Consider the following 72,089-nt stretch of genomic DNA (forward strand, 5'->3'; position numbering starts at 1 on the left):
GAGATTTGTAACCCTCCCAATTAAGTGAATTTACTGCATAGAAAACTTCTGAGAAGTCACCACAAATAACCCATAAACCAGAAAACTCAAACAGTATAGATCAAGATCATTCACTGTGAGACATTAATTTACAACAAGCATAATTAAGGAACAAACATTCAGTAAGGACAACTAATTTACTTCATCAGACCAGTCCCCCCAAAAACTACACTATAATTCTGGAATACATTTTCCCATCCTATCCTAAGTTCCATTAAATATATAGGTTTTACAGGATAACTAGAAGATCAAAATATTCAAGGGCATGCAAGAACATGTTTATTTTTTAAAAGAGGAAGGTAGAAGAGAGTTTCCCTTTTAAAAGAAGAGGTAGAGAAAAAGGAAGTTGGACAAAGCTGAGTTTACCTTATTGTGTTCCACAGTGGTTGCAGTACTTTAGCATCATCTCCTCCATTTGGGAATTAAAAGGAAGAAAAAGCAAGCAAGCACATTTCTTTCAGGTTAGTGATGTTTGTTCATCATTTAAAAAACTGCATAAGATAGGATCTGGCTTCTATAGATCTAAATAAGGGCCTTAAGAATGAAATTTTATCCCAGAAACCTCATGGCAAATGCAAAAACCCCAAAAAAAACTTGTCAAAAGTTCCCTTAAAAAACAAATCTGCCTGGGCATATCCTTTCAGACAATGAAAGCTTTATCAGAATCACAGAGTATTCTGAGTTGGAAGGGATCCATCACTGTCTTTAGGAAAATTAGGAGTGAGACTATCCTGTGTCAGGGAAACAGGACTCTGTACTACTCTGAGAACATACTGGAAGACCACAGTTAACACATTTCCTTCAAATGAAATGACACAGAGCGTGCTGGAAGGGTTGTAAGGACTATAGTGCAGGAAAGCACAGGGAGGATATGTACTAGAGAAGGGCATAAACAAAAGTTACACATAAAGATGTTCACAATAGATATTTATACTAACCAGCAAAGGTTTCTCTACACCTGTGTTAGTCTGTTCACCTTAAAGGAAAACAAAACCCAAAAAAGAGCTGGCGATTAGACATGTAACTAAATTTACATTGAGTACTTCATCAACATGTCTTATAAGCAACTACACAGTTTTAATCTGATTGATTGTCCAGACAACCCTCATCCTTCTAGCAATACATATAAGTATGCCTTACGTAGTTGTGGTATTTCAAAAAGGTGCCAGAATTCAGTGTTAAAAAACTGCAGACCTGTGTCACCAACCATAAGTATAATGAAACCTTGTAGTTATTGAGGCATCTGTGTAAAACTTTACTTGACATATAGAGAAACTATTAATGAATAATGGCCAGATGTTTTCATTTTCAGCTCATTAGAGGAGCTTTCCACACTAGAGCCTTGCTAATGATTTCTCAAGCCTGAGTGTTATTCTTGGATATTACATCAACAGCAGCCCTTCTATACATCACGGCTTCTATAGAATACTTTATATCAAAACAAAGAATTTTCACAGTGACTGGTCCTAGCACCATTATGCTATTTTTGATACTCAGCTTGAGATCAGTCAGAGAGTTTCATAGCAAACTATATATTACTTTCTAAAGAATGGTGTTTCTGCAGATCTCTGCAGGTGGACTTCTAAGCTTTTATACCTGGAGTCACTTATGAAAAATTGTCATCCCAAATTTTCAAGAATGGGTACCTACAGAAACGATCTACCCATATTAACAGACCTAGATGAGCAGATCTAGGAACTATGTTGTTAATTCCTTAGGCACAAGAAAAATTCTGCTCCTACAGGAGCAGACCATCACACCAGCTAACACTGAGACAACTAACACTCCCTGCACCTCTGATAGGAGGTTCATGGTCTATAACCCTGGATTACTCTCTGAAATACCTCTTCTTGCAGCTAAAATAAGTGAGGGGAAAACAAGCATTTGCAGTTGTGGCAACATTTTAATGGTTCAGCACCTTTTCCCTGGAAATTAGACAGTAGATGCACTCATTTTACTGAGGCTGCTGCATGGCCATCTGAACGTAAAGGCTTTTTACTAACTCAGACTTGGGTCTGGTATAAATGGTTGGTGTAGAAAATTTCTAGAAATACATTGAGGAAAATAAAAATTCTAAAAAAAGTCGTATTCCAATAATGAAAGGAAACAATTACTCCCTAACTACACATGCTGTTCTCATAAAAGAATAGTGAGGTTGTTTGCTGCTATTTCCTAGACAACAATCATATAAACAGAAATAAATCCCACTGAATTCTTGTGAAGTAGCCTTAAAAATAGATTAAACATGAATACAAACCATAGCATAAGTCATGCAGCGCAAAAACTTAGGGAATTAATAAGATGTTCTCAGTACTTTTGATAAGGTGCAGCCGGTAGCAGCCTGTACCACCTTAGCGACTTCGAGGGGTAGGAAGGGTTTTTCCTTTCCCTCAGTCTCCTTCAAATATACTTATTGTTGAAGGTGGGATTTGTTAACCGTATAACACTGATATTTTAAAAGTACAGATAGTTATAAACAAGGTGAGAAAAGCCTACAAATGGGTTTAACTGGAATACTTATGAGGTGTTGTTCTGGGTTTTTTTTAAGAGCTAAATATGTGCTAGACAACTTTAATGAGGCAGCACAAACAGGAACTATCTCATAAGACATTCACCCAGAGATAACACAATCCAATTTCTGTTTGGTTCAGAATTTAACTCACAGTAGCAAACACTTATCCTGTTTAATTAAAAGAAACATTTGTATAAGGAACATGAGGTTCCTGAATATGAATTTAAATATAGCAGTGTAAGAAAGCAGTTAAGATTAAGAATGGACTATAATTACAAATTGAATTATCTGCAATCCCTACACTTCAGAAAAGTTCAGTAGCTGTAAAAATATAAGCTTGGGTGGTCAGACACTGAAACATAGGTCCAGAGGGCTGTGGGAACTCCATCCTTGCAGTCATTAAAGTCTCAGCTGGGCAATCTTGTCTCACTGACCTTTTTGTGAGTAAGGAATGGACCAACTGGCCTTCAGAAGACCCTCCAAATCACATGATGACTATGATTCTGTGATTCTAGCAAAGAAAAGAGATACTCTAGGTACCTCTCTGCGTATCACTGCCTTGGTGTTTCTACCTAAGTGGTCTACAGAACTGTTTTCTGAAATTCTGGTTTGTTTTACCCTTAGAAATGGACTCTGCTGAAATGATCACTGGACTCTTTAGTATGCTTATCTGATCCTGTGATGTGTATCTGCTTACTGCTGCCTCCTAACCTGAGTAGGTAAGCTACCAAACAATCACCATCAAGAATGAGGAAGACTAATACAAAAAGATTCAGAGACTCTCACAAAACCATACAAGAAATTTCAGGAAGATCTAGGAATTCCACATATACTCCCTAAATCTCATGGTAACCTTAAACTTTAGGGTGCTCTTTCTTCTTCATATTGAAGGAGGTGGACATAATTTTGCAAAGGCAAAGCAAATTCTGAAAAACCACAGCTCTCTCAAATTACCCAAGAAGAGGTAATTTGCTGGCAGATTCTTACAGGTGACAGTGTGTGACTGCCATGACCAGGGCATAGGCCTAGAAAACGAAGGTAAGAATAAAAGTAATGCATAAGCAAAGAGAAGAAATGCCATTGACACTGCAGATATGGCAAGTCCCCATCCTATATTTTTATAAAATCAATTTTTAGAGTGTAGTCTTATTTTAAGCTTTGTATGTTGAATAGCCAACCAGTTAAGGGTGCCCATAGGCTGAGTGTAACAGTTTTAAAACAGAAGCCATGGTTTTTGATTCTGCCTTTCAAAGGATGGCTGGCTCAGCCAAATGCACATCTAGCCCCGTGGACAAGGCCACATCCCTTTCACTACACAAGATAATGTGAAAAGCTCTCTAATGTACAACACAATAAGCTTCTAGCTGCTAACTAGCAATGATAAATGTTTTGAGTGCAGTACCTGAAATATATTATCCTCACCCTCTGATTCCCACAATAAATTAAAAAATGGATAGGGTTGCATTGTATGTGTGTGGATAGAAAGTTCAAAATCAGCAAAGTGTGACTGTATTGTAAAGTTAAATTTGTAGGTAGTTCTCATTTAAAGTTTTATGGGCTTGCAAAGATTGGATAATATGTCAGAACAGTTAGGAGGGGATTGGGAATCCTATTTGCAGTTCTCCAGCAGGCTCACTTCTCAGGCTGATCTGCTAATAAAGGTAACCCTTGGACCATAGAAAGAACTACTGAAGCAGAGCAAGTTGTAATGGCCAGATGCAGTATTAATACCAATTGTGAATTACATATTATTTAGGCCAAGCAGTGATATAAAAAAGGATATTTCCAGTGCTGGCTAAATGAGGAGAGAGAGGAGGAAATTACTGACTTTAATCATGACTTGGTATGCTTGGTTCGTCTATGAATAACAGGAAAAAAATATACATTTCTCACTTAAACATACTGGTATGAAAAAGGCAGACCAACATCTCAATAAATATCTGGGTGATACATCAAAGACTGGTGAATTGTTTCAAAAAACTTATATACTACTAGGAATTCAGTTAAAGCGCGACAAAGAATGGTGGGAATTGGAACCAGGAAAATGAGGACAAAGCTTAAAGCTGTATTATCATTTAAATACATGTAGCATCTGTAAACGCTATGTAGCCAGTATGTGTGATGTTAAGGTTAGTCATTAGTGGCTTGTAATGAATCCTTTGGCATTTATGGAGAGACCTGGCCTGTCCAGCCTGTGGTTGGAGACAAGTCAATAAACCAAGTCAATTCACCTTAGTGTAGTATACTCTAGTATTTCACTTCACCCAGGAAACATAAGGCTCCCCTAAAGAGTATGGTCTTTGTCCTATGTGTAAAGTCCTATTAGTAAAGTCTTAAGACTCTGCCTGTGTACAAACAGGAAACTGTACCAGACTTTTATGAAAAAGTATTTTCAGCTCTAAGCAAGTAAGATAGCAGAAACACCACGGGATAAAGATTTGAAACAGTGCACAAAGTACCAAAGCTATAAAATCCTAGTTAATATACATGAGAAAATAATTAGTATGCATTGAAGACTTGAGAAGAAAGCAGATGCACTAGCACTTTTACTGTAGATAAACACAGTGTGGCTGCTGCTGAATGTAAAATACAGAAGACAAGTTGTTTTTTTCTTCCTACTCTTTGCCATACTTGATGACCTTGCAGCAGTTTGTGTGGTAATTAAGTAGCAAACTCATGGAAATGAATGTTTTACCTAGTCTATTTAATCTCGTTTCCAGGATGTGACTGTATGGGATGGAATCAAGTATCCCTGTGTTATCCCTGTTGTCTGAAAGATATTGTTGCTATATGCTGAGAAAAGATGCAGACACAATAATTCTCCACATTCAGGATATGAAAAAATTGTGTAAAGGATGTGAAGAGGTTCTGTACTAAAGACAAGTAACTAACTCTGGCAAGTCTTCATCATTGTAACAAAAGGCAATAATTGTAATAAAACGTAATAATAATAATAATAATAATTTCCTTTGCTTTTCCTGATTTCCTTGCTTTTACTCCATTGTTCACATGGTTCATTAGCACTATTTTGAGGGTAGTTCAAGATCTCACAGACTTCAAGCCTTTTGAAAGAAAAGTGGATAAATCACTCTAGCATCATAAAAACCTATACAGAAGACAATTTCCTTTACCTTTCCCAGAAAATGAATGTGCAGACTACACCAGGAATAGATATTCTGAGAAGCTGCTAATATCTTGGTATTTTAGCTTACTATAGATATTCACAATAAATGGGGTCAAATATAATCTTTCCCATTTCTCTTGACTATAACTATTGTACCTATATCTAAAAAGTGGTTAAGCCATAACAGTCCTCTTCTCAACAGGCACTTACAGTAGGATTTGGCTTGTTTCAAGATTGGAAGTGCAAGAAATTCATTGCATGCCATAGTAGTGGGAAATTTTAAAAGTAGATATAGATCTGAAGATACAACCTATGGCACACTGAAATACTCAGGAACTATTTAAGGCTGACTTGTCTGATACACAGCATGAAATGGAATTAAAGGTTTGGTCTATTCTTTGTCACTGTTGAGGAGATACTGAAGAGAAAGCAAGTTTAGGGCCCGATCATAGCTTACAGTGACAATTAAGGTGATTGATTTTATATAATTTGCAAGTGCTCACGTTTGAAACCCAAATTAAGTCTTGAGGTGAGGAGCTTTCAGCAACTCTCTTCTTGTTTGATGAGGCTTTCCAGCATCTAGCACACCAAGAGCTCAGCTCGCCCCATGCACGACAGATGGATGGCAGTGCACCAGAAGAAAGGTACAAGCCAGGAGAGACAAAGGGCTTTTGTGCAGAGAAAAGAAAGTGATAAAATGCGATTCCCTGACAGCTTATATAAATTTGACCATCTCTCTAATTTCTTAGCAGCCCCGTCAAGGGGAGCAGCACTGGAGTCTGAATAGAGGATATTGCCCAGTCTTCCTGTGAAAAGCTTTGCCAGTGCCACCCACAGTCCCGCTGAAAACCAGCTCTGAAATGCAATCACACCCTTTTCTCTGCAATAGTCCAAACCTCCCATCTCTCCTTGTCATTAAGCGAACATTACAAGACCATTCAGCAAATTCTATTGTTGCCAGAAGTGCATTTCTGCTACTGAGCTATACAGCAGAAGAGGTACAAGTAGCCACATGTTCATCAACCACCTTAATTTACACTTCCTCCAAAAATAGCACATATCTGAAACCTCATCAGTTTCTAAAACAAATTACACATCACTTCTGACTTATATCAAAACTGAAGCAAAGCACAGCAGGACTTATCAATTCCCAGCAAAGACTAAATAGCACAGTGAGAGATTTCTAATGACTGTTTAAAGGGTTTTTTAAATATGCATATGATGCCTTTAACTAGAATATTTCATCATGAGTAACTAAAGGCAACCACAGTTGTCAAAATCAGAGAACAAAGAATATACTTTTAATTTTTAATATTTTGTAATAAGTTTGATACTAACACACAGCATAGTAAATCTATCTTATCTTACCGACATTTTAGGCCACGTTATACCATATAGGACTTGAAATCCAGTGTCATTCTTTTTGTCCTTTCAAGTATCAGGACAATTTTGTCCTGCTGCTCTGAGATATAAAGAATTTTCCAATACTTTGAAATAAAAGTGAAAAAAAAAAAGGGTGGTGTGGGGGGGGAAGAGCTATCTCACAGCCTTTGTGCACACGTTGCAAAGAAGAATCTGCAATTTTGATTCAAGTTGCTGCCTCTCAGAATCAGATGCAACTGGAAGTTCAGTAGTTCTTGCAAACATTATCTATTTGTGCATTTGCTCTTTAAAAATGAAACAAAACAAAACAAAACACAAACTTACCTCAAAATATCAAAGGAGCAAAAAGATAAAGAACAATCATGTTTAAAAACAGTGTCTTAGCAAACAGCATCCATTCTTCATTGTCTGCACTTTGACATGGGAGGTCTCTGCTTTACTTTGGATTTAGGCTTACCTTTAGACTCTTCAAACACTGAGGCAGGAGGCTGAGAAAAATTAATTTCTGCCTGTTGGAGGATGTTCCAACCAGACTCAGTCACAGGGATTTCCATTATCACTCACGTCTTTCCCAGCATCCTGTGCCAGTCTCCCAGAAAGGATGTTTTTTTCTCCAACTCTACTCCTGAGCACTGCTACTCCAAGGCACAACCCATTTGATACAATTCAGATTAGCATTTAAGGTTACAGTTATTTTAGGGTTCCATCTGTATTTGTGAAGTGTCCTCCTAAGATGTAGAGCAAAATTCCCATCTAGCACCTAGCTGTTTCTGACCCAAATTTAATTTTTTTAGGTCATACTCTACAGGCAGCCATGAAAGACAAGGTGGGAGGATACAGGTATGCATGTGCCTCTATTTGTACACACAGACTAGATGTAACCTGCCCTATCTGAGGTGTTCTCTTAAATTAAAGATTCTAATTTTGTTCTATGCAATTATGTTCATAGAAGAAAAGGTTAGGAAATAGATATGGTTCATTTGGGTCAGAGAGAGAATATTCTTCACTTTGGTCCAGGATTGTGTAACCAATTTACATCGATTGTGCAACTTACACTTCACAGATGTTAGCTGCTCTAAAACCCCCAAAATAAAAAGAAATCTTTTCATTGAGTTTAGTGGCTTTGAATCCAGCTCATACTCAACAGTGCAATCTGTATTTTCCTTTCAGATCAATAAAACACAAAGCAAAATATTCACCGTGTAGTGTAATCCATCCTGCTCCAGCCCTGTAGCAGACAAATGAGATGTCCTTTATTGAAGCTCACAATGAATAAATGAGACTTTCTGCAAGTTTTATATGTTCATCAATGTTCATTACTTCTCAATTGATTTTCTAAGGTCTGAGATATTCCTCTACCTGCATTTAATATATGCCCTTAGTTTAGGTTTTTTGACTGCAATTGAAAGTCACCTGGCTCTGATTCTAGGCTGAAAGTTCCCTATTTTTTTATGACCAGAAGATGAAATAGTACTGCTTGCATCCTCCACTGAAGAGTGGATACCTTGTAACTCATGAAAGTTTTATAGGCAAATGAATGAGTTTACTGAATTTAACATCTCTAGCAATGAAAAATTTCAAATTAATATTACAGAATATTCACAGAAAACAAAACTTGAATCCAGCATTTAGGGTTTCATTTTAGAAATTCCTTTCTATTAATTTTAATTAATTAATAGAATCAGAGAAGAAAAATGGTGACACTATGAGTCACACAGATAATTTAGCTTGACATTCCAAAGCAAACATTCAGAACGACTGTCTGACTTGCCCTTTTCAGACCAGCATTTAGTTGCAAGAATTATTAACTAATTATTTTGAAATACAAACTCGTTTCCACATTTTCATCCACTGCACAGTTTATTGAGGCCACTGATGCAATAGAATATCAGTAAGAAAAATTACAGATTTCCATAAGAAGTGTGTGAAACTTTTGGGAGAGTATGTAGTGGCCTGTTAGGTCAGACTGTGCAAGAAAAGCTGATTCTTGTTTCAGACTGACTGATTTTTGCTTTTTAACATTTTCCAGGGCTTCTGTTTCATCTGTCCTGGAAAGCAGATATTAATTGGGTCTGGCAACAGCAGCAATGAAGTAATATCTGTTCTCTCAAAGTAACACAGAGGCTGAGGGTGTGACAACGTGCTGCATTGGCTGCAGCAATTCAGCTGGGGCAAGCTCTCCTCTGACTCTTGCTGGTGCTCACCCCTCCTACTCTGCTGCTGAAACAGTCTGGGCTGAGAAGACTCAGTTCCCAACTGCTTCACTGTGTAGTGGATTACTGAAATTACTCAAATTTGTCATGCGGTCCTGGAAAAAACATTGCGCTGGAGCAGCAGAGGCTGTGGACATGGGTTCGGTGAGCAGGAACAAGAAGCCAAAGGAAAATCTGTAATTATACCCTTGAAAACAAAATCTGCCTCAAGAGATGAAGGAAGACCAGGGGCCCACTTTGCATATTTTCTCTTTTAGGCTGAAAGGAATTTTTCCCTCCAGATGGTAACTAATTTATACCAAGTAAATGACAATAAAGGTAGCTAAAACACTTTTTGGAGCAGCAGCCGTTCCTCACACAAGTCGGCCTTTTCATCCAGCACTGCCCTACTTAGAGACCAAATCTCACTGCCATCTTAATTATGAATTTGCCTAAAAACTACAGAGTATAGAGGGACTGGAAATTTTCCGAGCCTCACTTTTGGTGGTGGTTCGGTGTTAGCACAACAGGGTCTTAGTCTCAGCTGGAATGCCTAGCTTTGATGAATACACAAGTAACTATAAAAATATTAATTTCAGTAATAATAGTACCCTTATTCTGATTGACCTCAATCCAGGAAATACAAGTCCCAGAGATACCAGAGGAAAATTTAAACACTCTTTTTTAAACAGTGCTGTTTTTTGTCCTGAAAATAGACTCACATAGATACTAAAAATACATTCAGTGTAAGGCTGTGGCATAATGGTCAACAGTTTCTAACATTGCTCTGTGAATAATTTTAGCTATGCTGCTGACTCCTAAAAGTCAAGTTAATTAATTTTAATTTTACTTCATTTTGCTTGGAAAGATTTTTCAATATAGGGTTTGGGGTTTTTCTTTTTGTTTTTCTTTTTTTTATTACTGTTTTTTAAGCATTGCTGTTTCAGGTTTTGCTGTCAAATAGTGCTGAACTCATACAGTCTGTTTGCCAGAGTTAAGGTCACTGCAGCTTTAGTTTTACAAAGAACACCATTTCTCTGTTTCTCTGTTAATCTTGGCCTGAAAAGACCACACAGTACCCTTCCCAATTGAACAGTTTAGCCTTTGTTCCTTTGTTTGGGTTATACTATTAATCTGCTAGGTCGATAGCAAAACCGTGTGAACTGCTAGTGTAGCAAATGATTGACAGGCAATTAGCAGCTTCTAGAGAACCCTGCTTTGAATTCCGCAGATATGTGACTGTGTTGGGAGGCAGAGGCTGCTGATCTGACTTTTTTGCAAACTTTTGCTGCACTACTAAAAATGGGATCTTTGAAAGTACTAATGTAACTATTCTCAGGAGCTTCAGCTGCATGAGACCCACAGAATTGAATCAGAGGTGTGAAGAGCTTAACTGTAAGCAAATAATTAACCTGTATCTATTCAGATTTCTCAGAAAATAAGGTTTGCAAAGCAGCAATAGTTTTAAACTTTGCCCGACGAACAAGCAGAATTCTTCATTAAAATACAAATTTGAGAAAACATTCTTCTCCAATTGCCATTTTGAGGGAAAAGGTGTGTAGCCCAAGAATAATGAAATTTTTACATTTACTAGTTTACATTTACTAGTTCTCCTTTTTTCTCACTGTATCTAAGTTCTTATTAAGATGACCAGCTACTTTGTCTTCTGTTAAGCTCTGTTAAAAAGCAATAGTGTGAACAACATTCCTGAACGGTGTTCCTATAATCTCCACTGATTCATATTCTGATTTTTTTTAAGTCCATAGGTTGAAAATATGTACATGTGTTCAACGATATTCCATTTCTATGTATGTAGAGTAAGTCTAAGATATGAGAGTTACATATCCTTCCCTGCCAACGCTATAATATATTTTATTTCCTCAGAAGACTTTTTCCTGGGTAAAAAGCTTCATCAACTTCATCAGCTTCCCACATCTGCTGCAAAGACTTCTTTTGTACAGGCACAGAACAGCCAAACTCTTGGGGGTTTAGCTTTTGTCCAAATCACAAGCTGCAAAGAGCATCAAATCCACTTTGCCAGGATGAAGGGATGAGCTGAGGTAGTTTGGATTTGCATCTCCAGTTCCCAGGAGAACTGGCATTTTAAAACCTGAGGCCTAAACCACCATGTTGTCACACTCTCACAGCTTTAAAAACAGCCATCAAAATAAGAGTGCTAAAATTACAAGATGTTTGGTAGGGAGTATAATGGCATTGCACTTTTGTCAGGTAAGGGTTGTTTTCAAACAAATGGAGCACAATCTGTTCACACTTATGGTTCTCGGAATATCTTTGCCTGTTCCTTTTGCAAGTTGCATGATATTTTATGTCAAAATGTCCATGTGTTAAAAGATTCAGAGTAATTCAATAGCGTTTCTTTTAAACCAACATCTGCAAAGCTTTTCAGATGTTCCACAGTGAAAATAATTTTCTCCAGCTAAGACTTTCTATTTTGTTACATGAATCCCTTTTGGCTTCCCCTCAAGCAAATTTTATTGATGTAATAATTTAAGTTGTTTCCAGTTAGGCCTTGGAACTAAGGTATTCTAAACATTTCCATTAGAAATTCCTGATATTAGTTTAGCAACTACTTTGTTATATAGCTTTACAGCAAGCATACTTACTTCAAAAGATAACCAGGACAAATTCTGAAATAAATGTTCCTTTTCTTGTAGCATCAAGGGAAGAAATAGGAGCAGATAGAAACAAAATGAGTGAGTGTTTAGGAAAGAGAGGCATTATTTCTCAGTTCCTATTCATTTCACTTTTTAAGACATTTTCATTACAGAGCTATCTGCTCATGGTGCTGAAATTAATCCCCCATCAGTCCTGTTATTCCAAGATAAGTATAAAGTTCAGCCTTGCCCTCCCATTCTCCTAACTTTCAACTGGCTCAAAAGTTTTAGCTTTCTTTTTCCTATTGATGTGAAAAATAGATAAGCAGTAGAAAGGGAAAAAAAACCAAAACCCAAATCAGACATTCCAGCTAAGAAATGATTTCAAAAGAGTTGAAGCTTCACAACCTGAATACATTTAAGTATTTTAAATAACTCTAATATTATTAAATTTCCTGATAAAAAAACATGACTTGTTCTCAGGGAAAGGAATTTAAGTTTTTGCCTCTGGTGACAGCAACTTGGAGACAAAGGTAAATATTTTAAACTCGCAGCAGCTCTGAGTCAGAAAACATTCCTGTTATTTAGGAGGTCATTTATGAATCCATTCATCATTGTTATATACCAAGGCTTCTCTGCTACTGCAGAAATTCTTTTGTACCCCACTGTACTGTTATGATTTATCTCAGTTACAGCTACTTTCATATTCACACCAAGTCACAGCTGTCTGCATCTAATCTTGATCTATGGCAGGACTGAGGAGCATCCCAAATACCTCCATGCCCTGCCCAGCTTTAGTGCCATTGCAGAGTGACCCACATCTGCCTTCAGGACAGGGTTTTAGTTATGATGCACAGTACAGTTCAGAGAGATACTCAGAAGGTGCGTAGTGACCAAAGGCACCTACAAGAGTAAAGGCATCACTGGAAGTGGACATTCAGTGGGAATGAGTTCAGGGTTTGGGCTCACAAAAGCCTCCAAAGTTGCTTTGCAGTCCAGCATCTCTCGGGGAATTGAAACAGTACTGATCATTTAGGTGTCCTGATGGTATTAATCACCCTCGAAGCTTGGCCCTGGGAATGTTTCTTCTGCAAGCAGGAAGGTCATTTACTTCTCCCAGGTGTCTCTCACCTTGACCTGAGACAGCGGGCTCCCTGTTTAGCACTCACTTGTATTGTCCCTCTGTTCATTTTACTCTGAACTCCAAAGCATTATCCATGTCAAGCATGCTTGGTTGATCTCAGGGAAGGGCAGTCTCCTTTCAGTAGAGGATTAGATCCCCTCCAAAGTGCAAAAGGTAAGCAGGCAACTCCTCTCCTTGCTGCCCTGTTGTACAGGCTCTCCAGAGTGACAAAATACACGGTACTACAACAGTAACCACGGTAAGATACACAAACCAATTCAGCTGCCTGTCCCAATGCTTGCACTCCAGGTTTTTAAATCATATCACTACTCAGCACCTATGACAGGAAGGTGTTGAATTATTACATTTGCTCTCATAGGAGAGAGGGTGAGGAGGCTGCAAGGCAGAGAATCTGCAGTGCAGGCAGGAACCAAACCCAACTCAGATACCACTCCTGAGACATGGAAGTAACCATTCCTTTTGTCCTGGGTTGTGCTGCTTCCACCAAGATGAGCCCACCACAAACATGTCCCTGGTTCCTGTCCACCATTAACACTGCTGTCTAACTCTGTCCATTTAGATATTTTCTTGCAGTGGCAGGCCTAATACATTCATTCATTTATGTATCAAATCTTATAAGTCAGTACTGTCAAGACACATCTGGAGTGCTATGTCCAGTTCTGGGCTCCTCAGGACAAGAGGGACATGATCCACTGGAGGGTGACAAAGATTATTAAGGGACTGAAGCATCTTTCTTATGAGGAAAGGCTGAGGGAGCTTGGCCTGTTCCACCTCGAGAAGAGACAACTGAGAGGTCATATACAATTATTTGAAGGGGGAGTGTGGATGGCCCAGGCTCTGCTTAGTGGTGCCAAGCAACAGGACAAGAGGCAATGGGCAGCAATTGATGCCCAGGAAGTTCCACTTCAACATGAGGAAGAACTTCTTTGCTGTGCAGTGACCGAGCACTGGAACAGATTGCCCAGGAGGGTGTGGAGTCTCCCTCACTGGAGATATTCCAGAGCCATCCGGACTCAATCCTGTGAGGAATGTGCTCTGGGATGACCCTGCTTAAACAGAGAGGTTGGACAAGATGACCCACCATGGTCCTTTCCAACCTGACCCATTCTGTGATTTTGTGTAATTCTGAAATAGTACGATATGGGCCTGAAAAAAAAAAAAAATGGAGGGAGAAAGGAAAGCAGGACCAAAATAAGTAATAGTTTTTGTGACTGTTATTGTAGTTCAGTACTTAGTTGAATACTGGTATTTCACTCACTTTCAATGTATATATCCCTCACAGAAATGATGAAGTTTCAATATACCAATCAAACCAGTCACTCTAAGAGTGGGCAATGGCCTACTGGATTGCAGAACTCATTGGTTTATTGTGGGGGAATTATGTACAAACCATGCTCTTAATGAGATACTGAACTAATGTTGTTCACCTAGTTCTCTGCATTCAGTGTTTCTCCTCACAAATCAAAGAACTTGGTGTAAGTATTAACTGAACAAAAGAAAAAAAAAATCACAAATCTCAGCCTTTCTGTAGGTTGCAGTGCTTGTTGCATCAAATTCCAGACAAACACTCAGCTTTCTGGATGCCTGGAAGACTTAAAGTCCTCTTCAAACCTATTGTATGATAGAAAAGCCCACTGCTTCCTGCAAAGAGTGTCAAGAAGTCTCTAAAACAACAGAAAGGTACAGAAAAAACCAACTCCCTCTCCACGGACAAACCCTCCAAAATATCAACTTAACAAGACTTTGTAAAGTCCCAAAAAGTCTTACTTTGGCTATGTTTGCCCAAGCTTGTATACTGGAGTTTTCATCATCACTTGCAGACCACTTGCTTCTACCCAGTGCTCTGTGGCTTGCTCCTGTTCAACCTGCATTTCAGTAGGAACAAACTCAGGCTTGTACACCATCCTTCACACATTTTCCTCTTGCTTACAACATGCCATGCATCCAGAAACGCTTTATCTGGTTCAGCAGCAGAGTGCAGACCTGCTTTTGTGGTGGATACCAAACACACTGTGAGATGCCAAGATTGCTGAGACATCTTTGGTGACTGAGGGTTTGCCAGGGCTCCTCTGGCCAGCGCTTCTATCATTTTGTGTGTTTGGATAGACAAGGCTTGAGCAAGGCACCCTCACTCTATGCTTCATTTCTTCCCCTGAAGCCACTGGGCCCCTCTGACTTTGTGCCAACATGTAGGAACACAGATGACCTAAAATTTGGGCATTAAGGCAAGGTCAAACCCGTGGGTGTTGTACACTCTAAAGCCACAACTACAAGAATTTAATGCAGATGTCAAGAAATAAGCCTTCCATCACCTCCAGCTTGCTCCCTCACTTTCAGTGACTGTGGATTCATAGTTCCCTATGAACGTCCTCCCTCAATGCACTTACATTTCAAAAGAAAACAAAGCTTCAGACACCTCCCATCTTTGTCCACCCCCATCATGCTTGCTTCCTGCTCTGAATTCCTTTTCCATCACCCAATTTCCACTCTGTGTACCCCACCCTTGTTCCTGTATTCGCTCAGCACTTGCTCACTGCAACAGTCCACTGAAGCCAACCAAGGATTTTGCCTCCCCTTTTATTGCTTTCTGCTGGCAGCCTCAGGCTGCTGCCTGCCTACTTCAGAGGTATCCAGCCATGCAGGGGATGACAGTGCATCAGTAGAAAAAACACAGTAACATGTCTTTAGTATTTTAAACATGCTTTTCCATTTTTGTAACACCACATTTCAGATTCAAAAATAGCACCTTTTTTTCTTCCTCAGGGTGAGAAGTAGCCTAGCTTTCAGAATTGAAATAGAAAAAAAGTATTAATTATTGGAAATGTGAAAAAGAAACCTGTATAAAATTAATAAATTCCCCCACTGGAACAAGGTGCACAGTATAGAGGCCCATTTCAAAACATGGTCTTGGTTTTTACATTAAAAACATTATGGGTTTCTGGTATTACAGTACTTACATTTTTGTAAAGGCAGAATTGGCTCTGTGACACCCAGAAACCTGCCCTGTGCTACTGCTTTATGGCCAGGGGGATGCAGGATCTTGCCAATGAAACCTCTCCATGTCTCCCTCTCTCCCCTCTGTGTATTTTGATAAGACTTCTTTAGCATGGAAAAACTGAATACCAGGCATATTCATTAGTCTAAGCAGACTGTTCCTTCTCAGCCTGCCCAATAGGAAACCACACCATTAGCTGCATACATCTTCTACTCAGAGCAAAACAGGCACATTTTGTTAGTGTAACAATTTTTTTTTTTTATTTCAGTTACTTTTTCCACATAAAACTTTATGTAAGCTACAAAAATCGTGAAATGCAGAAATGGTAATAAAACTGCAAACTTAAAAGTTTAGATAAAAAACCATCCATCTTTCCCTGCTAACAATGACCATTTAAAACAAACCATATTGTGATGGATTCATTTAATAAACATACCGTACACTTCTCAAAAATAAATAAAGAACAACATCAGAAAAACCAATACTATCAACAACATGAAGCATTTAGTAATTTTTTTTTTTCTTGAAAGACATAAATGAAATTTCTAGGCACAGTTTTAGGCATTATAGAGGACACAGAGGCAATAGGTTAGTGTGCACTGCGCTGTACAAAAATACAGTCTGAATAAATTACATTGCTAGCCATAAGATTAGACTTCACTTACCAGTCAGTTCATTGCATGTTTAATAATATACAGTTACATGCTAATCCATATATATCATTTATATTTCAAACACATAGGTCTCTCTATATTTGTTTTTAAAATTTACAAAAGCTAAATGAAGTTGTGCAAGAAATCCAGAAGAGGTGCTAGGTATTTGCCAGCACCGGACGGTATACTTTAAGCTTAAAAAATACAAATAACTAGCCCTGCTTGCAACTTTGCTATATATATAATTATTCATATATATTTGGAAGAAAAAAAAAACGGATTTGTTGTGGGAGAGAATCATTCTGCCAGTGAGATAAAGTCCAACAACTGAAATAATGGTGACATGACACAAGCACAACATACAAAATTATGAATTTGTCATACGTACACTCAAAGACACAGATTTGCATCTCTTTTGTGGCTAAAAAAAAAAAAATCAGCATAAAGTTGTATTTCCTTTTAGTTCAGTGCTGAGAAACAGAATGCTTGCCAAAATTTGCAATGGTAAAGGGAAAAAAAAAGACACTGCAGTAGCAAACCTAAGCTAAACGTAGGTACCTATGTCCACTTACTAGACGCTCAAACACAAAGGGCCTGAGGAGTCTGAGAGGTGTGTCCTGATAGATTGCATCATCTTCAAGAGGAAGAGCAGATGTTGAAACTGAAAATCAAACTTCTTACTCAAATAAGAAAAAGAACTTTGTCTTTAGGCATTCATGTTTGTAAATTGCTTTGCCTGAACACCTTTCCCACTAACAGCCGGTGACTTGCAGAGCACATGCCGTTCATTTGCATTCGCCTTAGGCCTGACAGTTGCTTTCACTCAAACTCTACATAAAGAAAAATAACCTGATAAATTACTGGATAAGATATAGGTTCAGCATTGTACCTTCTTGTCAGCACAGACCAAGTGCCACTCACTGTCAGCACCAAAACACTATCCTCTTAGAAAGGTACAGACGTCTTCTCACAGTGGGCTTCTCTATGCTAACCTAATTCCCATGCCAAACTACAATGTTCTCCATGCTGCTAAATAAAAGCAGAACCACACAGCTGTTCAGAAAGATACAGAGTTAACTACATACTGAATATCTGCCTTAAGTCAGTCTCAGGAAAAAAAAAGCAGAGTTACAAACGCTCTCTGGTGCCTGTGAAACAACTGGATATAATTCTTCCTCCCATTCTTTCTGTTCTCCAGGCATTGCCACACAATCCCTTCCATGTCAAGCTATCATTTTGCTCCATCTAATCTAATTAATCACCACTGGTCCTGCAAAGACTGCCGATATGGAATATGCTGCCATGGTAGTAAAGGACTGAACTCCAGAGAGCCCGAGAGCTTTATAAACCTTCTTCACACGTCAGCAATACTCGCCCAACAAACCTCCTAAAGGCAGCCCTGTGGTCCCACGGTCCCTGCAGAACCTCAGCGCCCTGGAAATGGTGGCACAGCATGAACACTACTGATGTGATCTTAACATCCAGTAATCCAGGGGTCTTTTCCATGGAACCAGCAAAACCATTTGTGCAGAGGTGGATGTGCAGCCCCAGCATATCTGCTTGTGCAGAGGTCCACATAGAATATATTTTAATTTTCTCCATTAAAAAAAATAGTTATTTCTGAAGATTACAATTGTATAAAAATATGCTCATAATTAATTGAAAATATCCAAATAAGTAAATTGTAAACAAAAATAAAAGTGATGCAGATTAAATACATGTGAAATTTCTCCCTATTTTATCTTCAGTTTCATTTCATGAGTACAGTCTCTGGATGTTTTAAGTGGGAAACATACTAAGCAAGAAATAATTGGATGTACAGAATCATCAGACAGTCCATTATAAATTCAGCTTTTAAAAACAAGAGATTACCTCCTGAAGTGCTAATGTTTTCATATGGACATGATGGGGTCTCAGTTGTATTCTTGATGATCGGAGACATTCACAAACTAACTAGATTTTTAAAAAATGGCAGTTTTTAATTTGCAACAGGCTTAGAAAAGAATTTTTAGTAAGTATTATATTACACATGGAATAGCAAGTAGTTTTTCTGTCCAGTTCTACCTTAACTTGATGTGAACTTTTAAGCATTTCCCATAACACAGAGTCTGTACAAGGGCATATACAGAAGACAAACCATTTTATGTTTATTTTGTAACACCAACCAAAACTGGGGGTACCAATCCAAGACTTTCAAGAACGTGTACAAAGTTAGTATTTTAACCACTGCACCACAGCTCATATTATAATTTTAAGACAAATCGTCTCTCTCCCTCTGCATAAATATCTGCGTTATATATATTCATTTATACTAACAAATACCTTTCAAAAATATAACTGAACTTGTTCCATATGAACTCTTATCATGACGATGTTTGGAAGTTAAACGGTTGCTTAGGACAACTGCAATTCATTCATACATTTCTGATGCCTGAGGGACAGATCAGGTCTTTTCCTACTCCCCCTTACCTCCACCCCTCCAGCAAAATACTCAAGAGCTGAGACAACTTCCAACTACACAGTCAGAAGCACATGTCTCTGGTTTGGACTTCCTTCAACAATCTGCTACAGCTGGCACGGTGATGTCGATTACCAATTCATGAAATCCTGTGCGGGTTGGTGGCTTGTTTGGGTTTTTCTTTTTTTTTATTATTATTCTTTCAGAAGACTGTTGAATGCAGGTATTAGACAAGTCATTAACCAGTTACATTCACTTCCCTCAACACAGTGACTTGCAAACTAATTCCTTAAGAGTGTTTTTGAGCAAGTAACAAGGGGCCAACACAGCCTATTGTACAAGATGCCACTGCCTGCTTATCAGTCCTCTGAATCCTCTATGATACAGGGAAACTTCTAAATGGAGCCTATACCAGCTGCTCCCCTGAAGGCAATGGCAGATGCTGGCATTGCATTCTCATTCCAACCAGTTTTCTCACAATGATCGCTGTGTCACGTAGATCCTTTTGCTTGTTGTCAGGAAAAACGAAGCTTACATATCAGCAGCTCGCGGCATCTGCCTATGTAAGATCAGTAATCCTAGTGTTTGCAGTTCTTTTAAATGGTTGTAAAAGCTGGTTACAGTGTTCACACCCAAAAGGCAAAGGCTATTTTATCAACAGAGCAGACTGTTTGGTGCTCCACGAGTGTTCTAAAAAAACTGTGAGCTAGAAAAGATGGGGTAATCTTTTTTTTTTTTATTTTTCTTTTCATTAAATGATTCTAGTAATAGTCTTCATAGTTCTTAGGGTTCAGGCAATAAAGAATGGCACCCCCAAACGAAAATATAGTTGCACCCCATGCCAGGCCATAGCCCCAATTGAATTCATGGTATATTTTCAAGCTGACCGTTTCAATGAACTTGATCGGGTAAAGGACTAAGCTGCAGACCTGGAGAACAACTGGAAGAGAAAAAATAATACAAATGTCAGAAGCAGCCTTAATTAGTTTTCCTAAAACAAGGAAAACATCACATACCTGAAATTAACACATAAAATGCTCCTGGGAAGTTTTTAGCTTGAAAGTACTGCTCTTTTTGAATCACCTTCCTTTCACTCACAGGCAACAGAGCAGCTCTTCCCTATTCCCTTGTTGATGAACAAATGTTATTGCCATGGTATAATGACAGTCCTTCAAATGTCCACAAAATAAACAGCAAAAGGAATATTTTCTGTATTCCTTTCTGTCTCTCTATTTTAGTTTGCAGTCATTATTCTTTCCATAATAGCAAAACCTGTTCTATTGCCATCATAAATAAGTCAAAACGAGATGCAAGAATAAACGAATATTAAGAAATATAGCTGAGAAACAAATAATTTACTTTGCCTAGAAATAATTCATTATCGTAGGTGATACATATTTGTGCACAGTAGACATTCACTGAATTACATATTTCATATGCACTACTGTATAGTATAATCAGAATTAAGGATGTTGTCACACAGAATACCAAGGAATCTATAAAGTTTAATCAGTTACTAAACTTCAAACTGGCAAAACATTGCCTTATATTACGAATTTTGGGGGTGGGTCACAAATGTTTTGTGATGAAAAAAGCAAATAACATAGACAAAATCCAATGCAATAAAAACCCTTCAAAATCATTACTTTCTACAGGACTGTCTCTGTGGTCAGATCTGCTGCAGCAGGGGAATTCAGCAAAGATAAATTCACACGTTTGCAGGGGAATTCAGCAAAGCTGTTAATTATTGTGCTACATTAAAAAAACCCACACACAGTAACCCAAAAAATACAAAGATGAAGAACCTCAGTTTTCACAAGATTATCTCATGTTCATGGGCATCCATTTTCTTTTAAATTCAGACTCACTGCTAACAGAATATTGAGACAACAGTTTACAAGGTGAGCAGGTGAAAATCACACTTGTTCTGAAGACAAGAAAAAGCTGTATGATGTAGTGATTCTTCAGGCCTCTTGTTCTGCCGCCCACGAAAGACCAAACATTACAGGCATGGACAAATCATCCCTTTTACCCCTCAGATACATGATATGTCCCATCACAATGCTCCCTTCCATTTTTTAACAGCAGCAATTTTAAAGACTTCAGCACATGACCATTCCTGCAAATCACCCCAGGCCCTGTCTACGGCCAGGTTGGACACAAACACAAAACTAAGCATGTGCTTAAAGTATTTGCAGACCTGAGACATGCTCTGATGAAAGGTCAGCGGTATAATGCCATAATAACTACTTTCTTTACATTTTCTGGATCATTTTTTACAGTTTATTAGGTGTTGTAAGAGGAACAGATGCAACTCTGAGAAGTGTTACAAAGCCAGCACCAATATAAAATGCCAGTGGATAAAAGGGAGGGAGACTTCTTTGGACCACAGAAGCCCTTCTGCAATTACACTGAGAAAGTACAGGAAAATAAAATAGCAGTAATTATATTCTCCCACTGCTTGAACACTTTGCACACTCAAAATCTGTCATTTGCCTTCTCACTACCACATGCATCTTCGGTGATGTCAAACTGCCCCCTTTCATTAGCCCTGGAGACTAAAGCTCACCTGTCCTGTGGACAGGACTGGTATGGGAAGATGATTTCCCATGTTCATTAGACCCTCTATAACACATCATGAAACATGCATTGCAAATTCCAGCTCTCCGCACCTTAGCCTACAGACTAATCTTTGGACTCTTTCTTGAGACTGACAATCTGAATAACGTTTGCTTAGTGGATTTTCTGATGGGGATACCAAAATCCAGGGGATTTTTTTTTTTTATTCTACAGTTATTGAAGTGTTACTTTATGTTATTCCATTTTAATATAATTTTTTTGGTCTGTCAGCTAACAAAATACTGCACAACACTAGAGAAACTTTGGCAGGATACACTAGAGATAGCACCTACTCTTATGTAAAGATTATGCATTGCAATTCTGTATAATGACAGCATCATTATACCCCAAAGCACCTCAACATATGCTCAGCTTTCAACACATCTTTAAGACCATTCAAAGTCAATAAAGATTTTCAAAGAGATATGGAAATAAACGACTTTTTTTAGTGACTTTCTGAACTGGGGATGCAGCATCTCTGCTGAGTCAACACAGGAACTGCTCCATCTGTGGCTGTGTCAAGCGCAAACCAAGGCAACTCTCCACCTTTCCCAGTGTAACATATGAAGTATGCTTAACTTCCATCTACAGATTGGACTTGTCAAAACACAACAAAAAAGTGATTCTCTTGGAGGAGGAACATGCTGCTAAAGCAGCAACATTCACAAAAGGGGTTTTTGACATTTTTATAGTTCCTTCTTTTGCTACTACTGGTCCAGCTACACAATTGCAAAACTCGAAGGAAGTGCTGGCAGCAACTGGGTGGTGGGAACAGCCACACTGCAGAGCACTGTCATCACTTTGCACTAATTTTGCCTTCTGTCATTGTTTTTCCCTCAAGAGCGGGAAGGGAGCTGTGTAAGTGAGAAACAACAGGCAGTGAAGTTATGAGAAATGACCAGTATGACCCATAAAGATGTTGAAACCAATGCCTGCAACTACTGATCTGTTTCTAATAAATTTAAAGGAACTCCATGTTATGTTGACCTGCTTTAGGGAAGCATGTACTAACTCTCTTCAGAAGCACTAATCTTCTTCCATAGAAACAATGAGCTGCAAAGGAAATCTTAAAAAATCTGCTACTCAAATACCATTCAAAAAAGACTAATCATCTGAAACTTGATTGCTCACTTCAAATGTGGGCCCATTTTTATAACTAGCACTATGATGCTTGCAATATGGGAACAGGAATACTAGTTTTATTCCATTGACATGAAACATAAGCAATTATATGTTCTCACTGCACTAAACATGCAGAAGTCATAACAAGTGCTTTAAAATTAGGAAAATATATTTTCAGTCATCTTTTCTTTCTCTGTTCAAATGTTTGACTATAACACTTTTGATTTCATACCCTGCCACACACACACACACTTATGGTGAGGCTTTCCAATTGATCTGCAGTTAAGAAAATGGTGGTTCTGGCCATTAAGTTCTGTACTTCTGTTCTCAACACCTTTCTTCCCATTCCTCCTGATAACTTCATGTAAGTAAAGCACTTCCTTAATAACCAATAGGTGTTGCACTTTCAAAGATTACCAGTAAATGTAGCTGCAACGGTGACAGGAAAAAAAAAATCAATCTTCTTTAGTACCAGGCAACCTGGCAATAATGAAAATGGACACAAATCTCAGTTTCAGAGATTCTGGATGGACATCAGCAAAGAAAAAAAATATCATAAGGAGGGTAGTAGTATGGGCCAAGGAGACCATGCTTGGAAAGGCTGTGCAATCTTCATGCTTGAGTTTCTTCAAAACTGGTCCAGACAATTCTGTCAAGTGTTAGTGACTGTTCTGCCTCAACAAGGAGATTGGACTACATGACCTACAGTGTATCTTCCCTAATAGTATTTCTTTGATACTATGACTCTTTTTGCTGCCCTGTAGCAACTTCCACTACATCCTACTGAAGTCAGTCCTACTCTTTCAGACCATTCCATCAACTTTTCAAAATCAAATTGTCTTCAAATGTGTCTGCAACTTTTTCTAGCTTCACTGTAAAATTTGACAAATAAACTTTTAGTGTATCTTCAACATCATTATGAAAATAGGTAATAACACAGACCTCAGGATTCAATCCAGCTGGACTGTGCTCTGTCAGAATGAAAAGTTACGTCCTCTAAATATTCTCCAAATATTACCTGCCACCATTTCTTATTACTCTCTCACCTGTAATACTTTTCCTTGACACAGCTTGCATATAAAACCATCTTTTGAAATGTGTTAAAAGCTTAATTACCAGGTTATTCTCCCAAATATTGCTACTTTTGTTAAGCACCAGAAGGCAAACATATTTTTTTTTCTTTTATAGATTTTCAGTAAGTAGACTTTCTCTTCCTGCCCCAAAATTAAGACTCAGTTAGCACTTAGTTATCTGGTAAGTGTGTTGCAAAACTCCTATACTGACCTGTTTGTGAGGTGGTGCTTTGAGGATGCAGTTTTCAGAGCCAGTTTGGTTCATGAGCACTAAGATATCCCAGCAAGTACACATGCTAGTGATTTCTACTAGACCAAAAAGCTGTCTGAGACAAGGTGGCTCCATGTAAGAATGTCCTTTCTGTGCACTCCACATTTTTCCATTACCTGAGGTATTCCTGTTCCTCTCACCATTAAAGTACATACTGCCAGTTCTGTAAAAATACATTCACAACTGTTCATTACTGACTGGCTTATTCCACAGTATCTAGGTTGAGGGTTTTTTTGTCCCTTTGCTTTCTCATCTGTTCCAGTCCTAGTCAGTCAATCTTCTCCCTCACCTACAGAGCTGCTAACTGAAATCTGAAACTGAGAAAAAAAAAAAAATCAAATTTTGAAGGAAAAAAGTTTCCTGGAGCCAACCAACTATTTGGACTCCAAAGCACAGGGAAACCACTTTTCCATTTTGTCCTTTCTTCCACTCAGAGATATTTTTCTACCTGACACCCAGACAGATTATTCAATGTCTCTGGGCAATTCATACTAAGCAATTTTTCCAGAGGCAGCTGGTAGACTCCTAACCAGAGTCATACAGAATATTTGGGCTAAACAACCAATATATTTTCCTCTTAGATGCAAGTAAGAACTAAACACCCCCAACCACCAACCTCTTGTAGTAAAGACTAGAATTAATTTTATGCAGAGGAGAACAGATTAAACTTTAAGACAAGCAGTAGAATTTGGGGAAATCTCATCTTAGGGAAAGTTGTTTCTTTTTTTTTTAGTACAAACTTAACTACATACTAAATAAGCAAGATGGCAAGATAGACAGTGTATGGCTAAATAATTACCAAGTTACTCCACAATGTTATGAGAAATAAAGTCACAACCAAATAAGAAATCCCTACAGAAATTGAATAATCCCATTTTCTTCAAAGTTAAGTGCCCAGCATGCTTTACAATCTCAGAATTAACACTAAATTTTAAAACAATGGGACCAGTACTTTGCTCATTCAACCAAACCAATGTGACACACAGAAAAAAACAGACGACTTCCACCGTGGGAATCTAATCCAAGGTTGCTTTCATTTCCTGAAAGCAAAGCAAATGTAATGTACAAATATCTCTTCAGCACATAAAAGTGCATTTTGAAGAATTCTGCAGCTCCGTCAAGGTAATGTTAACACCAGGGGGCAGCAGGAGCCTTCCCGGGAGCTCTGCTTCATCCCAAACACCCTGCGGTTCTGTGCTCTTATCTTTTCACATCCTTGTAAGTGCCTTTTTTTAATACATCCCCAAGACCAGGTTCTGTCATCCTCTTCATTATGGGCTATCAGAAGGGGCTTAAGCTGCTGGCTCCAATGCAGATATGAGTGACAGGATGAAGGCAGACCATGCTTGGAGAATCTCAGGAGAATCTGAAACATCCTTGCTGATGAAGCCCCAGAACAGCAAAATGTACAAAAGGAGATGATTTGATATTGTAATTGTACCTCACTGGACCAGTCTTAGAGAAAATTCAGATTCACAGGTCTCCCTTAAGATTTTGCGACAGTTTATATAAACTGTTCCATTTTTTTGTTTTTTAAACCAAGCAGGGACTACAATGTGACAGCTTGTTAAGTTAATAACTAAGTAAGCAAGATGACACTATGAAATTAATTCCTCATGGTACAGGGGCATATATAAACACCTTGCCAGACAATTCTATTTAGAGCTTCCAGGGTTCACCTTTGGGCATTAATTTCCCTGTTATAAAACTGTAAAAGGAAAAACATTAAGATAAAAGTGGCTTTGTGTGAAGAATAAAAACGGGGACACCAAACAGAACAAAGTCACAGATTAAAAAGGGTATTTTGAGATTTATCCTCTGTAGCTTCCCCCGCTGCATGTAACTCACAATACAATAAACACAATGCAAATAAATAATTATGAACTAATAATAGTTCAACTGCAAAAATGATTTATGCTCTGCAGAATCCACAACCTGAAAAACCTCACCAGAGTTAACACAGGAGTAAACCAAACATCTCTGAATTAGTATGCAGAACAAGGCATGTCTTCCTTCACAAAAGAGAAGCTGCTCTCGTGAAACCTTTTTAGTGGTGCCAGTGCTTACCTGCAGCGAAGAGCATGACTGCAACTGGTCTGTAGAACCGCCTCCGAGATCCCACGCAGATAGAGATCAACCCGACCAGGAAAGCTATAAGAATAATGGCAGCACCACCCAACAGCAAAGCCAGAGTAGCTATCTGCCAGTCTGGGGGAAAAAAGAGAAAGAAAAAAAATATATAATTTCAGTAACACAGACCTGACAGAAACAGCAAAATATGAGGAACACAGAGGTTGCATCAAGGCTCAGGTAAATAAACAGCTGTGCCTTGAATTTCTTTTCCCCTCATTAGTGAATCACCTTTATAAAACAGATGTAACTCGGAAGTAAAATGCCACAACCTCCCACACTCACTCAAGGCTTAGTTGGCCTCACTGGGATTTTGTCTTGAGTAAAACTGAATAATTTGGTCCCGTGGTTCTTATCCAATTTAAAATGAGAAAGCAAGGCTGGATCAGGATTAGCTAGTGTGTGTTAGCTGACCTTCAGTCTGTCATAAGTTTGTCACAAAAGAGAGTGAAAGTCAAACCTCTGCTTGAGCTGATTAGGATGACATAGCAAGGGAAACGCATGGAGCCTCACCACACACACCTGTCACTTGGAAAGCACCAAGGCCACTTAATATGAATAACAAAACAGAGGTAAAGGAAGGAGAAGCTCAAAGGAATGTTTAAATAAATCAACACATAAAAAGAGCTGGAACTCAAGCCTTTATAAAGGCAGTAACAATCATTAGCTGCAGACCCAGTCAAATCTGAAGTCCATTTTAAAATGTCAGTTATCATCAAGTCACTTCTTCCCCCAAAAGCAACTTCTGCATTTGGCCCAGTGCATTTTTTGGTTATTCTCATACATAATGGATGCAGTTATAAACAACATTCTTGCAGTCTTAAATCACGTAAACCAAAATCCATTTGTAAGCTGATGGCCATGATGGGTCTATACAACATCCAAGATATAACTTAAGAGCTTCTGTGGGATTTTAGAAAGGCATGGGCTTTGTACTGCCTCTTTTTTGGAGAATAATATCTTAAGACCTTGCCTCTCTCCAATAACAGGCATCAAGAGAAAGAATCAGATCATTACTTACTACTTATCACTACTATTTACCAGTTCAAGGAAGATGACATAAAATCAGCTTATGGGAAAAGGACCTATGGATCCTATGCATCTCATTACTTTGAAAATACTAGCACTCATGTGATAGTCAGGATAAAATGTCCAAATGCATTATATAGTTCAAAAAAACTCCTGATGATTATTTCCAAAATAAATCTAGAGATCTTAAGGTCACTAAAATAATAACAAAAATGAACATTCTCCTTTGAAATAGAGTAAAAAACACTGTTTTAAAAAACAATGTATCCAGTTTCAAGATGAATCTAATCTGATGAAGATACTGACAGTGAAGTTGTGGAGTTTGGGAATGGAATGCTAGCAGTTATCACCAAAAAGCCTTCATATATTATATAAAGAAGGACGAAAGTGATTGAAAGAAGAAAGTAAAAATAAGAGCTAGAAAGAAAGTGATTTTGAATGTGTGTTTGTGCAAGTACACACATTTATTTTCATTCTTTTCAGAAATCCAGGCATGCTGTATACTAATACTTTAATTATTAAGTACTCAACCTTCCAACTATTTTACTCCTCCTTTTCTTACTGGACTAAAACCCAAGGCTGGGAACAATCTCTCATTCTCCTACTGTCAGCATGCAATCTCTAATGTCAGTTTCTATGTGTCCCACTGCTATACTATTATTATTGGGATGAAAACACAATTTTAGTACTGGATAGAGATGTATGGAGAGTGGTTTTTAATGCTGACATGATCCTTCAGAAACACCAAATGGTTACTGTACTGATGATTTAGAAAGGGTTCTTCCAACATCAGAGGGCATTACAAATATAAAATACAGAAATAAATAAATAGAATTGACCACCTTGGAACAATATGAAAGAAATCCTTGCACTAGAAAACTACACAGATACAAAGACTAGACACATAAATCCATGTTGCACTAAAGTTAAAAGGCATACAAAATTGATGAAATAAATCAAAGTGCCAGATGGGAAAACTCAGAAACTAAGATTTTTGAAAGCCACTACAAATACAACATATTAAATGTTATCTTTGCATTGATCAGATGCCAAAGTCTAATGCAAAGGGAAGGTGTGCAACACTGGAGTAGTAGCTAAATGGAAAACACGCTGAGTATCCTATTACTTTCCAAAACCACACTGGCCAGATCACCAAACAACTGAAAATAACCTAGGCAAAGATGATATAAGCATGGGGCTAGAATATAGTTTGACTTCCAGGACAGATAGACATATATGGATTTTATAAAGGCTAAAAAATAAACAAGCCACCTTACTGTGGTACTGATGTGGGAGGTAGAAGGACAAATGAGTGTTGGAAGACACCTACACTGCTAACTAAAAAAGAAATTACTTGGATAAACAAAATTAATTTCCTGAGTAAGGCAACCTACTCAGTGATGCTGACAGTAGCACAAAACCAAGGCTTTTACTGTTTCACACTACCAGCTGAGGATCAGGTAGCGAATGTTGTGTTCTGTTGTGTCTGAACTTGCTTATTTATTTTAGCTCCTCCCTTCAGAGGAGCATACAACACTACCAGCCTTTGCCTTGAGTTGCAGGTGAGTGGGACTTTGGTTAAAGAACATCGTGAAGGTCAGACATTAGTGCACAAAGAATACAGGACTAAACTTTCTTATCGTGCCTACCATGATAACCACATGCTTAAAACTCTTTGTCATCTTGGAAAAATCGTAACTTCCAATTCTGAAAGCCATTTAATCTGCTGACAAAATAAAGCCTATGTTGGATTAAGGAAGTAAACTCTTCTGCATGGGTCTTCTACTTGACAGCAATTAGGTTTTTTTTTTTTTTTTTTTTTGACAAAAAATCCAGACCTTTGGATTTTACACAAAATAAAAGAAACATCCAAAGAAAATCAAATCACTACCTCTGAAGGCAGAACACCCTGTAAGTCTGATAGCTACAACAGTATAACAACATACAGCAAACACAGCTTTCTACAATAAAAATCAGTAGTGTTCCTCAGACTACCCAAGAGTGATTTATAACACACAGCATCAAAATGGGATCAGCAGACTGCTCTGTTACATAGTGTTACTGGTACACAGAACATAAACATCCTAAGCCTACTTTAGAGCATCCAAAATATGCTTCTACCACTTCTAGGCATGCACCAATCTTGCAAATAAGTTACTCTACTCAGTTCAGGAGCCTCAGCAGCACAGTGAGACTGTACATTCTCACAGAGAAAGAAACTTGCATAAACATGAGAGAAATAGGACCTGATAGATGATAATTATTAGTTTTCTGTATTCAAAACATAACATGGTTATTCTTTAAGAGTGCACATCGGTATTTTTCACTGTACATTGCTAGTGTTCTACACTACACATCTATCTCAGAAAAATATTAGGAACATTTTAGTCACAAATGTAAACAAACTTTTAAAAAAATCTCATAGTCATGCTTTGTTGGTCACTTAAGTTGCTTTGTTGGTTTAGACTGTAAAGTCTACAGAATGCATAACTTCAGATTTTTTCAGTGTTCCATCTTATTAGCAATACTTTAAGAATTACACTGATAATACCACCTATCCCATCTGAACAACTAGAATAAAGACATTTTTGACAGTTGTTAAGTAACTCCAGAGATTTCTTAAGAAAAGCCTCACTTAATGTATACTATTTTTAGGCCTGCAAATCCCTAAGAAGCATCACAGCCATGAGAAATATATACTGCAGTTCTGACAGTGATGATACTGTTTGCATATCTGTAGTTATAAAAATCTGCCTATTAGTTTAGGGATGTGGGTTTCAATATTTGGAAATATATATATAAATATGAACCTAGGTACCTAACACATATTTCCAAAACACATATGGTGTTCATTAAAATTACCATCTTCAGTTAAAACCAAAAAACTCCAAAGACTGAAACAATATGATCATGGTTTGGGGGCTAATTCCTCATATATCAGTCAGTTCAGTGCCTTTTTGTAAGGACAGCTTGGTCTCCTTGCTCTTTGGAAACTCTGCCTGTTTCTCAGTGATACAGAAGCCCAGTGTCAACTGCACACTGAAATGTGTGACTCTCCTGCCTTCTTTCCCTCAAAAGAAATGACCTAAGGCTTTAGGCTGTACAGTAATTTTTAATTAAGAAGAGCTCTATTTCTTGGACAAAATAATACTTCAATACTAGGATAAAATCAGGAAAAGCCATAAAAGGAGGAGAAAACTCATCAAAGCTCTGAAATTTTTTTTTAGTAATTAATTCCTTTTTTAATATGAGAAAGAGCAATACAAAAAGCTAACATTGTCACAGATGTCCTGTTTGCAGCAAGGTACCCCAAAATTAAATATTTTATCTGCATGGTATTCCACCATGGTGGGCATAGAAATATAGTGTGGAATATGTGAAACATTTGTGTATAGGGCTTTTTCAGATAGTGCAAGTGAGCTGAATTAAATTCTTAAGAAACAATCAAATATTCCTTTCTTTCATACAGTGGCTCTCCACTAAGTCTCCTTCTCACAGAGGCTGAAGTAAGAAAATACATGCAGCTGTTATATGATGAAGGCAATGACTGACCTTTTAGCACCAAGCAAAACCTTGGCAGGGAACAAAATGCAACATTCAGGGAAGTTTCTCTGATTCATTGCAAAGCTTCTACTTTTCAGGTACCTGCCCTCAGCCAATAAATACTCTTAGAAGCTGTAATATAGCATTTAATATAAAGAATAATGAATTTGAAAGAATGTGTCAAGCTGAGAAAGTTGAGGCACCCACACATAAGACATTAAATATAACCCATCCAATATCATAACAATCAACTTAGATAAAGAAGATGGCTAGAGATATTCCTAATTGCTTCATATTCAAACTTAGCCATCAAATAGCCAACAGAAGGGTAAAAAGTGCAGTGATTACATAAAAGCATAAAGGTAAATCTAGTTTCTAAACGTGCACTGCACAACCAGTAAGATTTCCTCTCTCTTCAGCACAATCAGATGCACAAACTTGGGCAGGAGGGGAAGCTTCAGTGAATTTGGTGGAAATGCTGAGGTAAAATAAGAACTTTCAGTGGACATTAAGTTCTCACATCACATTACTCCACAGACAAGTCAGTCCTTTGGAGTTTCACCTGAACCATAATTATGGTTTTCAAGGAGATTGTCAGATGACTTCAGATGCTGATGAAAGGGATATTGGCTAAAGCTGGGAAGCCCAGTGTCCCTGAGTTACTTGGTCCATATTCCTCTGCTCTTGCATGGCCAGCACTGCAAACAGAGTCTTTTGAGACTCTGTAGCATACACTTCTGCACACTGCAGAGAGAAGCACTTTATGGCAAGATCCATACCAATCCTCCATAAGTTGCTCTAGCCACAGCTTTCTACAGTGGAGCCTTGTACAAAAAATCACAATAAGTATTTTCTGCTTGTTGTCAATTAGTATAGTATGCTTACTACTGCTGGCTGCTGCACAGACATACTCTGCCTTTTACATTTTTTTTTTTTATTATTTTATAGATTAAGGTTTTTCTAAAGTATGAAAATTACTTGTGCATGTGGATACTCAGACACTTAAAAAGCATTACCAGAGCTATGGGAGATAGACAGCTGTGGATGAATGCATCATCAAACACTTCACACCAAGGCTTTCTTCTAAAAGCCATAAATTTGAACACATAAAATAGCTATGTGAGGTCACAAACATGTTAAAAATAAGCTTTTTAAAGACATGTCATTTTCTGCTGTTTCAACAGGAAATTTACTTATGCTATTCCCTAAGAAATCAGTCTTCATCCACACATAACACATGGGACAAAGCCCACAATAACCCAAGTCTCACACAGCACCCACAGGCTTAACAGGAAGACTTTCCCACAGCTCTAAATCACCAGGACATCGACAACACCCAAAGAGAAATTTAAGCATTTTATTCCAGGTGCCAAAATCCCTAAGTGCCTCCTAAGGATAATTCAGAGGCTCCACATAAGGCATCAGTCATTTTCCATTTACTGTATAAGATGCTTGCAGGATGATTTAGTGTTCCTGACGCCGAGTGGAGAGTCACTTAGAATCAGTCAAAGAAAAAGAGAACAAGCACAGAGACATCCAAAAAAACACCTAAGTGGGGCAGACCCAGCTATGCCTCTGTCTTACAGAGATGTAGATGTAGAACACTAATGGATAATGATGGCAGCCGACCAATGAAAGAGGAAAGGCAGACACCTCCTTGGCTGCCATATACCCGAGGCTAGAGAGCTTCTCAGAAGCTGCAAGGTCTTTGCTTCCCACCTCCACTTTGGACTCAAACCTCTGCTCTTATTTCCCAGAGGGATTTCTTAACTGCTAGGGTAGATTGTAACTGCTCTCCTCTTCTGTCTGTTAGACCCAGGCAGAAAAAAAAATGAACATGAGATTTATGAGGTCCATGAACAAATAGATGTGAAGGAACCCAAATCTAAGTCTTGCTTCTGAGTGCCTCTTACTTAAGTGGTCCTTTCCCACATTCTGCAGCTGTTTATTCACCTTTCCACTGAGGTACAATACTGAGCATTACTGTAAGGCAGCCCAGATTCAGGGCTCTCTTACCTTTGAGAGGAAAAGTCCTCAGCAGCCACCTACAGAGCTGCATCCCTCTCGCTTGGTCTCCTCCTGTGGCTTTCCTCTTCTCCACAACAAGGTGACTGTGATGAGAGAGGAAGAGGCTGACTCTTTTCCAGGCAAGATAACAGGCTACTAGGAGGATGCTCCAGGCAGTAGGTGCTCTGCCAACTACCCTCCTCAGCCTGGGAAGGGCATGCTTGATAGTTTGAGGGAATAATGAGGCAGCCACTATGCAGACTCTGCTCACCTTTCAATGGAAAGCGAAGTACCCCCTGCCATCCACCCAAAGATGGCACGAGAGTGCAGGGGACAGTTTGCTTCCCAGAGGAGTGAGCAGCACACAAAGTAGAAATGGTTCATTTCTCAGGATGGTCCCTACATCAGCTTTGCATACAACACAGACTGCATTAACCTGTCTGATGTCCCCATCTCAGCTGCCGTGTTCATCAGACTACACATGGCCCTGAGACTGCAGGACTCAAAACTTTCTGTGTGCTTCAGCACTGCCCCAAGTTTTATCTCCCCTCTCTACAGGGGATCAGGCTGTACAACAAAAGCAATAAAGATATGGTAAGCAACTTTACTGCTGTGTAAAAGAGACAGATTTTGCAGGACAACAAAATGGTCTAGTGCCTAGGGGGTTACAGATGCATGAGCAGTTTGAAACATAGCAGGTGCTTGCTCATCTGCCCACGGACACAGATTTCTCTTGAAGAGTAAAGCTTGCATTCCTTATTTATACAAAATACATACACTTTGCAGAGGGGTGGGGTGTGTTGCACATCTGCTCTGAGCTCTGGCCTGCCTTTATTTCCAAAATCACGGGGTAAAATTCTTAAAATGCAGCACAACTTCAAGTAAAGAATTAAGTGGTGCCATTATACAGATCTTTATTATTTAAAAAGCAATATGCATTGTATATCACTTTTGCCAACAAAGGTCTTCAAGACAAGCACAGTACTACAGAAAATCATGTAATCTATAATTCATTCACAGAATAGTACAGCATGTACTTAGGCATTTCCTCCACTGGATATATGGCATTCTTCTGAGATTAGCTTGCTACCATGCCATTTTAATTATTGGCTATTCATTCATTCTATAAAAATAATTTAAAAAACCCAAACAACTGCACACACCCACAACTCCAAGAACTTCACAAAAACCTGGAAATCTTAAAATTATGTCATTAGGAAAGAAGAGTGGGAGATGTGTTATACAAGCTTTTCATGAAAAGCCCAGCTTTTCTGACCTCTTCTGTATATGCTACTACTTTTTAGCAATCTGAAGTAGTGTGCTTTGCAACTGAACAGGAATGTAATTATTTTCCACAGTTAGTAGTGTTCCTCAAGCAAACTGGCAATACTCTGCAATTTTCAAAACTCATTCCATTTTTCCTTAAGAAAAACAATTAGCATTTAAAAGAGTTTCTGGAGTACTTCTCATCAAAACAATGGCCTTTACATTACAGAACTGGAATAAGTGAAACACAAAGAAATACAGCTGGATGAACTTTAGCCCTCCTCCTGCTTATTACCTTGAATCTTACATGGTCAACTTAGGCCACAAATTAGTAACAGAGGCAAGATCACTCTATGCAGTTCTAAATATAAAAATCTCATCAAATATTAAAACTACTTGTATTATCCCTAACAGAAAGAAGATCTTATTTAATAAATCTTGACACAGTGGGATACGTTATTGATTTTAAAACTGCAATGAACAACAGCAGTAACAATAAACCCATTACAGCTACAAGTCGTCTCCCTTTTTTTTTTTTAAAGAGTATTATCACTGATAAGGTGCTCAGTGCTCTTCACATGATAAGATAAACTCACACAAACCTCATGTATTACACATAGATGTTCTAACCACATCTCATCTGGTTGGAGAAGAGTGGCTGAAGTGGTGGCCTCTATCATACTAAAAGGTCCAGGCTGCTGAGCAGGAGTGACAGATCTGCTGCACCCACAGAGCATGGCCTTGGGAAGTCTAAGGCTAAAATAACTGGTGTGTTTGTAGAAGAGGGAGCATATCTTAAAATAGTCTATCAAGGGCTATTGTGAGGGGTAGTTAACCAATTCAAGGCATTCTGCACAGGTTGAAGAAGCCAGGTAGACATCAGGCATAAAGAGGGTATCAGCCATCATAGAATCACAGAATAATTTAGGTTGGGAAGGACCTCTGGAAGTCATCTAGTTGAGCTCCCCATGGAAAACAGGGCCAATCTCCAACTCAGACTCAACTTCAAAGTTAGGTCAGCTTAATCAGAGTCTTAGAACCTGAGTTTGAAGTAGTATGGCTTTTGATTTTATATCCACCTTCAGATACAGTGTTGGAGATGATTATTAGAGTAATACACAAAATTATAGACTACATTTTTCAAAACCAGAAGGAATGTTTTATTCATTCCTCCTTACATTGTATGAGCCACTTTTTTCAGGTTAGTAAAATTACATTAGCTCTTCTTATGTTATTTTAAAACAAACTACCAGCCTTGCTGAGCTTTTTACAAACACATGTCAACATCAAATCTGAGCAATGATCCAGATCTTCTAATGAGGAAGCTGCTTTTGAGCTAGCAATTTCCCCTTGGAACAACTCCTTAAATTCCAAACAAGGAGATATCATCCAAGACGATTCAGGCATGTCAATTCAGATATCTGCATCTAATGTATAATTAAGGTTAAGCCCCTTGAAGTGCTACCGAATGAACAGCTTCTGATGCTATTTTTATTTTAAGAACAAATTTGAACAAAATTACAAGCATAAAACTAGACTCAAGTTGTTTACTGCACTGTGCTGTAAGCTAAGCTTACCTTCCTGGTTTGTTCATCACAAAGTTTAAGCACATTCAGAGACCCTGTTGCATTGTATTTCCCTGAGAATGTTTTGTCTTTCAAACACTCATGGACAGTTCTAAAAGAGCACAATATTCTTAAAGAAAACTGAACATTGCATAAGGAAATGCATAGGTTGTAAAGTAACAAAGCCATATACTCCCACATTCACCAGAGTGAATACAGTTAATCAGTACAAAACCCTTCAAATGTATTTTTATATATGCTGTTTTCACAATAAACCGAAATGCTGCAAAGGAGCTGCTGTTTTCTATGAATAGCATATAAATGTACTGAAGTCAAAATACAGAGTGTTTACCTGCAGATCAGATTCTATGGAGCCATTTATTTCTTCCACATCATATTTGTGTATCTTTGATTGAAAGAGCTATATTGATTATAGTCTATTGCACAAATTCAAATTTACTGTTACTAATTCTGCAGGAAGAAGACAAGTACCTCTACATGTAGAGACACAACAGGCAGTTGTAAATGGGATGCATTCAATTTTAATGCTGTGAAAGACAAATATTGCTAAATAACTCTTGATAAATCTGTAAATGAACCATCATGAATTAGATATAATGCATTTCAAATAAGGTCTAAAAAAAAAAAATTTGTTGAAAGACACACAAGTTTAATATAGAGCTGACCTAAAGATAACTTATGCATTAGCCAAGTTAAGCTTTGATCATAGAAAATAGTTTTATGCCCAGACAGTTGGTGAAGCTTTACAGCTGCATTTCTGGATCTCAACATTTTATCAGAAAGCTTTCCACACTGGCAACTTTGTTAGTTTTTCAGCTCCTGAAGCTGCTGTTAGTGGGAATTTTAGAATTTCATCTAGGGAAGAGGAAGACAAGGCTTATGCAAGAATACCTTTCCAGCTCCTGCAATTACAACAACAAAATAAAATTCATGCAAGTTATAAAAAAAGCCATCTGAACAGTGAAAGAATGAACGTGAGAACACATACTCCAAACACTTGCAAAGCTCAAGGAAAAATGAGGGATTATTTCCAGCCAATGCAATCATGCTCTGTACATTTCCTTCTGCTCTCCACTACCAAGTTGCCCTTTTGACAGCAGTCAGGAGTCCTACATCTAATTACAACAAAAGTTTTTAATTAAACCTCGGATATGCTTTAACAGCTTCTAGCAGGAGCTTGCCCTTGATGATGCCACTTGAGGTGCTCTCCTTCAAGGGATGATGAAGTAAATCTCTTAAAACCATGGGTGAAGATGCCTTTTTTCCTGTGTGTATTACTGCTTTTCACAGCTAGCTAGCTGCAAAGCTGCCTGCACTAGTATCAAACTAAAAGAGCTTTTCCCTGTGGGAGCTCTCCACTATCTCCAAAATACACTGCTCGCTAGATTCTCAATGTAGGAGGAAAGTGCACTTAAAATATAAAGGCAAGCACACAAAATGGGTCTCAAATGTGAGCCCAATCCAACTTGGTGAACTTGGTGGGAGCCCACCTATTGACTTTAATGGCATTGCAACACACTAGCATAAGGCAAAGGGAGAATGGTGCAGTTTCTCATATTTCAGGTCTGCAGAATGCAGCATTGTGTGCCAAACATGAGGAAAGTGAAGGGTTTATTCCAGTCACCTCAAGTGAAACAATCATTCACTTCTTCACCAGTAGCTTGTGAAACCTGCCTCCACTAGACTGGAAAGTATCTGAGGAAAATGGATAAAGCTCATTCAAGGACCTTGAATAAAACTGGACAGGCAAGAATCTGTGCACATGATAGTAGAAATCACCAGGAAAGGACAGATTTTCAACACGTAGCATCCAACAAAACTACATCTCATTCCTATCCGTCCTCATCCATTCATCTTCCACCTTCCCACAGACAGGCAGGTGACCAACAGAGGAACACGAGAGATTAGTGTCCTTTCATGCTGTTCCATAAGCTGTCCTGCTTTCCTTAACGTCCCACTTTTGTGTGCATGTGTGTGTACACACGCATGCGTGACAGGGAGACGGATCGAGGGGGGAGCCCAACAAAGTGTGTGCGGAGTCGGGATGGGGAGGGGGGATTTGAAGCAGGTTCTCATTCAAGACATCTGAAAAGTCTTTCTGCAATCAAGGGGATACTATTTCAGGAGACAGGGAGAAGGGGCAAAGGATTCACGTTGCTAAGGAGACACGTAGAAGCTGACATTCCTACATAAATTTCCATTTATACCAGGGGAGAAAAAGAAAGCACTCCAAACTTTGTGTAGATACCCTGGTAACTGACTGAAACCGACATTTCTTTACAATACATCTCAGCGTTATGTGATTCAAAACAAAATCCCAAGCAACATCCAAACCCTTAAATATTACTGCACACGACAGGGGAAAAAAAAAAAAAAAAAAAAAAAAAAAAGCCCAGCAGTAAAGGAACCTGTGCAATTCCTACTCAAGCAGAAAACAGTTATCTCCCAGAACCTATTCTCAGACTTCAGAAAAGAGAGGAAAACAGAACACATCTAGAATATAGTCACTCCCTTGTTTTCGTTCCCAAGACAAATATCTTGTCCCTGCACGATTTACCCAACCAGAGAGCACTGCGATCCAAATGGATGATTTAGCAATGCAAGCGTGTGTGTGTGTGGAGGACAGGGATGGGGATGAAAACGACGTGGGGGGAGGCTGGCTGCATTTGTCACTGTTTCTGCTGGGGCTCCAGAAGTTGCTATCAGGCATAAAGTAAATAAAACCACCCATGAAAACCAAAACAATTACCGTACTACAAAAGAATTTACTGAAAAATATTCAACAGGCAGCTTGTTTTTATAATTCACAACCTGTTTTTGAAGTACTCCAAGCAATAGTGAAATGACATGGAAAAAAATAACAAGCTATGATCAAAGAACTAGAAAGGTGAAGAGGGAATGAGCATCAAGAAATCACAACGGGGAGTGTGGCATGAAGGCAAAGGAGCATGAAAGACGATGGGAAGATCAGTACCTGCTAGAGAAAGACACACACAAGCACACCCGGGTTGATGGAGAGAGTCAGAGCCCAGGCGTCTCCACTCTGGACAAACAACCAGTTTTGGTTTAAGAAGCCCCAACTTTCCAAGACCAGTGACTTCAGGGGATGGGGGCGGAGGGGAATTACAAGATACTCGATATCAAACAGCTTCTCACTGTATAGGAAAGCCGCCACACGGAAAAAATAAGCAAAACTAGTCCAAACTCGGGATCTTTTGTGACAACAAAAGGTAGATACGGAACCGTCCATCCCTTTCGCTCACAGAAGCCAGCCTCGCATCTCTCCTGCCCTCTGAGCCATCTCGCATGCAGAGGGACGAGCTGAGCGCGGCGCTCCCCCTCCAGCACACGCCGCTCGCAGGGACCACCGCCCCCGCCGCCGCCCCAGCCCGCGGACGGAGAGATGCGGGCTCGGGGTGCGCAGCCTGGGGAGGGCAAGCGGGCAGGCAGGGAGGAGGAGGATGGGGACGGACGAAGAGGCTCGGGAAGGGGAGGGGTGCGGAGAGCAGGAGGACAAAGGTACCGGTGACTTTTCCCGGCACGGGGAGCAAGGGCGGCAGCGGGCGAGGCGGGGAACCAGCAGGGGCAGCGGAGGTGGCGGGGCAGGTCCCTGGGCACTGCTCCGATCCGGGGAGGGGGGTGGCTGACCCCGGGAAGGGGCTGCGATACAGTCCCGAAGGAGACAAGGGTGAAGGAGAGGCGGCTTGGGGGATGCTGGCGGGGCAGCCAGGGCAGCTGGAAGGGGAATAATTCTCAGTGCCCGGGGAGCGGGAGGCGGTCGAGGAGGGAGGAAAGGCAAAAGGACCGAAGGAGGGCCGGGGCCAGGCAGAGTGAAGGCAGCAGCACGGCCGGGGCGCCGAGGGCGGAGGGGAGCGGAGGGGGGCCGGAGGGATCCAGGGGTGTCCAGGGCAGCCGTATCTCACCGCTGTGCAGCGTCGACTCGCAGAGCCAGCTGTCCAAGTTGCCAGGCTTGCGGCAGGACTCCCAGAGGGACAGGTAGTACTGGTGGTCCGCCGTCACCCAGGCGGGGCTCAGCACGGCTCCCAGGTCCAGGCACAGCGCCAGAAAGATGCACACCAGCCCCACCAGCTTCAGCGGGGTTAGCACCGAGACGCGCACCTCCTCCATGCCGCTGCCGGCCGAAGCCATGGGGGCCCAGGGGAAACGAGGAGGAGGAGGAGGAGGTGGACGCGCTGCCGCCGGCCCCGAGGGGAACAGGAGCGAGAGCCCAGCTCCGCGCAGAAGGGGCGGGCGGAGGGAGAGGCAGCGAGACCAGCGCTGACTAACGGCGGGGAGAGGCTCTCGCAGGCGGCGGGCAGGGCAGCGCCGCTCCCTCCCTCCCTCCCTGCGCTCCCGCCCCGGTGTATCAGGTGCAGCAGCTCCCGAGCCCCTCCAGCGCCGCCCGACCCAGCCCGGCCCGACGCGCTCCTCCCCCTGCCCGCCCCTGCCGGGGCGGCCCGGGCCGGGCTCCGCCGGGGAAGGGGCGGGGGCGCCGCGGGCTCCGCTCCGCCCCGCCCCGCCGGGGCCAACTTTGGGGAACTTTCCCCCGCCGCCGGAAAGCGCCCAGCTCCCTGTGCTTGGAGTGCCTCCGTCCCCGCTGGAGCCTCGGGGTGTCCCGGGCTCCGCAGCCCCGGCCCCGCCGCGCCCTCGGCGGCATCTTCCCGAGTTTGGACTATGGGAAAGGAAAGGCTGCCTTGGATGCAGGATTAGCGGTGTCTGACCTTGATTCTTCTTCTGAAGTGACCTTTAAATCACAAGTTATTAGCGGAAGGGTTTTAAAAAAAAAATAAAAAATTTCAGCGTTTCATTATTCGTGTGCGGACTTACCTGCAATTCCCGCTTCCCTCAGCCGTCAGCAGCGTTGCTGATCCCAAATTAAATCTTTGAGCTAAGGATAAGTACTTCACCCGCTTTCCATTTAGTCTCTGTTTATTTTAGTTAATTAGCACTGAGGTGCTGAGAATGTCAAGGGCAAATGTTTAGGTTAGTTATTAAACAAGGTACTAGTATAATTCACTGTCTAAAGCAGCTCTTCCTCATAAAATAGAAACACACATAGGCACCAAGGTAGAGTATGATGTCTATTAAGGATTATTAAAAAAGGAAGAGGAAGGGAGATTAAACCCTCATATTGTAAAGGGAATGCTGCTGCTTACATTTGAGGGAGAACTGTAAAGTGGGAAGAGAAAAATCAAGCCAGAATAGCCATCATCTAGTGAAGAAACAGGAAAAATATTTTCCATTAAGTGCTAATTATTATATCCCTATTAATATTATTTAGATTGTGGTTTTTTTTTTTTCCTCTCAAAAATTCATTTTTCTTTCTAAGCTCCTGATCTTTCTGCTAGTTATAGGAATGTTCACATTAATTTCAAAAGGTGCGGAATTAAACCTTAATGGTTTGCACAACTTTCTTCAAAGCTGCATTCTACCCTGATTACAGTTCAAGGCTGAAACAGAAAGAAAGAGTATTATTTACATGGCAAACTTCTCAGACCACAAACAGCTTTGCTCTTAGAGCTGCTCCTAGGAGTTAGCATAGGAGGTTTAGTCCCATTTTCCCAGCGGTGTTATACTAGAGAACACTTGCACATATTGCAACAATTTCTCCTTTTCTGTTTAGATGCCTCTTCTGTTAAAAGCACAAGAACCAAAGCTCAGTACCCTGATACCATAGTATGTGTCTCAGAGCACATAAACAGACAGTGTGATGTTTGCAAAAGGTGAGTGTATTTCTAAAGGGCTCTTGGTCATAAGTATCTGTGAATCAAATAACACCAGTTTGTCACTAATCCTGAATAAGAAATGCATTTCCTTGACCTGTTCCTGCTACAACTTGGAAGGGTTGGGGTTTTGTGGAGTTTGCTGGGTTTTGGTTTGGTTTTTTGGTGTGGGGTGGTTTTGATTTGGTTGGTTTTGTTTGTTGGTTTGTTTGAGTTTTTTAATGTCTGATATTACTTTGGTAGGTCTATACCAGGCATTAATACATAAGCCAATTTGTTTGTTTGAGTCATGCTTCTATTGCCTCCCAAACGTAAAATGTTAATTATTGGAAGAAGGTAGCAAGTACAATTTAAAGAAAAATGAGAAAGGATTTTAAAAAATTGACAAAGAGCATAGGCATGCCAAGCTGAAGACACCTATTTAAACTGCATGAACTGCAGAATCCTGGTTCTGTTCTAGTATTTAATAAAAATGTAAACAGTTTACCAGATTATATGAAAACTTATGATAATATACACAGAAATAACATTGGCATCTATAGTTAATGTTGCCAGTACTTTCTGGCAACAGAGACTGAATTTGCTTTACTTTTTTAAACCTTTGCAGTTTGGGCTGGAGTTGCCTCTACAAGATACTATCCTCGGGTTGATTTTTTTGTTGTTGTTGTTTAAAAGTTCCATCTGAAGTTCAGTCATATGTAGTCTGAAAAATAGACATTTTCACTGTCTATAAAAAAAAATCCTCCAAAGACTTCAACATTTTTCCCAGTGAGAAGCAGAAGGTTGACATACAGCCCCCCCAACACAAACCTAACCACAACGTGCTCGCTGCAGTACCATGTGCTATGCTCAGGAGGGATGTGTTTGTATCTTACATTCTCCAAAGAATTCATCTGTAGTGAGTGTGCTGCACACATTTACAGTTCCTGTGACTGAATGAACAATATACTAGCAAATGGATGCTCAGTGATGCTCCAGCCTCCACCTTCTGGCCACCTACTGTTCCCAGTGGACGTGGTAGAGCACACTAGAGCCCGCTCTGGGAGTGGAAAAGAATGGGGAGATGTCTGCCCACCCCAAAGACATTATGCTCAAGGAGTATGGGAAAAACAGCCCACGTGGCAGGACCTCTCAGTCTTAAGGCACCATCTGACATTGGGAGTTCAAGGGTTAGCAAGGCAGCCTGGGCTTCACAGAGAGCTGGAAAGAAGGCAGAGACAGCATGAATGTACAGGCAAGATTAAGTGCATAGAGGCAAAATGGGAAGAGACAGCAAGCAAAAGTCGAAATAGCAGAGTTCATAACAAAGTAACAAGCACCATTGCCTCGGAAATCTGTCTGTGACTTAAGAAGTATTGTGACTATCTCTTTTCCTATGGTGAATGGATATGAAATCAACTGGAAAAATCTGCCCTGCCTCCCTGGGCAGTCAGTCCACAGAAGGAACGGCTACTGAAGCTATTAGTTCAAGTGATAAGGATCTCCTCTATGTCACTATGAAGACCTGACCTTTGCTGATGACATGAGCTGTGGTTCAGTGCAATTTCACACAATGTGCTTTCCTCTGTAAAAATATGTAATCTTTTGAAATGTCTGAATGACTTGCCTGGATTCAAGTTGGGAACTCATACTGGAAAAATTAAATCAATTGCAAGGATATTTTTAACATGTAATTAAAAGCTTGTTAAAGCCAAATGCCAGGTGCAAAGCACCCAAATATGTCTTACCATCAGTGGGCAGTTTCGATGGGTCTCGATCAGTCTGCACTTGAAGTCTGTCTTACAAAACAAGAAAAAATATATCATCTCTAAATCTAACAGATATGTTCATTACTGTTTATGAGAAATCATATGCTAAAGTCACAAAGACCATGGAAGTATCCCAAGAGAATTAATACTGTTGTATTCAATCAAAAGTCAGGATAGAGGTAAAATGCAATAAATAAATAGTAAAGGTTCTAAGAACTACTGTATGCCTTCTTCATTTCCTTGGAGAAGTAAGAATCATCTGGAAGCATAGCTCATGCTCATGTATTAATTAGCACACCACCATTTACATTATTCAGAACATATGCAGAAACACCTGAAATAAATCGGTCTAAATCTTGTCATTTCCAGATTTTTAAGTGTCACACTTTGGAACAACAATGTATTTTAAAGTACAATATATTATTCTACATATAAAATTGCTCTTAGAATAGAAGAATTCTAAATTAAAGCATTTACAATGAGTAGTATACTTCCAAGATACTTAAAGATGGTAAAAAAGTGAGCCTTGTAGTAGTCAACTTCTGAAATGACATCCCATTTCTAAGCAAAGATGTTCTTAGGATAACACTTCAGCATCAGCATTCATCCTTTCTAGTTTTTTTCTGTTTTGTTTGTTTTTATGTTTGGGTTTTGTTTGGTTTTGTTTTAGGTTTTGTTTTGGTTTTGTGGTGTTTCTTTTGTTAGTTCGATTTTTTTCTAATTTGTGTTTTAACCATTATAGCTTCTCTTTTTTCCCCCACTTTTTCTCCTATCTTCTCTATGTTTCTTTTGTCACTTTCTTTCTCACCCATTGTACTACTACATCCATAGACCAAAGACTCAAAGAATAACTTAGTTTGAAAGTGTACCTTCAGTAATCATCTAGTCCAATCTACTGCTCCAAACCAAATCTAATCAGATCAGATTGCTTAGGGCCATGTTCACTTAAGGCTTGAATGTTTCCAGGGATGGAAATCCCACAGTCTCTCTGGTGCCCTGGTGCCACAGTGTTTGAATGCACTTCTGGTAATGGAAGCTTCTAATCTCTAATCAGAATTTACTCTGTTCTACTTTTCCCTGTTATCTCGTGTCCCAAAACCATGCACCTCTATGAAGCTTCTGGCACCATCGTTTTTGTGTCTTCTGATAGTAAGATTTTCTTGAGCCTTTAGTTCTCTGGGCTCAATAATCCCATCTCTCTCAGCTTCTTATGCATAGGAGTGCTCTGATGACCCTTATTACCCTGTGCAGGACTCCCTGCAGTATGTTTGTACCTTTCTTGCGATGGGGAGCCAAAATTCTGGACAGGATGCTCCAGAAATGGTCTCACAAATCCTGAATAGAGGTGGTGGATCACCCTCCTGGACCTGCTGGTTGCATTTTTGCTAAGACAAGCCAAGATGTTGTTGGCCTTTATTGCCACCAGGGCACATTATTGGTGTTTGTTCAGCTTGCTGCCCATCTTGATCATCAGGTCATTTTTGCTCAGAGCTCTTTCCTAGCTGGTCATACCCCAGCCTGTGCTGGGGCATGTGATAATCCCCTTCAAGGTGCAAGGTTTGAATCTGCATTCTTAACTTTGTGAGGTTCCTGCCTGACCAGGTCCTTCAGACTCACAGTCCTGCCCTCCAGCACACTGGCTGCTCCCCCTCCAGCTCAGTGCCATTTGCAAATTTGTGGAGAGCGCTCCTCATGGTGCCATAACTCACAACTGCAACAAATTATACACAGTCAAGGATCCTTCCAAGTCAAAGAGCTGAAAAAATTGACCTGAATAAGATAGGTACCAAGTCTCTTACATGAGAGCAGTAACAAGCAGACAAAGCCTGGTATCACATGTACCAAGCTGCCAGCTACCTCTATTGTCAATTTTTTGCAGAGTCAACAGGAAAAGCTGTGTTACAGAGGTCCTCTGAGAAGGAGGTTGCAGCCTTGCAACCTTTAAACAATATCCAAGCAAGCAAGATGTTGATTTTTCTGGGGCTTCTTCTATTGCACATAGTATCTTAGGACCAGACCCTGTGATAATATCGGTAGTACTGAGGCAGCAGTTCAGTTGTTTCCCTGAAGTGGGGTAGGGTCTGAATTATGCATGGGCTGAGGTCACTGCTGCTAACATGCTTGGTTTTAAATTAGATTCTGAAGCCAAATAGCACCCAAACTGGGAAGTACAGCTCCACCTAAGAGCTACTACATCTCCCTTACCCACGGTGAACCTGTCACTATGCAGAAGAAAACCTTTGGTGGTTTAGTACTGGCTGTGATGCAAAGTGCACCATCACTATGAAAAAAAATTGAAGCAGATACCGAAAAAACATGTGAAAAGTTTATATTAGGAGGAATAGAAAATAGTGTTATGTCCATACAAGAAAACAAAATGTGTTTTGAAAACTGTGATGAAACTGAATATGACATATTAAAGAAAATAAAAGAGTTAAGTAGAAACTACTCTTTGCAACGGGTGGTAGACACATACCAAGGGGAAATATACAGTTAAGTTAGTGACAAACAGAAAATTCGATGTGACTGATTCATCCAAAACCAAGAAGAGAAGCATCGTTGCTACAAATTTTAATATCCCTTTCCTTTTTTTTTTTTATTTTTCTGCAGAGGCTGGGATTGTAGAAACATTATCTCCTGATATATCATCACCTCATATGGCCAAATGAGCTACTGTGAAACCTCCCAGACATCGTGTCTGAGAAAGTATATTTGTTCTGCTTGTTGATGCCTGTTGGAATTTCTTTCACAATGTTTTGAATCTTTCCCCAAATCGTTGTCATTTGTACATCTGACTGAGAGCATTTCCTCACTCATATATTTTAACACTTTTCATATGCCCTCGAGCATCAACAGAAATGTATTTTTCATTGGCTGAATTGATGTTGCTGTTTTTTCATTGCATTTGTAACGTGACATTCGTTTTTGTTTTGTTCTGTGGGTTTTTTTTTCCTCCTGGTACTCCACTTAAAATGACAAAGTATTTAGAGAGAGCAAACTGGTTCATTTTCTTCTGCTATATTAAGAGAATGCTTCTAACTGCAATGTTAGAGCTAATCTAATTAAAATTAATGACAATACTCAACATTTGAAAAAAAGGATATATGGGAATTTACAAAACACAGCAAGAAGTCAGGATTTGCACCATAGCTGTGCTCCTTGACTTACTTTGGTTAACATGAGGGTCACCCAGAAAACCCATCCTCCCATCATCCATGTTGTGGTTCTAGCTCTTCTGCTAGTGGGAAGGACAGTCATGCCTGGAAATTTTGCTGCTGTGCCAGGTGTGACCCATCCCAGGTCTGTGCTCCCTCAGGCTTCTACCTTCTGGCATCTGACAAAGGCACCAGGCCTGTCGTCCAGCAGCAGTCCTGCAGTTCTCTCCTCCTAAGCTCCAGCCCTTTTGTCTCCTTACATTTCCTCTCTTTCTGTGTTGCTCTTAAGTGGAAATGCAGATGAGGAAGGGGAAGGCTGATTGTTGAGGACAATCCTATCAGTAGTCTAACAAGGCTATTGTATTATTATAATCTTGGGAGAATTGTAGCAACCGTCTTTGTGCTGCCTTCAAGCAAATTGTTCAGGTCTTTCTCCTAAATGAGGGAAAGGACAGTCACCTGGTTGGTTTCTTTTCTGAAACTCTGGCTGGCATTTTTTTGATATCTAAAACACATGTTTTAGACCCATCTTCTGGCAGATTACCTTCACTTATGTTTAACGTTTCAGAAAAAGAAAATTGAAACCTAGCAGTTCCCTTTCCTCCTGCTCCTTCCTCCACATTGTACACTCACTGCTTGTTTTTAGCCAAGAAGTGATGCTTTACAGCTCCAGTTGCTTTGTTGTTCGTATTAAGACTGCCAGTAAAAGAGTTTCATTTGGCTCCTGTCAGTCAGACAAGAAGTAGTGAAAATAAAAGTGAAGGGAAGCTTGCAGTGAGAAACACAACCAAGAAAGGTTTGCAGTGAGAAATCCTAAAAACTTTAATTCTTAAGAGAATAAAATACAAAGCTTTGGCAAATAAGGCCCTTTTTTTCCCAGAAGATTGAGAAAATAATTTGTATTAATTAAGACTTTTGTCTAGAACTATTTTTAAGAGTTTTGTTCATCAAAATCCTTTGCTTCCGTAGAGAAAAAATATGCACAAAATCAAGTTTCAAAATGAAACCAGAAAAAAATTACTTTAAGTTTGATTAAAAAAAAATCAGTTTGAGACCAAAAATATCTCTAGTGGAAGATGACTGCTAATTTTCTTGCTTCTCTCTGCTTGCTGGTTAGATAAATTGCTCAATACCCTAGTCCACTTAATCTAAGCAATGAAATTCCACTGTTAACATCACTGAAAAAAACAGAGAGTCACTTTTCCTAAGTCTGTTTACCACAGTCCTGTGTTTCTTCCTTCACTAGATGTCTCCATATTAAGAAATATAGAGAGTGAAAGAGTCTGTCATGGTCTATTGAGACATGTCAAAGCACCTTTGATGTTTTCAGGATCCTTGTTCACTTGAAGTAAAACATTAGTTACAAAATGATAGACCAAAATGCTGGTGAAGAATGTGAAATTAGTAGAAACAATGGTACAATACAGCTTACAAAAATTAAATTTGTCATTCAAAAGACAAAAATACCTCATTCCAATGTCCAGTGTATTAAATCTTCCTTCACTGGAGTACAAAGCATGTACCAACCAATTACTGATTGAGGGAAAAGCCATGTGTCACATACAGTATATGATAGATTGAAGAAAAATCACTTTGACTAGCATGAAAATTAAACCCAGTCCCAGATTCTTTACATACCCCAATCTCTTATTGAGTTGAGTAGATGAATATGTTAGGAATGCAGACTAGTTTAGAAAAAGCATTGGTAATAAATAACCTATATCTTTTGCAAATATCATTTTACTCCCCTTTTTCCATCTCACAGTCCCTTGTTTTGGTGTTGCTTTTTATAAACCAATAAATTTTAAAAATTCAAGTCCTTTTTCAATCTCGTGAGTGCAGGGGTGCACCGAGGTTTTTCCCTTTTCTTTTATCACTTACAGAAACATCATTATATTATCCCCAAAGCTTTATGTCCTTATGGGACCACAGTGGGATGACAGCCAGCTGCTGGCAGCAGTGTGGCTGGTGTTGCCCTGCTGCTGGAGTCTTGGCTGGGAGCAGGAACACACAGAACAGATGTCTGGGGTACACTGCTCATTTTGAGATGAACCATTATAGACCTTTTGCACTGTGCATCCCTCTGTCTCCAAAATGGGGGTTAGAAATTGCCTTTCTGTTTTGAATAGGATTCATCTGTTTGAAGAGCCCCATTGGCGTGAAGGATGAAGGAATCAATTCACAAACGGATGCAGCCTGAATGTACAAGGAGGATTAGGAAGCAGGGGAGCCAAGTGCTGGGTGCTTGCCTCGGCATGAAGACAGCTGCAGCTTGGCAGTGCAGGTCTGGGGTCTGAGAAGAACAGATTCCTTGGCCCTGGTACATCTTATGCCTGGTTCTCTAAAAATGGCATTTGGGATCCAAAAACTGACTAGAAACAGTGACACTATACTGAAAACAAATCAATTCCCAGCACTGTGGAAGAAGGGTGTGAGATGAGAGTTTATTGGAAGAAGTTGATCTTCTTTTCAACCTACACCAACCCTTATCCCACTGCCCTGCATCTCCACTGAAATAGTGTGGCTGACAGGGAAGTTCTCTCTGTGAATGACAGTGATTTTACATCAGTGTTGGGTCACCCTCTCACCTATGAAAATTCACTTTACATTGTTTTGATAGAAGAGAAAGTACTGTCTAGCTTCTATTGTGCTTTATAGCACCAGTTCCCACTCTGGAAGGAGTATTCACACACTTCAGGTTAGATGTGTCTTCAGTGCCCTGGCAGACGGAGGCAGATGTTTCCCTCCTTGTGCTCCATCTGGCAGAGAACAGGGTTGGAACCTGTCTCACAGGCTGCCAGAAGAAAGTTAGCAGAGAGCAGAAACTTTTTCAAAACTGCGTATTTTTTGGCTTGACTATTATTACCAAAGAAAACAGAAATTAATGTCAAAGTATTTGCCCATATTTTTCCATTCCTTGCTATTTTAAGTGAGTTACTCCGTTTTGTTGTCTATGACCACCCAACGTTTTAAATTTATGGGGTTGTTTTTTTTTTTAATAAGTTACAGCTTTATGGGAATTGTGTGACATCCTTGAAGGTTGGGATCAGATCCAAACTGCCTGTGCCATAATTATTTTCAAAACTTGCTGAATTTTGTGTCAACTTTAGCTTAACGCCAATATTTCTGTTTCGCACAAAAGCATCAGATGGTGCTGTGTATGAGCAAGTGTATGTGGACATGATAAACTAGCATCTCCATAATGACTTGGAGTGACTCCATGTCCCTGGCTTCAAAACTATGCAAATTTGGGTTTGTCATAGTGAATTTTTCTCCTCTTCCCACTACAAGAAAGAAGCAAGAAGAATGAGAATTTCAAAATGTACTAGCAAAATAATGTGTTGTTTTTTCAAATTCACTTCTTAGTTAAAATTGATGAATTCTATAGCAAGAATATTACTTCCCCGTGTGGGGAGGACACAAAGGACTGTTGTGTGAATTAGAAATAGCCATGCAATTTGCAAACAATAATTCCTGTCCAATATTGAAGTCTTCCAATCTCCCATCACTTTGAAATGATGACTCTGACTTTTGCTCTATACATTGGTTTATTTCTTGTCATAATGAGCCATATGGGTTTGTTCTAGTTTTTGGTAGCTGTTATATTTGCATTTGGGAACTTTAAAAGACAATCTAATGTTTAGCAGGGGTTTTGTAATGTTTTCTGAAAGCTCCTGGATCAGGCTGACCTTTCATATTAAAGTGTCTGGGAACTCTGCCTTTTCCATGATTTGGAACTATGTGTCTTTTCTTTGGAAAGAGAGTACAGACAATTTAAAAGAAAATACAACAGCCTTCCAAATCTCTTTGCACTTCTAGCTATGAGGAAAGCCAATGAAATGTTGGGGAGGTAAGAGGGAGAAATCCAATGGAAAGTTAAGAAGCTTGGAGTGGAAGCTGAAGATGAGTGGGGACTAAATTTCAAGGACACTGGGCAGAAATTGTAAAAATAAAAAAAAAATTGGAGCACCAGGAATACCTACAAAGTGATGAAAAGAATTATTATGTTCAAGGAGGTATTTGGAATGTGCAAGAAGCAGTAGCAAGGTTGGAGTGCTACCTTGGAACTGTGGAAATGTCATTGCAATACAATGGGATTTGTAATCCCCATCACAATGGTAAGAGTAGTCAGTTGGAAACTCAAATACACTCAGGTATTACTAAATTCAAAGGTCTGGATAACTTATAGTCTATATGTTATCTATGACTGACATGGAAAATATGGACTACACATAAAGATGCAAAAATTGGTGCTCATTTAATAGGCATATCATATTAAAAAAGTAACATTCAAAGGAGAATGGAACTAGCAAAAGAAAATACATGGAGGTTTTTTGTGATGCAGTTCATAGTGGGATCGAACTGTGAGTGTAGAGCTTTTGGAAGAATATAGGCTAGGATAGATAATAGATGCAAGGTATCCGAAGTTGTCAGAGTAAAGTCTAATACTAGTGAAAGCTGTAATTCAATTCAAAGCATAAAATAAACCAAAACAACATAAAAATACAACACTAGATTTTATATGCTAGCATCAGAGGAGATACCACATCTGATAACACCGATACTGTAAATATGAGAATGACAAAACTGAGAGAAGCAATGGGACTGAGCTCATCTCAAGGCAATGAAAAGCCATAAAGTGGGAGGGCAAAGAATATATATTGGAGAACAGACATTGAAAACTGCAAAAGATATGGGAAGACAGCAGCCTACATTTTAAATAATATATATGTTGTTCAAAAAAGCCAGAATGAAGGAGATGAAATATCATGCAATAAGGCATCCAGGTCACCCAGAAACCCACTGAATGGTCGTGAATAAAATGCCATTACTGGTGGATTGCTCCATATTTCTTCATGTGGTATTAGCAATAAAGAAGAATGACAAAATTGAATCTGTGTTTAGGTAGAGGTGATTACATTTGATTTAAAATATAAAAATGCAACTGAGCAGCTGTTAACCACTTTTAAAAATACCAGCACACAAGGAAGAAAATACTTAAAACCCCAGTGTGACTATTCACTGGCCCACTGACACATTAAATTTTTTTCAAGCTTTCAGAATACTAGGCAATGTGGCATTGTCTGTTGGATTATCAGCCATATAAATTCTTCACATACCCCCAAAGAATCTACCAGAGAGTTTAAAGCAAAATATTCAAGTGATATATGTGCAAATCTTTCAAGGCTTTGAAGGGAGAAGTGCAAAACAGAGGTGATGCTACCAGCACTGTCTTTAAAACTTCCCTGATGTTTATAATAAAGGTGCTTGTAATAGCAGTTTAGTGCTAAGAAATTAAATGTTTTTTAAATGTTTTATTAAAAATCGAACACATTAACTTTGCATAATGGAGAACTTTAAAAAAAGTAAAAATATTTGTAGGATTAAAAAGAAATTAATAAATTAAAGGGTCTTCAGGTCCTTGAAAGATAATTTAGTATTGATAGACATTGACAGAGTGAGGGCCAGGAAGGAACTCTTTACCAAAATAGAAAGTTTCTTTCTCAGGGGAATGACAGCTTCTGACCATTTCCAGGAACTTCTTATCTTACAAGAATGAGGCCAAAAAATAAGGACTAACCTCTTACCAGAATACTCATCTCACTGTTTGAAGCAGCCAAAGAAGAAAAAAATGGAGCACAACAATAGGAAGTGAGGAATAAAAGTATTGGTGTTCTGTATGTTGCATATGCCAAATTTCTGGAAGGCCCATTCAGGCCCCCTTTTTTATGCTGGAGAGATCAATGTAATGAATAATTGATTTCCTTTCAGAGGGACTATGAAGTCTAAATGACATTTTTAGCCATCTTATATCTCAAGCTCATAAAAGTTTCTGACAATAGCCATCCTGAAGAAGATAAATTGATAGATTCCAAAATATTTTAATTGAAACAATATACATCTTATACAGCCAGAGAAGAGGATAATGCAGCAGAAACTCTTAATTAGAATTAGTTTATATTGTATTAACAACTTGGTTGAATAGTTATAAGTTCTTATATTTCATAAAATGAGTCTGCTATATTATCCATATTCTGCTGTATTATGCAGTGATAATACAAGAACAATAACCAGTGCTGATTTGTTTGTCCAAAGCCTTTCCACAGCAGATCATGATGCACTCTTCCTAAGAGCTGGGTGTTGACTCTACTCTGAAAACAGACTTGTGAAAATCCTCAGTAAATAGGTATTTCTTCTATTGACTGTATGCCCTAAGAAGCTTGTGTTTGTTATTTACTGCTACCTGCATACTGAATAATTGCACTCGATAAATTCTTTCCTGCTATGCCATTCTCAGATGGTTGGATAAGATTAGTCACAGCAGAAGGTACCTTCATCGTTTTAAAAAGGCAATCTATTTATTCCAGAAATATAGGTATTCATTTAGATGAGGGAACTGATTGATAATCTATTTTAAATTACAGTAGGTTTCTAATCACCTTTTCACATACCTAGTGGTTGTGGAAAACAGTGTAAATAAAGGGAAAATTTCTTATTTCACAGTTTTACTTTACCTTTTAAGATATAAATGCACATGCATACAAAATAGATCATACATGTATTATGCTTATAATCTGTCTATAAATACATATGTATACCACACACTTCGAGTGGAGTTAAAAAAGAGTAACTGAGAGAAATTCATGTCCTTCTATCTTGGGTTATGCGTCTATGCATAATGTACAAATAATATGAATAACATTGATCCCCACTATTGCTTTCAATTTACTTTGTTATGGTTCAGAATCAAACATTTAATTTAAGCTCTGGTAAAAATGAATGTCTGCACTTCAGCAGGGAGGTTCTAATGTAGCAACATGTATCCAGCAACAGGACCAGCTAAAGACTCCTCTTTAATTACATGTCAAATTTTTGGTAATTTCATTCACAGGCGATGAGATGTAGGATAACTCTATTAACCTTGATATAGCTCTAGATAAATAAATCAGAAGATATGGGCCTGTATATAAGTAAGTGGCAAAGCTTTCCACAAATTGACTATAAAATATGTAACTTTGTGTATTATTATGGAACTCCTAAAACAAGTAAGATCTGATACCTTAGGCACTCTGAAAAGCTCACTTTGAAATGAAAGTAAACTTTAGTTTTCTTGCAAGTGGGATTATCACTGAGTTGCTACTATCCCTGAACATTTTTAAAGGGGTAGGATGGAAAGCACATCCCATGGGACAAGCTGAGAGGAACTTCAGGGCCTTAAATGAATTATTATTAGTGTATCTTCTTGTGACCACCTTGGTACTCTAGTCCCACTCAGATAAGTTTAGCCACATGAAGTACAACTATTGGCAAGAGTCCTTGTATTGTTATCTTCTGTCTGACTGTCAGCCAAACCTCCTTTATACTGGTTGAACTAATAATTTTAAACTTGAACACTGTGCACAGATTGCTATGATTGCAATTGTTCTAAATATTTTTGCATCTTCACACATCTGCTATTTAATTAAAAACAACCACTTAGCAGAGGCTTGGGAGGTCTCTGTGTATCTCACTTTAAAATTGTTTGATTGGGTGTTAGGTAATAATTTATATAGTTGGAGAGGCTTAAAAATATTACTTACTTAAATGCTTTCTTGCAGATATGTACAATTAAACTCATTACAATTAGGAGTGTAAGTCTGCTCAAGCTAATTTTAATGGCAAAACCCCAACTGACATCACTGGAAAGAATACCAAGTCCTGGTGGCTTTGCTAGAGCTTATGTATACACACATAGATATTGCTTCATCCATCACAGATGCTCAGCTGTCACTGTCTGTCTAGAGCCGGCATCATCACCAGTAAAATAGTGTATTATTGTTTGTCTTTAAGAACAGTCCCCAGACTTCTTGCTGGATTAGTGGTTGCTGTTTTATTTCCAGTGTTATAATGTCCTTTAAGTGTACATCTTCCAATTTGAGATATGATGCTTTCTCTCAAAAACAAAGAAAAATAAAATTAATCTCTTCTGAAAAAAAGAATGTTATCTATTTTGTGGGATAAAAGTAAATTCTAAGAAAGTAACCATGTCTGATTATGTGAATACTACAGCTGGTAGACAAGGGCTCTATTTAGTTCCCCACAGAATAAAGATAAATGTGGTCAAAGAATTTGCTCTGAACATCATCATCTACATGTTGGGATTCTCCTTAAAAAATAAACAATTCTCCACCACCCCTCTGGGCAGCTTTACAATTTTGGGTTAGGCTTGTGTTGAAGAGAAAGAGGAAAACTGGCCCAGGAATACTGTGAGGTGAAGACATCCCCATCCAGCCCTGCAGACTGTTGTTATTCTCAGGAGATGCAGATGGCTAGTTATCGAGCTGGTGGCTATGGCAGCAGCCTCTGGTGAGGCCCAGGGTGCCACACGTGTGAGGGAAGCATAAATCCACTTTGCACTTGCTAAAGACAGATTATTGTTGGAGTGACAGAGCATTTCCCAAAGCAAGGGCGAGGAGATGTGTCCTTCAGGTGCAAGCCCCAGCTGCAGGGTTCTCAGGCAAGCAGTCACACCAGCTCTGGGAAGGAGGCTCTTGGGAAGAATCCAGCAGCACAGGGGTTGCAGGACTGCACCGCTCATAGCAGTTGGTAGGACTTTCACTACTTGGAAAGGAAGATCTGTTTTAAAAATCCAACTGTGAGCAAAATAAAACATCTGTTTATCTGAAGTCTGTTGTCTCAATTGTCACGTTGTCAACTTTTACTGTGTGTTTTCTTGTTTGTTTGTTTGTTTTTAGTTTAAACCTTGCTTTGCAATAGTTATCCTTCATCTGAAAATTAGAAACAAGCTTTTTAAGCTCTCAACCTCAGCTCCACAGGGTTAGGTATTATAACTTACTGTTCTGACATCTATTTCAAATGTTTCTTTTTTTCTTTTAAACTTCTCTTCTTTGAAACCAAAGGAGACACTCTTGACTTCATTTTCTCCTCCACTAAATGAAGAGTAATACATTTAAGATTAATTGCATGTGAGGTCAGGCAGAGCAGCCAACATTCCCATGACTTTGGACACCAGATGGTCTCCAGGAAAATGTTATGACTTATCGGCACATTTTAGTCCCAACTATAATGAGTTTAGAGAAAATACTGTGATATAAGCCTGGGACTTAAAAGGGGAGCTGAGCAGAGTATAAACAACCAAGCTGGCTGTTGACATCAGGCAAAACTCGTAATCACTCACTGAGATGGGAATTTGCAATGTTCTCCAGCAGAAAACCTTCATTTCCTGACTATCATTTATAAAGTTTCCCACAAAAGTTTGAACTTGCATCACAATGAAAAGCAGTCATAAAAGATACTTACTATTTCCTGATTTGATATCGTCTTTCATTTGCTATTTACAACACACATTTCAAAGACACTGTTTGGACTTGAATTAAAGGTTGGTTATACACTTTCTAATTCCTGCTTTTGTGAATTGTAATAGCCACAGGGAGGATTCAAATGAATTTGAGGGCTTATCATTGGATTTTGTACTAATAAATCTAATTCAGTAGTATGTTCTTCAGTGCAAATACATAATTGAGATTTCGAGTATTTTGTCTGCCAGAGCATTTTGAAAATACCCACTCAGATCTAACAAAAACTAAATCTATCCCTCATTTCAGTAGAAAATACCTTATTTATAAAAGTTTGGGTTTGGTTTCTGTGTCTAATATTTTTAATTTTGACTACTTGGGAGATTTTTTTTTACAGCAAATACCCATCCAGATTGCTTTTTTTTTCTTTTTTTCATGTCATTTAAAACTCAGACATGGCAAAGGTGGTTATCATATGTCATGGAGCACTAAGTTGGCATTATTAACTGCCTTTGAAGCTACTTACCAGTTACTTACATCATGAAGGAAAGCTAAAGGAATAACTGCATGCTTTCTTTTTAGAAATCAAATCAGAATTAATGGTTTAAAAATAAAAGGTCAGAATTAGATAAAAGGAAACATTTCTTAGCAGACAAGCAATCAGATAATGGAAAAATGCTTTCTACTGATGAACCTGAGTTGCCTTCACTAATGGTGTTCAAAAATAAGTTAGGTACATTTCTTGTTGGCTTACTGTACAGGAACATCGTGCTCCCCACAGGAGGTCACACCGCATGATCTGAGAGATCTTCTCCAGCTCAATAATCAAAGTTTTTGCAAGAAACAGAAATCATTACAGATCAGTGAGCTTTCTTTGTTTTTGTTCAACTGGAATAAAGTGATTTGAAATAATCTCAACATCTCTCTTTTGGCTAATTAAAAACTTTTGCAGTCCTACTAGAGGAATCGGCAGCTTTCACCTAAATTCCTGACATAAATTAGGGGTCATAAACTGTGGTATGTGTATGCTACTAGTGGTACAGAGCTGATTCAGAAATGGAATATGGTCTAACATGAAACCTCTCCCCATGCTGTACACTGCCTGCTACCATCACTACTTCTAATGGTGAGAGTTTGCAAAAAAAGTCTGGAAAGAGGTTACAGTTAAAATTTAATATGTTACCAATTTCTGTTGCTGACATCTCCTAATTTATAAAAAGTGTTCTATTTGCTAATATCCCATGCATTTACAAGTGGGAAAAAATAGAGAATTGGAGACTCAAGAAATTTTCCTATTCTCTTTGTTAAGTTGTGTTCTACGTTAGTCACTTATCACTGTTTGTTAGAAAGAATGTTAAAATTACACAAAATAATGAGATTTCCTTGTGATAATACTGTCACAGGGAGTGGTTTTTTTGTGTGTTACAGTAATATGACAGAGTTACGTATCTAAGATCTTAGAAATCTTGCTTTTCTTTCCTCAAGTTTTTGTATCTATAAATTTTACAGTCTTGTACCATACTTAGAAAAATTAATTGTGTTTACTAGCCTGATTACATACTCTTTTCTGTTACCTGGTAAGCAAGAATTCAAACTTCGACTCCATGCAATTTTTGTCTTCACATTGTGAATGTTTTTTTTTGTCTTCATGTTGGGGGTAATAATTTTTAAACACTTTCCTCTGTAACTGTGTGTTTATATAAGAGAAAGTCCAGATTTATTTGCAAAAATATGAACTTTTCCCCCCAGTATTTTATAAGATTTTAATTATGTGATTTTGCATGAAAACACAATTTCCTTATGGTCATTCGTTATATGTGATAAGTTGCAACTCCATTAGCTCTTACAGTAGATACAACATGAGTGCACTGAGAAATAAGAGGTGTTAACAGAGCTAAGTTTTCACTGAAAACAGGGCTGTATATTTAGCAACTCAAGAAAAAACCAGCAGCTTTCCTCAGTTTTGATTTTTAAATAAAAGAGTGTCTTCCTGGTTTTATCTGCTGAAAGATTGCCTTCCTGGTTTTATCTGCCTTTGTGACCTAGAGGAGAGTAGAAGATATATACATATATATATATATATATGTATTTCACTTCTGCATAACTACAGACTGGAAGACTTGTCCCATTTGAAGACTGAGAAAGTGCACTGAAGCTTCAAAAAGCTTTCATTTCTGCTTCACTATGTAAAATAATTTTGGTCTAAAATCCTGTATCCATTGTTGGAACTGAGTAGCAAAGCTGACACTGAAAGGAAAGTCAAGACCAAGTGAAAGACTGAATTTACAGCAGGAAAATCAATTATGGGGAAATCAGGAAATAATTTCATCTCAGCCACCAAAGGGAGACTGGGAACCTCCTCCTCACACTGGCTGCTGACTCTGGTGAGAGATGGGGACCTACTGCAGTTACCTGTCAAACTCATTCCTCTCCAAAGCCCTACATCCCCCACACAGTCTTCACATTCAGCCTCTTCTTTTGCAGCACAACTACTGCTACTTACTGAAGGAAGACTGCTGCCCCAGGCCGTGGTCTGGCAGTAGAAGCCTCTTTCATTTTTCTAGATCAGGCCCAGGATAAGAAGTTGCTCAAAGCAATGAAACCCCCCATCTGACAGATATTCGGTGCCTCCTGTGTGTCTACGTGCAGTTCGCTTGCCCTTATGTTTGTGCAGCGTAGGAAACTGCACCAAGACACAAAATCAATGTTGTTCAGTTGCTCTTAAAATGTGGCTCCTTGTTAATGCACATATAACATTTTTATAGGCAAATGTATTATTTACCTCTCCCTGAGAGTGAGCTGCATTATTTGATCTATACCATACACGCTGCCTTGCAATACCTAGAGTTGCAGACACTTCAGCAGCTCTGCTGGATCTGTTCTTGAACATAGTTGCTTCTACTTTCTTGTCAGTCTGAGGAAAATTTAAGGATAGGAATTGCATATGATTTCTTCAGCTGCAGTAGCAGTTCACCCAAGTCATCCCAAGACAACAGATTCAAACAGTACAGCCCTTAAAGATGAAAGCTTAAAACAGAATAGCTCAACGAGGAAACATTCCAAATAAAAATAAAAATTAAATTAAACCAACCAACCAACAACCAACTAAAAAACCCCCAAAAACAAACCAACAAAAAAACCCCCAACAACAAACCAACAAAAGAACCCCAAATCAGTCTGAACAGTATGTGCTGGTTTTGGCTGGGGTGGAATTAATTTTCCTCATAGTATCTAATATGGGACTGTGCCTTGGACTTGTCCTGGGAATAGCATTGATAGTTCAGGGATGTTTTTGTTACTGCTGGTTTAGTCATTGACTAACAAAGTCAGGACTGCTTCTGCTTCTAACACCACCTCACCAGCACAAAGGGGTGCACAAGGAGCAGAGAGGGGACACAACTGACCCCAATTAACCAAAGGGATAGGTATTCAATACCATATGGGTCATGCTCAGCATATAAACTAGTAGGAGATTTGGTCAGGGGCTGCTGGTGGCAGACTGGCTCGACAATGTCCAGTTGTTGAGGAACAATTGTTTTTCATTGACATCACTGGTCTTTCTTGGAGTTCTGACATTCAGCAGAAGTCACTTGGCTAGTTAACACTACAGGATCTGCCAATCTACCTGGCCCTGCCCAAGCAAAACCCCTGTAACACTATGGAAGGAGTTAAGTTGCCAGTAGTACATTTTTAAGGAACTGTTGGTAAAAACAATCAGGGTTATTTGTTCCTCAGGAGAGGATAAACATGGGATTATTTTTGCTCAAGGACCTGAGTGCACTTGGTAGATAATACAGAAGGATGGGGGAGTCCAATCTATACCTCAAGGTGATTCAATTCTGGGTGAAAATAATTCATGGTTTGAGTAGAGCATTATGGCAATTATAATAGAAGGATCAAGGGGAGGAGTTCATTGTAATGTTAAACTCTATAACGTGACCCAAAGAGACATTTCACAGGGATGGTCCATAAACTAAGGCAATGGTACCTCTGCATTGTATCAAATGATGGGAAAGGGGTAGTGGTTAATGAGTATGTATTGGATAGTGTGGGATCGGAGCATGACATAAATGGGACAGAATAAGGGGTGAAGAACTCTACCCCAGACAAAACCAGCATAACAGATTTCCTGAGACAAAATGTATTAAGCTAGCTGTACTTTTAAGGACAAATGTGAATTACTTTCTGCTAAGCATATCTAAGGATTTTTTTACTTTTTTGACCAGATTATGCTGGAGCAGGATGATAAGATAAAACAAAAATGTTATTCATATATACATATGGAAGATTAATCTCTGAATCCAAATCTTCAGCTCCATATTTAGAATATAATCAACATTATCAGATTTTCTTCATATGCATATACACTGACACACACTCATGTACACATGTGCATGCACCTAATTAGTACACATAAATATATAAGAATTTCTATATTTAGATATGCATTTGTCATATAACAACACTTTTCAAGCCATGTTTACAGTATTACAACTACAGTGTAACTTGCAGCAGGACTGCTAATCAAGTAGGAAAAGAAACCATCTAATATTTGGTGATGAAAATTGCTTTAGAGTGACTGATTGTGCTAATCAATCTTCACCAAGTAAATCACCACTAAAAGATAGTCGATAATTATAGGATCTTTCCCTATAACTGAGTAAGAAGAGGAATAAAAATAAACTCTCACAGGAAAGCTGTCCTCCTCAGTAAACACAGCAGGTTTTTTTGCTTTGCTTCCAACATGTTGGAAAGAAATTTGGATAATATGTCCAAGTTGTGTTAGCTTTCAGAAATATAATTCTTGTGCTGATTGAGCTATCAGTGGTGAAATTGGTCATTAAAACTAGTATATTCAGTGATCCCTACAAGCCACCTACAAACAGGTTGTAGTCTTACTAATTTCTTCATGATTCACAAATTTTTGACAGCTTTTATAAAAATGTGACCACTTAGGGCATTTTACAGCTTAAAAAAAATTTTTTTCCTTTTTCCACTGTTCACAAAATTCTCAGACAAAAACAATTTTTGGAGGACAGTTCCAGTAGAAAGAAAAATCTTTTTTTTAAAAATTGTTATTATTTTACAGATTAAGATGAATAAGTATATAGAGATAAATCAGTGAAGTTGTAAACTTGGCAAAGCAGATTCACAGCTTTCAGGCACAAAAGTGTCCCAAGAAAAAGAATTAATTGGATTGTCCTTAGAAGTACAGGAGACTAGCAGAGTGTAAGAACCTTTACAGACTGGAGCAGAACCTCATGTGGGCAAGACTAGAGCACTAAGGGTTGCAACAGGGCAATAATCTGAAGTAGTTGCACCTGTGCTCTTTGTGAACAGTGAGAGTTATGCACAGCTCTGGGGTACTCTTAGGCTTGGACTTTCATTTATCACAAGAGACACAAGTCTCTTGGTTCAGGCCCCTGGGGTTGCCTCACAGACCCCCATTCAAATCCACGTCCCAGCACCAGAAGTTTCAAACTGAGTGGTGACATTTACCGTATCAGGGATGGAAGTGGAAGCAAGTTCCTACATGATCCAGGATGCTGCTGTGTTTGATTGCTCTGTGAGCTTCTTGCAGACTTTTAACGCCAAGATAAGGTTCACTTTAAGCAGCTTTAGCAAGTCAGGGTCAAACCAGCCAGGTCTTTGGCCATAATCTGCCAAGGTACTTGCAGTCTTGTGGGAAAAGTGAAGCTAAGGAGCCTACATCTAAGTATGCAAGAGTGGAAAATATATTATTTCAGCTGAAATATTTAGTTTATAAATGAACTTTCCGACTAACGATGACATTCTGGGTGCGCTGCAGGGTTCTCTTTAGAGCAGCTTTCTCACCATCATTAAGTTAATGGGGGATGGAAAAGAGTAAAAAAATGCCATGTTTACCCAAAACAAAAACTGCTAAACTGGGAAGCAGGCTCCCAGTAAGGAACTTATCATGCATATATAATTAACCAGAGAATGCTTAGATATTCCAGTGATGAGTGCCACAAAAACTCTAGGAAAGAAAAAGCTCAGAAAAACCTGCAGGCTGTATTTGCCCAAATTTATGGAAGTATCACTACCCAATACTGCAATAGCTGTGACTTTGTTGCAGAGTCATCCATTACAACAATGTAGCAAAACTTCCAAAACTTATTTTCTTAAACCAGCTTCAAAGGTTGCCACCACCCATAACATTAAAATGCAGATAACATTTTTCTGGATGAACGGCTCGCAGTGCACTTTTGTGTCGCTCCATTAGCCCACTTCACTTATCTATCATTCCTGGAGATGACAGGAAGGTCATATATCTTATTCCCAGCTTCAGAACAAATGCTGCCTTGGCATCTTTGGACCTTTTCTGTCTCCCCTTGTAATTTGTAGCTCCTGAATTCCAGTGTGAAGATACCATCTTGCTATGTGAGGGGAAATTTCAAGTAGTAATGAGAGATGTTTTCCACAGGTGAACTGTCTGTGGTGAAAATCTTGAAGAAAATGGTCGCCTTTGACCACTTAAACATTATGAAGTGTATTGAACATGAAAGGGCATAACACATGTCTGATTCTTATAGATGAAAGGGCCATTTTAATAGATGGGTGCAAAAATTGGTGCCAGCTTATTTCTAACAAAGCTACTTTTTGGTTCTTTCAAGTTTTCATTTGTGAAGGTGGGAAAAATAAGGCACAATTATTCTTTTATTTTGTTGTACTAGGGTTGAAAGCCTACACTTTCCCTTCAAAAAGTAGCAGAATTTCCCACTTCTGTTCTGCTTGGGATATGAGCAATGATGGCTATTTCCTCTTTGTCCTTGTGGAACAAGCCAAACATCATGTTTAAAAGCAATTCCAGTGTTGACAAGAATTTTTTTTTTTTTTTCCATACTGCATTCTCAACTGTCATCAGACACAAGATCCTGGTTACTGCTTTTGGATGACAGCACTGACACTTTCTTGGAGGCACCTGTTATGTTCTTGAGTTTCCATTGCTGCTCACTGTCCTTTGTCAAAGCTGCTGCTGGAAACTGAGTCTGCAAAAAAGATATTTTGACAGAAATTTATTGCTAGATCACTGCTCAGATTTTATGTTCTGCAATGAACCCTTTTTTCTCTGCTTTAACTAGCCCTTGACAGTACCTCAGAGTGGAAATTTCATCGTTCAAAGCCATAACAATTTCCATTTTTAGAGATCAAACCCCACAGTCTCTGAAGGCACTTTTCTCTGTGTATGCAGAAGTAAGTGGTACATTTCCACCTGTGACAATCAATTACATACCCTTGTCAATTATCAAGCTCATCCTGTTGATTTTGGCAACTAAGTCAGAAAGACCATTAAGCCAGGCATCATTGAATGCATTAAAATTAAAATTGTTAATGTGCAACAGATGGTTGATGTTGACTTGTTGTTATTTATGCACCAAAGAAGTACATGAAAAGAGTTTTAAGAGTCTGTTTGACAAGAAAACAGGGATGAAAGTAATGCATAGCTAAGACTGGGTCTTCCAAAAGTACAGCATTCTCCACATAACTCTCCACATGCTTCAATTTATTTGCATGATCAAATTTTAACTCCAAATCTCCAACATTTGTTGCATCTTGTATCATATCCTTATACAACTGCATTAAATATAATCTCAGGTAAACAACTTTCCTTGCAGACAATAAAACAATCATAGCAGGACAGTCTAAAACGTTTCCTTTCTCAAGGGCAGAGCAAAACCCTGAGTGTTCTCAATGAGATCAAGAGACAAAGACCTGTCTCTCTTATGGCTGTTGAGAACAGTAAATATCCAGGCACTTAAAGGAATCTTCTAGTTTTTGTGTTGTGCATCAGATTCAGTAAGAGACAATATTTTATTTTATGAAAGGTGACTGTATTACCCTTGAGTTTTTTAGGTCTTTTTCAGGGAATTTACTTCAGCCTTGGTTTTCCTTGTTTTCAGATTGCATTCTGCTTTCTTAACAGAAGCAAATAAACCCCAGTAATTTTTTTTCATTCTTCCTTTGAAGGTTCACTTTTCTCTTAATATGCTCACAGGTGTTGCAAATGTGGCAATAAATAAACATTCCAGATTGGTTTAGAATCACAATTAAGTACCTGATTTTACAATATCTTTATATTTGACTGTATGGAATAAAAATTGATTTGCAAATTGAAAAGCTAAGTAAGATTTGAAATCACCTAATCTTTTCCATTCAAATTAAGAATCCAAAATCAGATTCTCATCTTCATATTTAAAAGCAGAGGCAAGAGGTTTTCAAAATCTGTAGTTTACCAGAATTTTCATTTACGGTAAACAAGGCATTTGTCTATAAGGCTCTAACTACTTCTGTAGACAGATTCCAGTGCTTGAAAAAAGAAAAGAACTCGCTACCTGACAAAGAATTCTAGTTCCTGCACAATACCCTCTCAACATGACCATTCCCAGACTTGATGGCTGAAAAGACCGTCTACTCCACACCCCACATCAGGTCTATGTCAAGTGACATGCATGGTGCCTTTGTAGAAAAGTGGGAGGATGCTGGGAACACAGGGAACACAAAAGTTCCCTGACCACATGAGTCAGTAATCAGAAGTCAGAGTGTGGGTTTATTCTGTAGGCATCAGAGAAAGAGGAGGATTTTGCAATCTAACAATGCTGATGTTCCATTACTTGAGAATCCAGCACAAAAAGTGGGTGCAGTGCTCAGCTGACATAGAATCATAGAATCATAAAATTAACTGGGTTGGAAGAGACCTCCGAGATCATCAAGTCCAATCTTTGATCTAGCCCCACTTTGATTACTAGATCATGGCACTCAGTGCCGTGTGAGGCTGTAGAGGGAAATGCAAGTGGAGATATTCCTTAACTACAAATTGCTAATTAATAGAATGATCTACAGAGCAGCTCTGCTGACTGCTCTCTGAGCTTTGCCACTGACTGAGAGAATTCATTGTTCCCTGCATTTTCTGCTGCATATGAGAGAAACAGTGTGGGTGGGACATGTTGTGTCCTGGGCAGGTGGTGGAAAAGCAAGAGTGTGGTTGGAGTCTTGGATCCGATGCTGCCCAGCATCCTATGGGGAGCTCAACCTTTAGGTGAGGAAGGGACTTGGTGACAAGAAGTGGTCTTGCAAGCTTTTCTTCTGTGAGGAAGAGTTCAGAGGACAGCAGAATCATAATTCAGTCTCCACTCCCCCTAGAAGTGATCATTTCTTGAGGGCATAATATTGTTACTATCCAGCTCATAGGGCAGTTCAAAGAGGGGGCAGTGCCCAAAGGGGTAACAGTACTGTGCTGTGTCATGAGGCAACCTGCAATTATATTTTAAGTTTCTCATACCTTCTACTCCCCAACTAAGCTGAGTGAAAAAATGTTTTAAAAAATACTGAAACATGTTTAACAATATAAAAGACTCCAGTTCAAAAATACAGCATGCAGCACTTAAGATTTTTTTTCATGTATTAAGTAAGCCTGAAACTTTGCAGACAGATATTAAATGCTAAAACTCTTATGGAGAACATATGAATAGACCTCAGCACAAGGCAAAGCCCATTGAAGTCATGATATTTATGGAGTTCTGCTGAAATAAATGGCTTCAGAGTAAGCACTTGTTTATTGCTAACTTTCAAGGCTAGAGTTTCAAGCTAAAGTTTTATTCTTTGGTTTATTTTTAGGGCAGTTTATAGGGAAGTTGATAGTTTTTAATTTATGAAGAAAATGACAGATTAAAAAAAATATATTCAATATCGAAAGTATAATATGCTCGCAACAAAATCTAATGTGACCTAACCAAAGCTTACCTTTACAGATTTATATATCTTTTGTTTAATACATTCTACTCTTTTTAACTCCCTGGCTTCTGTTGTGCTTTCTCTCCTGTCTCCTGTCCTTCCTCTGCTTTTTCTCTGCACTCTAAAATAAATCAAGACATCCACCCACCACAAAACTCACCCTACTTCTATGTAAATATATTTTCATTCTAATACAAATATGGAGAAATTCATTATATTTTTGCAGCTTCAAGACATATAATCAGAATGTGGAAGAGTGAGAGATATATAATGTGTTAATATGTGATAATAACAAGCTAATTTATTTTTCAGGGAATGAATGTCTGATTTTGCTGTCCTACAATGTTTTCTGTCCTTTGGAGGTCACTTAGGCACTAAGCAGGGATGTAAGCCTTTTTCCCTTAAACCTTTTAGATACTCAGACAGCTTAATATCTTATTTACATTTTTAATTCCAAAGCTGTATAGCAATGATATTAATAGCAACAAGTACAGAAAGTAATTAGTAGCTCCACTAAGTTCATCCAAATACAGCTTTCTAGATGTCATAGTAAACTATTTTACAACCAGTATGAAATTATTTAGAGCTTAGATTTCACCTACCTTGAAGCTGTTATTTGAATGGTAAAGGTCTCGTAAATCCAATGAATTATGTCTGAAAAGTTACTGAAAATAGTGCCAAAAATAAAAGACTACAATTTACAGTGGTCAAACTGTCAGTCTTGATAGGCAGAGTCTAAAAGCTGACTGCTCCTTTGCTTTCATGGTTCTTTAGCCATATATCCTACATAAGTGATACATCTTGTGCATATCATGTGCTCATGTGAAAACAGGACCAAAAAAAAACCCAAAACCAATCCTTTTCTCCAAGAAACACACAAAATGTTTCAGTTTTGCACATGTTGGAGTTGTATGGCTGCTGCTTCAATTTTCTGACTTCCAAAAAAACCAGCATCCATCTCTATGGATTATGTCTCTCTTAAACCCATAGATTTGCACAGGTTCTGATCAAACAGAAATGAGTTAGAGATCTGAACCAAGCATCTCACACTGAAGTACTGAAATCAAATTTTGCAAACTATCTTTATTACTATTGTAGTAGTTCATATCCATGGATCAGAGCATATCCCAGACTGGACCTTTTCACAGTGTGTACCTGTAAGTAATTGTCTATCACTTAGAATATATTTTAAGCAAAAAAAAAAAAAAAGGAATATGAGACTTTGCTATCTTTTGTATAATGACCGGATTTTTTTTGGTCAAAACTGTTAACATTATTATCTATATATTAAAATTACCCAATCAGTAGAGATGTAAACCAACAAAATTATTCTGGAACACTTCAAACCTCTGTGGAAATGGGTTAGGATGCAGTACAAGAGATGACACCATTGCATAAATAGTTTTGTGGTTACAGGATTAAAAAATATTGACTTTCACTCTCTAACAAAATGAATAAAAATACATTAACTACAAGCATCAATAACATGATCTTTTCACCAAACTTGCATGCTAAATGTGTTAGAAAGCAAAATGCTTATTAAAAAGAAGGTAATAAAATAGATAAAATAGAGAAAGAGATGGATTCAGTAAATAGTGCTGTAGGGCAGATATCAGTGCATGAGAAGATGGCAGCAACAGCCTGCAGTGAGGTACACTTGAGATATGCTTTTGTAATAATATGTGTATTTCATCGTTTTAACATTCATATCTTAAGGCTTCGTAATAACATCAGAATTGAATACAACCCCAAAGTATTCACATCTAATGTACATGATAAATTAGCCAGTATTCTACTTGCTTTAGGGGACGACATGAAGACCAGGATCTGATTTTTTGACTCAGGATACATACAAATAAGTCTTTACCCCATCTCATTTAGGAACCAATGCTCTTTTGAACAATGTTATTCAGCCAAAGTCCTTAAATGCATGCTTAATTTTCAGTGCATGCAATTCTGGTAGGGAATAAGCACATGCTTAAATGAGTTGATGAAATGCAGCCTGTATGTGATCCAGTTGCAAAACTACTGTCCAGTTAATGCCTTAAAAAAACCATTCCGAAAGAACATGAAAGTATGCAAGTAGTGTTCACCTGTATGTCAGTCATTACTAACAGCAAAACAGACAAAGACAAACTAACAGCTCCCCTTTCAATCTGGTTTCTCAGTTGACGACTAGAGGCAGAAGCCAGGGTTCTATAAACTCAGTGTTATCCCCTGTGATGGAGAGCTTCATGCAAATTATTGTTATTATAAACCATACTCAGCTCTTGAGAAAATAACATATTAAAAATAAAAAACCAGCAACAAAACAAAACCAGTGGCAGTATGTCTGGAGCAGCTCCTTTGGCTAACTGATTGATTTCCCAAACACAAAAAGTGATACTTACTCAATTTCCTTTACAATGTAAAGTTGAGTACTTGTATTTCTAATTTTTATGTTTTCCTGCTATCAGAATACCATTAGACTCACTTTGAAGTATTTTTTCGGGTAGCAAAATCAGTTTGAAGTCACTGACTTTGGAATAATTGCAGAAAATTACAATAGCAGAGACTAATCTTTGGTATTTGAAACATTTTTTCCATGACAGAAATCTGTCCAATGCCAGTCTAATGGAGAAAAATGTAGGCAGCAATCTAATAGTTAATCAGAATTCCATGCACTTATTTAATGCAACATTTAGAAAGAGTGCAGAGCTGGGTGAGTTACTAATTATCCAGGGGCTTGGGGGATTTGCCTTTTCTCTCCCTGTGCTGCTTCAGTTATGCGCTATTCATTTTGCCTCTAAGTTAGGTTAAAGTGTAGTCTAAAAGCTATTGCATCTCCTGCCTTCCGTGTTAAAAAATTTATGAGAGCTATATTTCACCATCTATCAGTGTACCTTTTCAACCAGGCAGATGACAGGAAGCTCAGTACAACTTGTCTCCGTTTCTTCCCTCTGTCTTTTTAACCGCTCGGAAAGCACAGTAAGGGTGTCACAGAAGTGCAAAGCACATGCAGCTGGCTTTCACAGAGATGATGAAATCTTGGCACTTCTAAAAAATATTAAGCCTTCAGTCAACAGTTGAAAGTATTTTATTTTACTGGTTCACAAAATGTAAATACTCCACTAACAAGAGACAGTGATAGCTCGGTGTATAGACCCTCACTGGGGCTATTATTTATGGTGCTCTTTACAGGGGCTGTCTCGGAGCTGTCAGTTGTGGAAATGCAGACTCGAAGAATATACAGTAATGATGATTTCAGTGTGACAATACAAGCCATGTTTTGTCAGAGTACTTTGAATCCCTCATCTTTAAAAGAAAATAATGCAATTCCTTTCCTGTCACTGGAGGGTAACCAGGAGGTATTCATGATTAGAGGAAATTAGAATAATTTTTCTCTTCCAGTTAACCAGTTAAATTAATGAACTCATGAATATACAATTGTCATTAAATTATTAATTGAACTAACTAGTTAAAACCCCCATATTTTACGCCTACATGTTATGATAACCTGATGTGTAGGTATTTTCACATCTAGCAAATATGCCCATATAAAAGAATGCTTTCAACATCGTATGGCTAACCTGTGTTTCCTTCATAAATTTTGATTTCTGCCTTTGATAAAAGTTGACAGTAAATTTGGTCTGACTCAGCTGGAATTGCAACCTTCTCCTAAAACCAGCTGTCTCTGAGGCATGTTCACTCACTTGCTCATTCAAGAAGACTCACACAGGAGCTTGTGACAGCAACTGATCAAAGAGTCAGGAATCATGTAACAGCAAATAGCAAACAAAACCTGTTGTGAGTTTCTGGATGTTCTGGACTGAAACATCTCACTCCAAGTCAGGAATGTTTCTCAGCACGTACACCACTGTAAGTAGACAAGACATGGATATTACACAAGGAGGGAGAGAAGGGAATCAAACAGGGAATCTGCCTGGTTCTCAGAACCTCTCAATTCACACCTGAACTCAACAACTTCACAAACAAGGATTTTGGAGAGCGGGAGTGATGCTTGTTGCACCCCATGTCTTCACAGCACTGCAACCATGGTTCTGTTCTCCTGTGGTAAGGAATTTGTGTTTTCACCATGGCTCCCCTGGCTGTGAGGCAGCCTGCTCACTTCTCATCCTATGTAGCATGCTTGCAGGTGGTATGGAAACATTTAGGCTTATTGCAAATAGAGATTAAAGGAGGAATTAGGGTGCTGTGACCAGCGTTGAGGCAGATGGCCCAGACAAAGCACAGTGAACAGAGTGGGAGGGGCATCCCTATCCAAGCTTTAGGATGCCATTGTGTACAGAGAAGGGATAACAGCACGCCAAACACGAGGGCAGCCAAGCCTCACACCAGCCCCTCTCTTTCCCCCCAGCTCCTTGTCTTCCTCTGGGGCTGCTGTGCCTCAGGGCCTCTTGGAGGAGCTCTGGGCAAAGATGGCCAGGACAGTGCTAAACTCAGTGGGTGTTACTTGGACAAGACCTCCTTCACCTGACACCTGTGTTCTATGTGGAATTTGCTCGTCCCTCTGAGCTGGAGCCACAGAACTAGACACACCCCAAACAGGATAAGACATAGTGGTTGCCATGCTGGAAACTGCTCTTTATGTGCCTGTCTACCAGGAAAGAAATTTGGGAGGATGGGGGTGGGAAGCTGATGCATACATTCCTAATCTAGTCTCTGCATGGGGCTTCTATGCAAATGTATTTAAGCAAGTACATTTCAAATCTGGCATATGTTCAACAATCAGTAAACCTAACTGCCTTCACTGGAGAAAAATAAATCATTACAAGCTATTTAGCAGGTTAACTTGACCAGGAACATTACTTTTGGTTTTCTTGTCTTTTTGGTCAGAATACATCGGTTGGCAGGGTTGATGAAATATAATTTCCTTCTGGTAAAAATGTCAAAGCTGTCAAAGTATATTGAATTGTCATTTTCTGAAAAGGAAAAAAATTGAATTAATTCAAAATAAAATTATCTTTTATTTTGAAGTTTATTTATAGTGAGAATAAATCAATGAAGAGAAAATATGACTGAAGGATCCTTATATTTTAAATTTGTAGACATCTACTGATCTTATTTTATGATACTATGTGACTATTTGTAGCCCAGAGAGAAAAATCAGGTGTTAAGTATCATATATTCAGTGACAGACAAAGATGGAAACAGAATCTACATTTATTAATTTCAGTAGGTCACCACTCCACTCGGTTCCTTGCATTCTCCTCACTCATCATAAAAACTAGTCTATGCCTGTGTGTGGACCTATACTAGACGAACATAAACCATTTTCTAACATAAGTAAAAAATATAAATTATAAATCCACCAACTCCAGATTTCATAAATCTAATGCCAAAAGGAGTGTTTTTCCAAACCCAGACAGATGTACTGGCGTTGGAGTCCTGGGGTTTGCTCAAGTTCTCTGCAAGATTGCTAATTCTTGTGAGGTGCAAAAATACATCAAAAGGCATGAAATCTGAATTTTAAGACTCCTAGCATAACTTATGTAAAGTAAGTGAAAAATGATACATGACTATGCCTTAATGTAATCTCCCCAAAAGAAAAGAAAAGCCCTATTCACTGATTCCCTGAATCGCTGCCTGCGTGCCTAGGCTTAGCAGCTTGGTGTTCAGTGCCTGTGGACACAGAGATAACATTCTTTCAACCCTCCAAACATGTTATGTCAGGTTGCATCATGTCATATGTGAAGTGACTTAATGGGATGTGACACCGTGTAGCCCAGCACTGTGCCTGGCCTTGAGAGCCGAGAGGGGAGTTGAAGGGACTCTGAGCCACACCTATGGGGATTTGAGTCTCTGGCTCTGAGGACAATGTTTGATTTTAAGCAGGTATCTCTATTCATGTCATATTCTTCTGATGGAAATCAATAGCACTCCCTCAAGCTGGTGATGAATATTTTCTCCTTATGAGCTTGGCCATGCCATCTTCTCTGCTGCAAAAACTAAAGAATAAACAGAACCACATTGGGCACAATAACTGACTGCTCACTGAAACAGCTGTACTGTAACCTAATGCAGAAAGCCAAAGGTTCAGCCTTGAAGATAACAGTGCCTACTTGCATTAAAGCTGACATAATTACTGTTTCAGAAATTTGCATGATGTTGTAAGATTTGTGGTTTGACTTCAGGGATTTGAAGCAGTACATTAGTTGTGCTGCTATTGCAGTATTAGCTCCCATTTTTTCCTGGTGTCTACCAGAGTGTTTTCCCAATCTCTGCTGGAGAAGAGCTGAGCTAAAAGTCCATCACAAGTGCATCAAACAACCTGTTTTGTCAGATAGCAATTACCCAAATGCAAATCTGGCAATTGTTTGGTAGATTGCTCTGGCAAAGGTTCACTGTCCTCTTCTCCTCTCCACATTCCTCCTTCATCAATTTTTTTTTAATGTTTTGCTTTAAATATTGAACTGTGTAGTATCAGTATTGTGGCTGTTACTTTTCTTCTCTTCCCTTTTCACTCCTGACCCTTGACATGGGATCCAGAAAGAGAGAGATCATGTATTCCTCTAAAAACTGTCCTTTTGCTTTGATTACCAAGGCATTAGGGAAGTTTCATAAAGGCTCAGATGCTGGCACATCACTACAGACTTAGCATCACCAATAAGAGACACTCTTCCACCACTCACCTTGGTTGTTCCCCTCACTGA

The 72,089-nt window shown here is 38.9% G+C and overlaps 1 protein-coding gene and 1 long non-coding RNA gene across 2 annotated transcripts; one reads left to right on the forward strand and one right to left on the reverse strand.

Annotated features, from left to right (window-relative positions):
* Positions 1 to 16,244: 16,244 nt before the first annotated feature.
* TMEM47 (transmembrane protein 47) lies at positions 16,245 to 40,208 on the reverse strand. The gene is made up of 3 exons (XM_050332967.1): positions 39,685 to 40,208; positions 26,268 to 26,408; positions 16,245 to 20,055 (listed from the first exon to the last, which is right to left on the reverse strand). The coding sequence occupies exons 1-3, from the start codon at positions 39,908 to 39,910 to the stop codon at positions 19,877 to 19,879; spliced, it is 546 nt and encodes a 181-aa protein (XP_050188924.1). The 5' UTR covers positions 39,911 to 40,208; the 3' UTR covers positions 16,245 to 19,876.
* Positions 39,082 to 43,571, forward strand: LOC126649118 (uncharacterized). The gene is made up of 3 exons (XR_007630977.1): positions 39,082 to 39,280; positions 41,385 to 41,484; positions 42,092 to 43,571. It is a non-coding gene; the product is annotated as an uncharacterized LOC126649118 (long non-coding RNA).
* The last annotated feature ends 28,518 nt before the right edge of the window (positions 43,572 to 72,089 follow it).

Source organism: Myiozetetes cayanensis, unplaced genomic scaffold (genome assembly GCF_022539395.1).
Source record: "Myiozetetes cayanensis isolate MyiCay16 unplaced genomic scaffold, myiCay2020 scf5-8, whole genome shotgun sequence".
Classification (NCBI taxonomy): Eukaryota; Metazoa; Chordata; class Aves; order Passeriformes; family Tyrannidae; genus Myiozetetes; species Myiozetetes cayanensis.

Coding starts and splice junctions, on each gene's coding strand:
- TMEM47 (XM_050332967.1), bottom strand. CDS start 39,910: ATGGCTTCGGCCGGCAGCGGCATGGAGGAGGTGCGCGTCTCGGTGCTA. Junction 26,409..39,684: donor CGAGTCGACGCTGCACAGCG/GTGAGATACGGC, acceptor TTTTTCCCCCAG/ACTGGCAGATAGCTACTCTG. Junction 20,056..26,267: donor AGTCATGCTCTTCGCTGCAG/GTAAGCACTGGC, acceptor TTTCTCTTCCAG/TTGTTCTCCAGGTCTGCAGC.